Source organism: Gobio gobio (assembly GCF_949357685.1).
Source record: "Gobio gobio genome assembly, chromosome: 3".
NCBI classification, from domain to species: Eukaryota; Metazoa; Chordata; class Actinopteri; order Cypriniformes; family Gobionidae; genus Gobio; species Gobio gobio.
The window spans coordinates 35,446,396-35,518,484 of NC_137099.1; the positions used below are offsets into that span (position 1 = coordinate 35,446,396).

The 72,089-nt window shown below is 39.1% G+C and overlaps 1 protein-coding gene across 2 annotated transcripts; it reads left to right on the forward strand.

Moving 5' to 3' along the window:
- The first annotated feature begins 24,687 nt into the window (after positions 1-24,687).
- Positions 24,688-52,821, forward strand: anos1a (anosmin 1a). Of its 2 annotated transcripts, none has more exons than XM_079811576.1 (14): positions 24,688-25,085; positions 29,409-29,456; positions 37,981-38,043; positions 39,030-39,252; positions 40,206-40,390; positions 40,601-40,730; positions 40,884-41,080; positions 44,393-44,534; positions 44,676-44,792; positions 46,478-46,566; positions 47,061-47,232; positions 48,637-48,854; positions 51,369-51,513; positions 51,811-52,821. In XM_079811576.1, exons 1-14 carry the CDS (start codon positions 24,906-24,908, stop codon positions 51,858-51,860), a joined length of 1,959 nt encoding a protein of 652 aa, XP_079667702.1. In that variant the 5' UTR covers positions 24,688-24,905; the 3' UTR covers positions 51,861-52,821. The 2 variants fall into 2 exon arrangements, with proteins under 2 accessions (XP_079667702.1, XP_079667701.1); XM_079811575.1 differs by having other exon boundaries at positions 24,818-25,085; positions 48,634-48,854; positions 51,811-52,819.
- The last annotated feature ends 19,268 nt before the right edge of the window (positions 52,822-72,089 follow it).

Consider the following 72,089-nt stretch of genomic DNA (forward strand, 5'->3'; position numbering starts at 1 on the left):
TTATTTTGAAAAAAGAGAAACTGTACAACTGTATAACAGGAAAAACAAAACTCTGCAATGTCATATAACATAAACATTTCTGCACACCTCCAGAAAACATAAATGTGCAGTAAAATTAAACTAAGCCTCAGGTGTACTTTGTAGAGTTTAATTTTTTGAAACTCCTAAATAACTGGAATATTAAGGAATAAAGCATTTATAGCTGTATTTATCAACTGCTTACTGATGTCTTTTAATTGACTATTTACTAATGCTTAACTAATGATTCATACCATGAGTTATTATAGTGTTACCAATAAAAAAATGATAATAATATATTTAATTAATTCTTATATTATAATAATTTGGCTTCCTAAAACCTGTGTAAATGTAATGACACTATATCACTTCTAAAAAGAGGTTTGAGTCCACTTTAAAGTCCAGGCACAAGTCAATGCAAAGAATGTTTACTGTTCCATTTGCACACTGGACATGGGTGTGCTAAAACATAATCTATTGCTCTCACTAGGCTCATTTTGTTGGATCATTGTGAATAATCAATTTAGGCAAAATAAAAACAAATGAGATTGATTTAACTGAACACTATTGACTAGTTGATCAATTGTCACCATGTCTAGGCTTTGAAGGTTTTGTAGGTTCTTTGATTCATTTTTACACAGTCATGCTCTCTCCCTCTTCATTCCGTGAAAGAAAGCTGTTGTACTGAGCTTGCGTGATGCTCTTCTCTGTAATTTCAGCAAGGCCTTGTTCAATAATTCAGACTAACGTTTTCTCAGAGTACAGTGATTCAAGATCCCAGTGCTTCAGCAAGCATCAGCTCGCCATTATTACGCCTCACTGGACTAAAGGTAACAAGCATCCAACCCCCCAACTCACTAGAGAGCAAGAGTGAGAGGAAGGGAAATAGAGAGAGACTCACATCTTTGCTGAAAGTCCACCACCCCCTCAAATGAAAACTTCAACGGTGTGTTTGAAGTGGATGTGGGAGTGTAGCAGAAGAGAATGAGGCCCATTTGAAGGCTGTTTTCACATCATTTTAAGTGCCCTTATTATGCTTTTTCAGATATTACCTTTTATGTAGGGTATAATATAGCTTTTTGTGAATGTAAAAGTTAAAGATCAAAGTGCACAATAAATAAAGTTATTGACTCCCAGAATATAGAATTTATTCTGAACTGCTGAAACGAGTCATCAGTAACCCCAGTCTTACTTCCGTAACATTCATACGTAACAATGTAAGACATTTGCATAATTGCCACCTACGGTCTTCGTTGGCTGTCGGCAAACCGTGTCTACTCTGACCCGCCCTCAAACACACTGTATAGCTGGTTTGTGTAGTGTACATGTCAATAAGAAGCTGTTTTCTGCGCTGCAAAAGCAAATTCGTTTTGTAAATACTTCCAAAGGATAAAGGTGTGAAGAGTCAGAGGTTTAAAATACCACAGTGATACAAAAGCAGTATAATCATCTGACAATTGCTTCTCAAATCTATGTGAGGACAACATGGGATTTGCAAAAGGCTTATCCATTAAAGATGGGACAGAACCCACTTTATTTGGACCAACTTGCTCCTCAGAATCACAACCTGTAAGTATGATTAATAATTGATGTTTTCTACAAGGTGTTCAAAATACGTAGTTTTGTGTTTTATATTGTGTACACCCATGCAGTACAGCTGTCTCCAACTAACTCGCTAACTCGCGCTACTGTCTTACTGAAATACTTCTGCTAAGAAGCTGTGGCCCACTATTACCTAAAACTGTATCAATTAATGCATATTGTCTATCGTTCTTACTACTTTGAGTAACGATAAAGGATGGAGAAAGATTTGTTTTACAAACTTTAATGTTACATCAGTCATTCACATTAGTGCTTGGCTAACGTATGCATCATTATCAATATAGTTAATACAGTTTCTGCACGTGCCTCAATACATTTGAAATATACACATGGGTTTGTTGATGGACATACACTTGTTAATGCTGATGGTAAGGAATTATAGTTGCAACATCCCATAATGTACGACAAACTGAGTAAAAACGTATCAATGAGAAATGTCCTGCTCAAGTTGTCCTTGAGATGGAGGTTCGGGTTGATCAACTAGTTCTTCCATCGTTTCATCATCAGATTTGATAAAATCAATGTCATCATTACTGTCTTTACATTGTGTACAATCGCTGAGCTTTAGGAAGCCTCTGGAGTTGAAATTCAGTAATTGTATTGGGCATTTTGTTTCCAACACACGCTAAGCGGTAGACCAATCACATGGGCCATTTGACCAATCACAGCAGAGTAGCTCTTGGAAAGGAGGGATTTAGAGAGACTTAATCTTCAGATGAGTAGTTTTAGAATCTTTGTGAAGTGTGGTGATGCGAAATGTATATTTTGAGAAAATGAAAGAGTTTTTTGACCTTTGATTCATGTAAACCTGTTGTAGGAGACCTCCAAAACAAACCTCCAAAACAACCTTTAAAATAGCATAACTGGGGCACTTTAAGTTTGAGAGAGTTTCAAGACGACAATGATCCTCACACAAGTACTATCATAATATCATATATTTGTTATAAAACAGACAGTTTCACAGTGCGTTACTCACCCCATCTTAAAGATATTTCCTAATGTCAGCAACCCTCGTGATGATATATGCAAAAAATCATAACCAAACAAATATTGCAAATACATGACATAGAAAGATAACTAATAATGATAACATAAAAAGCTAAATACACAATTGGGTAAGCATCGCGTATAGCTGTCGAAACATCAGAAGTATGCTGCCAACATTAGTCCTCATGATTCCACTTATTTTAATGTCCTTTGCTGTGAGTATACAGTATACTCTACTGGCAAATAAAAAAAATCAGCAAATAATCATGTCAACAGGAAACTGAAATGTTTAACTAAAATTTACTTCGGCCCAGAATGCAGTGATGCAGTCCCTACAATGATTTCAGTCAAAACATATTTTATACCAATGTAAGAAATGATCACTAACATAAAGTTGCAAGTGCATACGGTTCAATTTTGACTGTTAGAATGAAAATATTCTTGAGGCACCTTTTGGGATACTTCAGACAGCATCAAAGGAACCATTTACAGTGTTTAGAGTTCTTGCAGTTCATTTTTAAAAAGTTCCTCAAAGAACTGCCTTTAATGTTCTACAAAGGTTTCCAGCACAAGGGTTCTAAAATAACCTATTTTAAGAACTATTTTGGGTTCCCCAAAGAACATTTTAGTAAACATTTTTCATAGTGTGAAGAACATTTTAATAATAAAGACCCTCTTTCAACTATGAAGAACATTTTGTGAAATGGAAAGGCTCCATGGATGTTAAAGATTCTTCATGGAACCACAGATGCCAATAAAGAACCAGTGGGAACCTAAATGGTGCCTCTAGTATTGTTTGATTTTTACAGTATTGAATATGTATCTGTTGGATTAATATGCCTTATTAGTGAGTGGGAACCAGTGGAATCAAATTATTTTTGTCTGGTACTTAACATCGGATGAAATAGGATAATACACCTCAATTTTTTTCTTCTTCAATGCCTGTTTTCATGTACGTTTTTTTATTTATTTATTCATTATTTCACATAATTTTGTTTATTAGAGTGGTTAAACTCTTTCTGAAGTGCCACATTCCCACTCTCTCTTTTCTCTATAGTGAAACGGCAGTTTCACTTTCTGTAGTTATGCAAATCTGAATAATTAAGGTGCTAGGTTGAACAGATGATGTTAAAAACACCTTCAGCGAGAGCTGCTTTCTTGTTCAAATTACCAAACATTCTAAAATAATTTCTTGAAAAAATAGATGTTGCAGAAATTATTCTGGATGTGAAATATTAAAGGCTTTTGAAGTGAACTGCACATATATTCCAAGAAACCTCAGATGAAACATGATGTTGCCCTATTTTTGAAAGCTGTTCTGAATATAATAGCATCAAAAATAACACATTTAAATCTTTATATTTTGATTATATCTGTGTGGCTTGTGGTGCAAGTACAGTTTTAGAGACTATGTTGTCTTAGGCAGGTCAGCATTATTTATAGGGAGCTAATGAATTATGCATTCATGGTTTTAAGTACAAACTATTTGTCATCTTAATGTGTCAGTGTAATTGAATACACACAAACCACAACTCACTCGTAATTCACAGTTTAGACATAACCATGTGTCTTTTTTTAAGGAGGGGGGGGGGGGGGGTCTAATGCTAATGCACTCAGACTTATTTACACTGTTACAAACGTTATTAACGTGGCTATAATTATGGATGCTTGAACAAATTATGAATAATTTTTCATAAGTGTGCAGTGTCATAACTACATCTCTGATGTTTATTACAAACCAAACAGTTTGAAAATCGGTAGAAAATGTAGCAAGTTATGGTTATTTTAAAAGTGCAAGCACCCATGAAAACAATATTACGAGAAAGCGATCTGCCTGTGACAAGATGGCCGCCAGGTGCGGACGTCGACCTCCATTAGCCAGCAGCACGCACGAGACATCTAGCCTTTATTATGGATATCTATGCTTCTCAATATCCCTCCTCATTTCCTCGCTCCTCCGTCCTCCATCCTATGACCTGGAAACCGACCGAGCTCAGCCATCTTTTAGGACATCTCAATTCTCTGAATGCACCGCAAGGAGGCGAGGATGGAGGAGTGAGGAGGCTTCCTCATGAGCGAGGATACAGGAGTCATGAGCGAGGATACACGGGTGTATCCTTTGCGGAAGTGTTTTATCAACTAAACGTGACGCACGTATACATTCTCCTCCCCCTTCACATCTTGCCACAGTTTATTCATTATTATTATCATTTGTTTACATGTACAAGACACAAATGTATGTCAAATAACAACAACTGACAGTTACAGAATTATATCAAAGCACAAGAAAATGAAAGAAACAAACTGTAATAGGCCTACTATACAACAAATAAAAAGCAGTTAATATTCTGGGAATAATTAGTTGTTATTAATAACTGGTAATATTAAATAAAATATGGACAAATGTGGTATTGTGTAGGGGTTGAAACTATTACAATATAAATAGTTATCTCTACTGTTCAAGAATCCCGATGTGCAAACTAAACCCAGCGGTGTAGAGTCATCATTAATTGACGACACTTTGAAGTGACGCTAAAGGGAGAGAGGATATATCATTTCACTTCATTCAATTCCTCCGTCCTCGCGTCTTTTCCTTACGTCCTTCCCTTGCATCTTAAAGGGGTGGAGCTAAGACACGAGGAAAGGAGGCGGGGAAAGGAAACGAGGATGCACAAATAAGAATTGAGAAGCACCCCTTGTTTGTTCCCTGTCACGAGTTGAAACTACAGGCGGTGTGTGAAACTGCATCAAATGTCTGTGTTTTGTTGACAATTGGCGCGTAAGTGCATATAATGTAAACAACATGAACGTATAGTGAATCGAAAGGTATCCAGGGATAGTGCGTAATTTATTGTGCGTGTGTGTGTGTGTGTTCTTGTGACTCTTTAGCTCCGCCCACTGCATGCCTCCACAAGCTCAGCTGTTTTCAGACAGAATCAGTACAGCAGTGTATCTGTCTTTTATAAATATGATAAAACTAAAGAGTCTTCGGAGATATGAAGGATGCAATAATACTCCATAGGTACACTCTAAAAAATGCTGGGTTGTTTTAACCCAAATTTGTGTCAAATATGGACAAACCCAAAGGCTGGATTAAAAATCCATGGACAAACGGCTGGGTTTGTCCATATTTAACCCAAATTTGGGTTGAAACAACCCAGCATTTTTTAGAGTGTAATCAAGATCTTGCTGCATAACTTGTGACAGTATTTGGACACATTTATGCATATTTCTTTTGACATAATATGAAATTAATACACTTTTGTGTGGTCAACTCAATACACATATATCAGGAACATCAAGAGAAGGCACTTAACATTTTGAGTGTTAATGCCCTTCACAACCTTAGTATCAAATTTAAATATCTCTCTCATCCACCCACCTCCCCCCAGTCTCTCTCTTCCTCCCACTTTTATCTTTCTCACTCTCCTCCCCTGAGAAATCATGCAATGGGACAGAAAGATTTCATGGAATGAAACAAAGTGACACCAGCACAAAGAAATCGTATACTTTTAACTTGATTTCCTCCTTCTTTAGAGAACAAATTTATCTCACACACAGTGTAAAAAAATACTGATTATTTACTGACAGGACATTATGCATTAAAGCGGTGGTAAACCACGATTTCACTTTTCTAACTTTAGCTAGCGTGTAATGTTGCTGCTTGAGCATAAACAACATCTGCAAAGTTCCAACGTTCAAAGTTTAAAGCAAAGGGAGATATTTGCTTTTAAAGAAATCAATTTCTAAGGACTACAGCAAACGGCCGGTAGGGACTACAGACATTCCTCCAGGGTCTCTGACATCACCAGCCTCAATATTTACATAAACCCCTCCTCCGAGAATATTAAATAAGGGGGGATGAGGCCATTTTGTATCGCTGTTGTTGTGGTATAGTTAGGCTGGAGTGGTGTTGCTGCAATGCCGATGAAACGCTGTTATTTTCATCCGGATTGCAGGTCTGGGGTACTTGCTTTAGCCTTCATAGGGACGGGGGTGCGTTGCAGTGCGTTTAACATACAGCATGTTATATGCATGTGTGTTTGAGACGGAGGGGGACAGGTCTCGGATATATGCTGCCCATCATAAAGCACGAGACAGACAGGGGTCGGAGGAGAAGACTGGAAAATGTGACATAATGGACAATATTCGTCCATTGCAATTCATGACCAGCGGTTCAGCTGTGCGAGACAAACACTGCCAGTGTGAATCATGCACGACGGGCGCGACTCCCACTGCACATTTCACGGAGGAAAACATCCACAATCTTCGCAAGTTCAATGAAGGATTTGCACAACGTCAGCTGCGCGAGACAAACACGGCCAGTGTGTGGATGCACGACGCGCGCAGGCCTCCCACTGCACATTTCACGGAGGAAAACATACACAATGTTCGCGAGTTCAATACAGGATATGCACAACGGCTTGTCCTGAAAGATGGATTTACAAACAAAAGCTGTTTACGGGCCACAACCTGTAAGTCTGATTTATTTTTCATCGATGTGTTTTCCTGTAATAGGTTAACTGTACGTTGTAGCAAGGAAGTAAACAGATGACAACGCTGTTCTGCAAACCAGTCTGTTAAATGCTCATTCATACTTAACGTTATCCGACGAACACCTAACGTTACAAACACTAACGTTAAAATCAGCGAACTTGGCATTAGTGTAAATGATTCTTTGGTTAGAGCTTTTATGTATTGTTTATCTACAGGCATGCTAAACATGGTTCTGTGTGTGAACTTACTAGTAAAGCCAGTGTTTAGTGTTCGTTCTGGGTTAATAGCTCTTGCGACAGATATTTGGCTATAATCGTTTTGGCTAAAAATACAAAAGTGCCATTCAGTAGCGAACACTATAGATCCGCAGTCTTTACTCTTGAGGACTGAACAGGTTCTGCTCTATCATCTTCACTCAAATGTTCTGGGTCTGATTCGGGCTCATATGGTTTTATTGACGCCATTGTTTCTAATACTGACCAAAGCACAGCCTCCGGTAAAAGTAAGGGGTGTGATGTTTCCGACAAACGTGCACTAGGCGGTTAGCGAATCACAACACACTGGGCCAGCTAACCAATCTGAGCCCATTGCGTATTTTTGAGGGACTGGCTTCATACAACCCGGTAAACCATCAGACAGTTTTACAAGGAGGGACAGAGCAGAATAAAGGTCAAATATATGAAAAATAATGCTTTTTTTTTTTAAAACGAAGCATGAACACATGTTACAGTGCACCCCACAAACACAATCAAGCCTTCAAAAGAATGTGTTTTACCACCCCTTTAACAAAAAGGCTTGAACTCAATGCACAATTCAAAATACGGGATAAAATCAATATGGAAAATTTCTACAGTTTTTACAGTATATTTGGCTCTTTTTTAAACAAACTTTTCTTAGAGTTCACATGGCACAGGCAAAAAAAAAAAAAATAGTGGGAAAGAGGCTATATTTGATTGGTAGAGGAAGCACTATTGATCTGACAAAAGATTAATGGATGTTCAGACTGACAGTAATTAAACTCTGTCAGCTCTGCTGTTGCCTTGTAGCAAGTCTCCATTACAAGACGTGAACACGAATACAAACACATTCTAGTTTCTGAAAAGTGTGCACACACACACACACACCAAAACCAAAATCCCTGCCTTCCGCCTCCTTCCACCAGCAGTTATTTTCACAAATAAAACTGCCACCATAACAGTTTTAGCACATACAGAGTCATAAATTTTCCCAGTGCATGTCAGATCACTGCATGGAACGAAGTCATAACACTTCCTGATGGAGCTGCAGGAACAGGGTTAAGAGCGGGTTTAACCCTGACAGTTTTAAAATGCTTCTCATCAAAAATATTATCATCGGCCAGTCCATCTGACTTGACAACATACACATATCCACTACATTAATGTTGACAAAGATTAAGTTAGCTAATGTTTATAAGGATGCTCCCCCGAAAAATCTTGAAGTCTTAATTTTCCAACCCTCACTCTCATGATGTTTCAAAATTGTATGACTTTCTTTCTTTTGTGGAACATGAAGAAAGATATTAATGTCTCATCCAATTGAAGTCAGTGTGCTCCAGTGTTGTTTAAATCATAAACATCATCTTTTGTGTTCCACGGAAGAAAGAAATGCAGGTTTGGAAGTAAATGACGACAGAAAATTGGGGCATCCCTTTAAAGTAAAGACAGTATGTGTTACAGCATAGCCTGGATTTACTTCCCCATTCTATATTTCATACTATCTGCATTATTTTGCAACTGTTTGCAAACTGTTTCTTGTGAATACACAAAACTTTGGATTCATTAGTCCCCGAACCCCCCACCCCCTACCCTCACCCTACCCAAAAGCGTGTCATATGCACGCCATAAAGTGCGTATCATATGCACACGAAAAACTGCGTAGCATATGCACGCATTCCACGAGATTGCACACTCGTACTATTGATACGCATTGTCATGAGATCGTGTTCGAAAAACAAGATAAAAAAAAATAACAGGTGTATGTTTCAATGTTTTCAGTGGTGTAGTCAGTAAAGCGTAAAGGCCTGTTCACACCGGGACGATTTTCGCACGCGTTTATCGCCGACTTTTAACGCCTCGGGACTACACAATGGGCGCCAATGTGAGTGTTCACACCGACGCGTAAAACGCCAGGCGTAAAAGCGTAATTTTTTAAAAAACGCCTCGGGTTCGTTTTTTTATTTTGACGCGGCGCGTAAAAAACTGTCCGACCAATGCGATCGGCGCTTTTGTTCATGTGCCTGGAGCTGCTGAAGTGACAGTAAAACACCACTTGGTGGCGCTCAAGCACAAAACGCTCTTGCCGAGCACGCATTGATACGACAAAGAAGTAGTAAGAAGACAAAGAAGAAGATGAACTGCTAATGCTGCTTGCCAGTTAGCAAAAAGTGTGTGAATGGTTTTGTCCATATACATAATATGTCTATGGTTTTGGCAAGCACGTAAATACTGTCTCTCTTCTCCTTCTGTGTGACAAGCGAGTGTCAGAGGCTTAAAGTGCCGCAGCACCATCTTGTGTACCGCGAGCGCATCTACTGAATGTGCGCGCTCACTCGGCGCAGCGCCAGTGGAAATCGCTTGGGTGTGAACACTTAAGACGCGCCGAAAAACGGCACGAAAAACGCTGGCGATAAGCGCGCGCGATATTCGTCCCGGTGTGTACAGGCCTTAAGGCTTAAAGATCTAGGTTTTGATGTAAACGACCCAGGTTCGAATCTGACTTTTGCAGAGCTTGCTCTTCTCTCTTTTCCTATCACATATCACATCGGAAAGGCATTTACTTTCAATAAAAATTAAGAAAATGTTCTAAAAATGGAAATAAAGTGCCTAACGAAATGTTTAATAATAATAAAAGCATTGGGTAGGGTTAGGGATAGGTGTAGGGAGGGCTTTTATTGTCCAATTAAGGTGGCATCCATTTAATAATTTTAATAAATATAAGCATGTACACTCTGTGTTATTATTGCATCCTGTTTATGTACAACAATACTAAGGTGCAAATAGTAGCCTATGTATCTATCAAAATAAAATAGCATCTAATTACTATTTACACATATTGCAAAGAACCACTTACAACTTTACACTTGGTGTAAATAGCATATATCGCTATTTGCATTTAGTGTAAATAGCATCCATTGCTATATGTTTCGTCCCGCCACTGGACCCCGCTAAGGTCACTGAATGAATGAGCGTTGTGTTCCTTTCACAATGAGGCAAAAAAATCAATTTCTAAAACTTTCACCCTCTCACTTTCGACTCTGGTCGAATGAGCTGCCAACTTCCACCCAAACTGCTGAGACCATCACATCTTTCAAGAAGCAGGTGAAGCAAACATACCTGGCGTTATTCTTCTCTTGTAAGTCGCTTTGGATAAAAGCAGCTGATAAATGCATAAATGTAAATGCTTCTTTCTCAGCCGTTCAGGTGGAGGTTGGCTGCTTATTCCAGCAGTGAGGATCAGAGACAGTTGAAGGCTTTGCAGAGTGAATTTGTGCCACATTATGAAGGAACAAGGCACCACTTATTCAGAGACCCGTTGGTGGGAGATTAGCTTATTTATGATTATTAAAATAAAATAACATGATAGCAAATACTACAGTTTTCAATATCAAGCAGCACAATTGACTGATTTTGTACAGCTTAAATAGCTGGAAGACTTTCACATTGCAGTTAAAAAGGGCTGCGCTCAAAATTAGTTAGATATGATCAAATTACAATAATTACAAATAAAAAGGGGGAAAAGCTTGTGCTGCAGGAAGATCTGTGTGTGTTGTACGCATATGCCATGGTGTCTAGCAGAATTATTCAGAGCTACTGGGAGCCACACCCCGCTGGCTCAGCAGGAGGTCTCTGCTCACAGGAGGACAAAGAGAGAGAGATTGGAGGATGTTTGCCCTAACACCTAGCAAGAACACATCATAACCCAGAGAGGTGACAAACAAAAAGGACATAAAAAAACCTAAACGCATATACGAGTCCCCAAATACAATTAAAACCCTTCCCAACCTACATGCACAAACAGTACAATATTGCACCATCAGTGTATCTATAGTGCTAAATAAAGCATCCTTCCCTTTCAGATCTTTCAGACACTTTCAGATTTGCTTATGATAATTAAGTGCTTTCCCATTCATGTTTCCACAGCATTAGATTAAAACACACATGAATTAATCTAGAGAAGGCAGTTTGAAGTATTGGAAGGGAGAGATGTGGTACTGATCTCAGGTCAGTAATAGACAAAGGGCAGGTGGAAGATGCAGCAGTAATGTCTGCAGATCGCCATAGGCTGACTCTTTCTTTTACTTGCAATTGATCAGAGCAAAACACAGGAAGTGACCTAAAACCAATAACACAAGGTATGTATGGTAAGACTCAAACCCATGCACAGGCACATCTACTGGAGACAAAATGCTTCTATTTTATTTCTGGTTCAATAGACAGAAAAAATAATTAATTATAACTATAAAGCTGTGGAAAAAAAATGTAGGCCTATATATTTTTAGCATAACGATTGGGTGAAAAGTTGCTTATTTGAATAGTGTCCTATTGAAATAGTGAAGGATGTGTTATAAGGACTTATAATAACTTTAATAAAATATGGGTGTTGACAATGGAATGTCCATCCTTAAGGAAACTTGAGGAAAGTTGAGATTATTGGAACACACACACACGCACACACACACACACACACACACACACACACACACACACACACACACACACACACACACACACACACACACACACACACACACACACACACACACACACACACACACACACACACACACACACACACACACACACACACACACACACACACACACACACACACACACACACACACACACACACACAGACTGTGCATGGTAAAATCCATGCATGACCACACCCTGATTTCAGACTGCAATGTTTGCCTGCTCTTTCTCCCTCACACTCAGCACTGCAGTTATTATGTAACACACCACCAGTGAGTGGCTCTTTACAACACGTCTAATACAGGTATAGTACTTTCATCATTCCACTCTTCTTGCACCCTCCACTGTTCACCGTTCTCCCATCATCTTATTAAACTCTGCTGCAGCTCTCATCCTTAAATCAAGCATTGCTACTACACTTATAACAGATTTGAGCTGATCATTGTGTCACCTGATCACGTGAGAGATCATTCAAATTATGGTTACATTTCTTAAGTCATGTTCAGCCTGAATAGCAAAAGCATATTTGGAGGATCTTTTTTTTTACATAAACCTACGCAAATGCTGAAGAATTATTGAATCATCTGATGCACTCAAAATCATTTCTAAATGAATCTATATACTGTCATAACTTAAGGCCATAATGACATATTTCATTTTTTTTTCTGTAGGTTAGATAGATATTATTGAAAAACTTGATACTTCATAAATAATATATAAAATAAAATAAATAAATTATACACATTTTTTTGGCCCAATACAATTTTTGTCTCTATAGCATTCAACTGCAATAACTGAACTACTACGCCATCTGTTGATCAGTTAGAAACATGCAATTACATCAAGTTTATTTGCATCTTCTTGTGGCAATTTACTTGGTCAGTTATTTTGTGTTATTGTAATTGATGTTAATTAATTTAATTAATTTGGTGAAATGACTGAGTTCGACTAGAATAATACAATTATGTGCCATCCTCGCCTAACCTGATTTTATCCAGAAAAGCTTACATTGCATTAGGGGTTAAGAGCTCTAGGGTACAGTGAGAGCAGAGGTTGTGATCTCAATAAAAACGCATTCCTATTTTCTACTGCACCTGATCCACATGTGGAAGCACACACCATATTCAATTTTTGACAATGAAATTAAACAAGTGGAAACGAAGCTGTGGGATAAAAGTACAATGGATTGTACTGCTGTTTAAAAACAATCTGATTGTTCAGCTGACTAACTTTAAGCGGACAAACACTCCGTAAAGCAGTTTTAAAGGTTGTGAGTTGTGAAAATTACGTGATGTACATTGTGTACGTGATGCACATCTATCCCTCACAGCCTTGTTTTCATGTGTTAAATTCAATATGTCGTCTAACCAGCCTAAGATTTATTGTTTTAAGTTTTTGTTTTGTTCAAATATTTAATTATAATATTTATACCGATAACTTTTGCTCAAGTCAGTTCAACCTGGTGAATGTTAATTAAGGCTGTTTTCATCATGGTATCTATAATTAAATGCCTGAATGAGGAACTGCCATTCAGGATGTGACAAATAGGATATGACATGTGGTACTGAGCCACAGTGGAGTCAAGTTACCTTTATTTATATAGTGCAAAGCAGCTTCACAGTAATAAATGTTCCCTGAGAAGGGAACAAGACGCTGTGTCAGTTGCTGATGCTATGGGGACACGTCCCACAGAACGTGTAAAAACACACCAATCAAAGGGTGCTTTCACACTGGCAGTTTAGTTTGAAGTGGGGCACGGTTCGCATGAAAAATTGGTAAGGTGAAAGCTGTCATGCGGACCCGGTGCGCACCGCAGTATCACATGCTTTGCACTATATAAATAAAGGTAACTTGACTCCACTGTGGCTCAGTATCACATGTCATATCCTATTTGTCACATCCTGAATGGCAGTTCCTCATTCAGGCATTTAATTATAGATACCATGATGAAAACAGCCTTAATTAACATTCACCAGGTTGAACTGACTTGAGCAAAAGTTATCGGTATAAATATTATAATTAAATATTTACCGAACTCGGGTACCGAACCCGGGTTTGGTTACACTCGAACTGAGCCACGATTCGCACGAATGTGGAAGCAACACAGACTTGAGGTGTGCGCTTGTTCAAGAAAAGTAACCTGTGCATGCATTTTAAGCCGATGACGATGTATTTAGTTCAATAAAACTTATGTAAAGGAATGATAGTGTTGATTATTGGATACCTTGGATACGAGCGAGAGTGAACCTTGGTGGTGGTTGAGGAGATTCCCCCTTCTATATGTAAAGCGCTTTGAGTGCCTAGAAAAGCGCTATATAAATGTAACAAATTAATTAATTATTCATTAACAAATTATTAATTATTAACCTGCAGTGTGTTTGCATATAGCGAGTAACCATGCAAATGTGCCCAGTGTGAAAGCCTCCTTATTGACCGACGGCAGTCCGACAACATATGGAGCGCCCGTGTGTATAAAAGGGTGCCTGCCTTACATGTTATCACATTTGAATTGTCTGTAGGAAGACGCACGGGCATGTCCAAAGTATTGCAATGTGACACAGTGTTTCATTCCCTTCTTAACCCTTTGAGGCGGACGATCACATCGGTGTGCATCACGTGATCAACTGTTAAATTCCAATGTGCTTTCGTCCCATGGCGCTAAGCCAGAGATGGCTTGAGCGCTTGTCATACATCACAACTATTCAGTGTTTTCAACCACATCATCTTTATTTTTGGTTTAAATACACTTAAAGCTACAATGTGTGATATTTTCCCCCATCTAGCGGTAAAAAGGTATATGACCATCCAGTGAATATTAGTTTTTGTTCCTCTCAATTCCGATTTCGTTTTAACTCCTACCGTGGTCGATTTAGTCCAAGATTAACATGGCTTCCAGTTCGACACGGTGCCATCGAGTGTTAAAACGCGAAAGGCGAAGCTTGAATTTACGGGTATGTCCCTCTTTGGCTAATGTACTTTCAAGATGGAGGGGCAACATGGCGACCAGCATTCGAACCCCTCACCCGTATGTATTTTCAATGGCATATTATAAACTTACGAGAATACTTTAGTACTTGAAAGAAGTAAATATACATTAATGAGCACATATATTTTTGAAAGAACTACGTGTTTTTAGCTAAGAATAAACTAAAAAAGTTACACAGTGTAGCTTTAATTAAATATATGTACTATGTTTGTTATACACACTGATGTCTATGGAAGTGGCAATAATAATCCTTTCTATTTTAATTTGTCAAGGTGTTTTATTCATATCAGACACACATTGTGTAGGTAACTATATAGTTTACTCTATTCTTCTCCCACTTCACCTATGTCACAATTCGTCCTGTGTGAGTGCCCATGAGAACCACCTGAGGGCACTCCACTCCAGACTGTCACTCCATCAAGGACTACATCACCCATAATCCTTTGCCCGGACTCTTCAACACCCATTGATTACATCCACCTGCACCCCATTACCTAGTTAGCTCACCCTATATAAGCCTGTTCATTCTGTCAGTCATTGCCAAGTCTTGTTTAGTGTTACTACTGCATTTCTGAGCGTTTCCCTGGTTTCATGTCTCTTGTTTTTGGATTTTTTGCCTGTCTCTCGTGCCTTGTTTACCTGTTTGGACTGCTTGCCTGTGTATGACCTTTTGCTTATTTTTGACTATGATTGTGGATTACCCTCTCAATAAAGCTGCGTTTGGATCCTCAACCCTCTGTCTCGGAGCAGTATGTTGCAACCGGCCACTTACTTTCATGTATTTCGTGAGAAATATTCTGTTCATACTTAAGGTCGTTTCACATGGACGCGATTTTCACACGCAAATAATTTGTGCGATGTTTTTTTTTTTTTTTTTGATCCTCTATATAGTGTGGCTTCCACACCGAATGAGAATGTTCTGCGGCGAAAAAGCGTCAATGACGATTTTGTTAAACTCTCGCAGAAAAGGCTTCAACCAATCACATAGAAGGAAAAAAGGTGACGAAATGTCCAGTAAATGTCACTAGCTATTCAATCAACATTAACCTTTGCCAGGTATCGCATTTCTCACGACACAAGGTTACAGCTCCTGTGGAGTACATGCAAGTCGCTTTAGGCTTCAGACAATGATAACATAGCCTAACCTTTTGAGTTAAAACTTAGTAAGTGTGGAACCGGCCATGATAAAGTTTTAGCTCCTGTACAAGATTAGCTTACGTCCCTTCAGACTCTCTGTTCTTTAAGACTGGGTGCACCCAAAACCTTCTTTTCTGTTTTTAGAATAAAATGATAAGTTTGTCTTCACTGGTTGATGAAGTGTCCATGTTTTCTCAGCTGTGACTTCTCTAAGTCAGAGTAGTATGTGTATTTGGCATGCTGTCCAAGGAGAGGGCTCCGAGCTCTGTATTTTGGCCCGAACCCAGAATATTTCTGGTTAGGACATAACAACCGCAATTGTGAGGAGACGGGGTAGTGGAGGGATGCTGAAAAACTGTCAAGGAACATTGGTGAGTTGATTGGGTTATATAATTATATAAATTATATAAATATATAATCCTCCACTCTTGTTGATGGTGGATTACAGATTGCTGACTGCTGGTTGGAATGACATGATAATTGGATAGATAATTTGAACGTGTTCTTCACAAACTTTGTTAATAAAACATAATTTCTCCAAACTGTGAAGCAAACTAACATGCCGGTGCCCATTGCGCATTATACATTTTAAATGACGAAACACATTCACTTCGGAATATCAGATAGTTCATGATATAGTTTGTGAATTATTTAATTAAAAACGGAATGGTAACACTTTATAATAACTACACGCTATGAAGCATTAGTTAAGCATTAGTAAATAGTTAATTAATCATTTATAAAGCATTAATAGACATTAATTGGCAGTTTATAAATATAGCTATAAATGCTTTATTATTGATTTATAAGCATGTCTATAATGTGTTTAATAATTGTATTTTCATACTTTATAAATGATCAATTCATAATTTCTAAATTAAGTTATTACAAACCAGTTATTTAGGAGTTGTCAGTGGTTCATATTATCATTTAGAAAGTGTAAGTAAAGGATGAATAAACTATTTAAATGTAAATTTATACATCTTATTATTTAGACATATAGTAATAGTTACTCATTGTCTTTATAAATGCTTTATTAAAATGTATTCCTATTGTGATTTCATGATTAATTCAGGTAGTTATAAAACATTTAGTAGTTGTCAGTTAACTATTTCTGTGAGCTGATCTAAAGTGAGGACTATTTATGCCTCGTAAAGCTTTTACAGAGGAGATTTAAAGGCTCAGTTCTCTTCTGAACAGAAAAAGGAAACACATACAACACAGGAGGAATATAGCACATATAAATATTTATTTCAAAATGCAAAAATTGAGACTATACAACTAGTAACTTAATATAAAATTGAAATTAAACCTCTTCAATGTCATAGAAAATAATATTCCTGTAGACCGCCAGAAAACATAACTGCAATCAAATGAAACTAAGCCTCTGCAATCTGATATAAAAATGCATTTATGTAAAGATTGTAAACATTGCTGAATCAAAATACACCAGTTGATTACACTGGATTACAGGAGTGCCAAAATACAACAAATACAATTTAGATAAAACAATAATAATATAATAAAATATTTTGTAGTGTCAAAACAGTACTAACTTTAAAACATTAGAGAACAGCAGAGCAGAAGAGAACTGAGCCTTTAAATATATACTTTGTAAAAGCTTTACAAGGCATAAATAGTCCTCACTATAGATGAGCTCACGAAAAGAGTTAACTGACAACTACTAAATGTTTTATAACTACCTGAATTAATCATGAATAACAGTGGAAATACATGTGTATAAAGTATTTATTAACACACAGAGTAACTATTACTATACTGTATGTCTAAATAATAAGATGTATAAATGTACATTTAAATAGTTTATTAATCCTTTACTTAAACTTTCTAAATGATCTGATGAACCACAACTCCTAAATAACTGGTTTGTAAATAATGTAATACTTAATATGCTAAATTGATCATTTATAAAGTATGTAAATACAATTATTAAACACATTATAGACATACTTATAAATCAAGAATAAAGCATTTATAGCTGTATTTATAAACTGCCTATTAATGTATATTAATGCTTTATAAATGATGAATTAACTATTTACTAATGCTTAACTAATGCTTCATAGCGTGTAGTTATTATAAAGTGTTACCAAAGGATCTATTGTGGCTGTGGTGTGTCAAGTGACAGGTATGACACGTCGACATAGAAATAAATAATAAGGTGATACATTCAAAAATTTCGGCGGCCTAAAAACTCATGCTGGGGGCTCAATATTTTAAACGTATGTGCGAAAGGGTAAGGATCCGAGTTACATACGCAACGTTCCCTTTTGAGGGAATTCAATGCTGCGTCAGTTGCTGACTATGGCTATGGGGATGTTACCCATTATGCCATGCTGATCAATGCCTGCCTGTGCACTGTGAAGGTCACCAAGCTAATCTTGTCTTGCACTGAATGACTTGATAGGCCCACAATCGAAACCACCATGCAGCTTCAGCAGACATGGGGCCTGGACTGCGAGGTGCAGACACTTGACTCTCATCCCTCAAAGAAAGAGCCAAGAGAGAGCAGAGCTCCCTCACTGTGACCATTACATTGAGTTCATTCAGCTCCTCAAGAGCTGAATGTGCTCGCTCTGCTCACATTGGCAAGGCGGCCTTCAAAGTGTATGTAGCACCAGGGGAGAGATAACTCGCAAGCAACTCTTCAACCCTGGCATTCTCACGTATCGCTGCTCACACAGCCCCTCCGCATGCGAATAGTTAGACTGCTTGGGAGACACTATGTGAGCTGAATACAGATTTATCCACCACCTCGACACCTCAATGAGGAGATCTGGGAGGAATGAAAGGCTTACAGACTTATATGCGGGGCAGCAGAAAAGGCAGATTCCTCAGAACTAGACATGGCACATAATATGTACATCTGCCTAATTTGATACCAGAAAGTAAGAATGACTGCCCCTTGACTAACTGCTCATACTAGATCTTAAGACACTGTCTTAACATAATGGCTATTGTTCATGCAACTGGCCCCAGGTTGGAAGCATCCACAGAGCCAACATGAGAGCAATGTTGTTGTTGTTTTAAAAAAAAACAAATCTCTATTTGCAGAACAAGTCTATATCATATACATATACTATATTCATATACACATATATATCCAGAAATATAAATCGGAACCTATGATTGGATTGGACGTCCTGCTTAAATTTTGCATCAAGAGTCATAGTGTTTTTTTAACATTATGTTCCCAACGTATACTGTAGGCTACCTGCAGAATAAAGTACACAAGTAAAAGTAAAGACGAGACTTTATTTAAAAACTGTCCAGAAATAGATAATATGTGTAATCTTCAACTAATATCCCAGTGCATGTTGAGCAAAGCATATACATTTTTATCTGTTTGCATCACTGTCAATCTAGAATGGATTTAATGGACAAATAATAATTATTCCTACAATTTTATTATTGTGCTTAAAGTTTGTACTTTCCTTTGAATGCTAACCTATTAAAAATAAATCATTTTATTTTATTTTATTCACTGAACAGATGATTGTGTTACACATAGCTATAATATTTAGAATATGTAAATTCACTGTAATGTCAGAGGAGGATTTTCTCATTCGAGGTTCAAGATGTTTTTTCTTCTTCCACCTAAATATGTTCCTTGCCTTTGGCTTGCACAGTGGGGGCTTTAATGCATTTGACATTAATGTATGATCTAGAACCTAGATTGTGAAAAGTGCTATATAAATAAAATGACATTTGATGAAACATCATCAGGAAAAATGTGTGTTTGCAGTTAAATAGACACAATTGAATGAATTGAATTAGTTTTTTTAAAAGATAAATTTAACTCGTGGATATTTGTTTTGTTAATGTTATTCAGTTGCATCTGAATAACATTGCATCTGAATAACATTGCATCTTTGCATCTTAACACTTTAAAATGATATATGCTTGTTATTAATACAGATTACTTTCATAAAAAAAGCATACAAATTAATGAATACTCGGTAACACTTTAAGGTTTCATTAGTTAACATTAGTTAACTACATTAGTTAACATGAACTAATAATGAACTGCCCTTATAAAGCATTTATTTATCTTTGTTAATGTTCATTTTAACATTTACTAATGCATTATTAAAATCTTGCAGTTAATTAGTTAATGCACTGTGAACTAACATTAACAAACCATGAACAGCTGTATGCTGAAAGTAAAATAAAATAACTAATGCTGAACAGAGGTGTTGTTCATGGTTAGTTCATGTTTCCTATGCATTAACTAATGTTAACTAATACAACCTTATTGTAAAGTGTTACCGAATTCTCCATAAAAATGAATTCCGTAATAACAAAGCGGAACTGAGTAGAAATGTGGGTATATGATAATCTATAAATACAGATAATAAAATATCAATAAATAATCACAGGCACAAGAGTGCTGTTGTTCTGAATATCAGCATGCCTGTGTATCCTTTGTTTAAAACTGTCTCTGTATCTCTCAATCAAATAAATGATAATTTCCGTGAATTGATTAATATATTATCAGGAGATTAACTGAGTTGAAAAGTTCAACAGGGCATGTGATAAAGTTAAGGTACACTCAAAAAAAAAAGGCTCGTAATCATAGGGGAACCTTTTTTAGTGCTATATAGCACCAATTTTGGTGCTTCAGTGGTTCTTCAGCGGTTCTTCAGAGGTGCTATATAGCACCTTAGTCAAAGAACCGGTGAAGAACCTCTGAAGAACCGCTGAAGAACCGCTGAAGAACCTCTGAAGAACCGCTGAAGAACCACTGAAGCACCAAAATTGGTGCTGTATAGCACTAAAAAAGGTCTAAAATCTATAGATGAGGGACATGGAACTGAATCATGAAGATCCCAGTGGATCACATAAAAACAGGCTTTCTCACACACTTATGTAAACCGTCACAATACTGAGAATGTGAATATCTGACCACAGATCATTGTCTATGGCAGTTGTGGCCATAGAGGTTTTAATATGTTTAAACTAAAATGAAACTTCGCTTTCATATACACAGTATTAATATTGATTAGGGAAAAAGGAGAAATAAAAAATGATAAAGCATGGCATCACAAATGATGCTTCTTTCAGGGAAAATTTTTGATCACAGACAAAGGAGATGTTGTTCCATCTATTCGAAATGGAGATCTTCCCATCTTTCAAATGATTTTAACTACTTTGTTGTGTGTTTTCAACAGCAACGTTTTCAAATAAAGTCTAAATGAATTCCAGACTTCATTTTCTCAGTGATCTGATGACTCAGATAATGGAAACCTTAGATATTATGGTCTGTATCAGAATGCATTGAGGGTTTTGCTTTCATTTAACTGATTTAGTTTCACTGACAGTAACTGGTCGAACACCAAATGTACTTCTGTAATGGCATTAATGCCCACCAGATGTCAGCAGAGTTATTAAACAAAGATGACCAGGATCTTCTGTCAGGCCTAATAACCCATTCTGAGCTGACAGACCTCAAAATGTCTCGCTTTAACACAAAAATGAGTTTCCCTGTGCCACTGCCAAGATTCCATTTATACTTGATCAGAATATAAATAAATCAAAGTGGCTATATGAAATCGCTCGCTACCTCCCCTTGTTTATTCCATTTTGATTACTTGCCAGATGGTAAGTAGTTTCATCATTCTGATCAGTTAAAGAATTGTACATTTCTGAAAAGCAGTTCATTTTCAATATTTACTTAAAATCAGTGTTGGGTAACTTTACACAGATTGTTTGCCCTTTGGTAAATGTGACTCATTTGTAGGCTGACATCAACATGTGTGCAGTTGGTTTCCCCCAAAATAACACAATAAAAAGTTATCCAGGCGCATTAGCAGGTTGTTTCCTAACACTGAGGAAGAAGACGGAAATGACAAAATCAACCTACCTCATGCTCCCCTACTAAGCCCAAATAAACTCAGAGGATCTCCCTGTATTGCATATTTACAAGCTGGGCTCGCCAACGGCCAAAGCATTTCCCTGGATTGGAAGCAGAAGGGGGGTATGGGAAATACCATTCAGTAAAGGCTGCAGGAGAAAAGAGGACCCCACACCAACATGTTTTCCATGTATACACACACACCAACCACCAATGCCACACACTATCCTGCTGAAGTACACACACTTGTATAGACGCTTACATAGAAATTCACAGCTGTGAGGAAACCACAAACACGTCACAGACGGCTAATTTTATGTGTAAGTAACATAGACTAATGCATAAAGACTTTTTTAGGGGGAGTGAGTGACACCTCACCTCCTAAATGTTGTGGTGTGTGGTTCGACCACCTGGAGCACCAACCTGGCCAAGTGAAATGTTTCTTCTATTCAGATACTCGCATGTAAGTATGGTATCCAAATATGTATACTTCCCTATACAGTGGGCAAAAACCATAAGGCCAAATGCCACAGGAAAGAGTGAAGAGATGCAACTGTCACATGAAAATGGCAATGTGACGAATATAGTATGTCCCAATAACATTCATATTACACACATTCACACAATATATAAAACATTTTTTTATTGGTTTCGAAGTAAGCACCCCTCAGGGTGCATTTCAATCATCTCCCAAGTTTAACAGTCAGGGCACTGACCAGGAAGTCAGGCTTTTTATGGGTTGTCTCAATTGCAGAATTCTTCCAGTGCACTAGAATGTTTGCTCCATTAAAAATCCCACAATGCAACACAAAAACCAGAGTATCAATGCTCATTATGTTCATTTAATGGAAATTCTGCTAATAAACACTGTGACTTATGATTGAAGATTTGAAAAACATTTTTTGAAGATTTTTTATTATTATTAAAATGTAGCTAAAATGTGGAATATGTGACAGGACAAAGTACTTTCAAAATGTACTTTAAACAGCATAATTAAAATAAAATAAAAAGTCAGAAAGATATTACAACGCAAGCTGTTCCATTAACGACACTTGCAGTCTTGAGAGGGTGTGCACTTGACAGGAAGTGTGTAAGACTGTCCCATGTCTGAAAAATGTCAAAGCTCAAAAAATCACACCATTCATCTCTCTCAGAAACTCATCCCAAAATTGCAAGATTTAAAGGAAAACTTTCCAATGTAAGTTTAATTAATTAGTAGTTGTAAAACACAAATTGTTGCACATATTATTGGTGCAGATGTGTATTTTGTAAAACTTTTTTTTTGTCACTTAATTGGAAGCATCAGAATTAAATAGTGTCATCTGTTACATATTGGGACTACTGAAGAAACATTATATTATAAAACTTTACTTGAACTGCATGTACACTTATGGTCTTCATGTCCACTTGAACACTTGGGCCAAATACAGGAAATATGTCATGTAAGTTGTCAAATTCAAAGACCGCAAGTGTGGGTGTTGGGAAAGACCCAATGTGTAGTTCAGGACACATGTACACATGTGTACTGATTCATAGGGAGCTAGTAAGCTGATTGTGACGCACCCAGTATTACACAGCATGAGATTAGTAATCAGATGTTGATAATTACCACTAACTTGATGTCAGCTCAGTCTGCTAAAGGAAGCCATTGTAATTCACCTGTAAAAAAAAAAAAAGGTCCTCCAAATTGCTGCCAGCACAGCTGCCACAACACCAGGAAGCTTCGCTACTTCATAAAACCCAGTAGGGAGGAGGACGGGCGTCTCGTTAACACCCTGGGATCTCCCTTGTGAAGCCCAATCCATTACAGCAGCTCGCATGACAGAGTGAAAAAGCACATCATTTTGTTCAATATTTCCAACACGTCATATTTTCTCCATTCCTTGGGCGAGGGACCAGTGCCAGAATGTTTAGAGATACCTTGTGGTATACGTTAGTGGTCGTTTTAAACGCTCCGCATATAAAACTGTTGTTGTTCTCAGCTACCAGTGAAACCTTTTAATAGTTGTGGGGTTCCCTGGATGCTTCCTGCTCCCCTCCAGATGTGCTCAGGGTTTGGCCCATGATGCTTTGGGGTTTCTATCGGACACACACGTGCACAGCTGCATTTCAACAACACAGACAGAGTGGAAAATGTGCGCATTGGATGGCATGCTGGCTGAGATTTTAAAAGCCCTGGTAAAAAATGAATCTAGTAGGCTACATTGGGTGAGAAAGTCATGGGCAAAAAAATGATGGCCTGGTCAGACTTTATACGATAAATTGATAGGTTCAGTGTAGCCAACTTATTGTGTTCATGTTGTATTGCAAAACACTTACTGCTACTGAGGTGGGATACGGGTAAGGTTTGGCACAGGTTTGGTGGTACGGTTATGTTTAAGGGTGGGTTACGGTGTAAGGGAAGGCGGGTTAACAGTGTAGTTATTAGAAATTAATTACATGAGGTATTGTTTTAATATAAGTACAATGTAAAACATGTGTATTCAATAACTGCATTATATCAAATGATTAATTGAAATGTTAGTACATTGTAGGCTAGTTAAGTGGGGTCAATTAAATGTGGACCATTTCTGCCTCAATGCAAGAAAACGGTGCTATTTTGTTGTCTGCTTGTCATCTGTCACCAAAAGATGGCAGCAACGGCAAATTATTAATGCTTATTAGTTTGAGATGGACAAATCAACATAAACAAACAAGCTGATGTATCCTGATGTTTAATGTAAGGTTGATGTAATGTTTTATTTTAAAATGAATAGGCCAACTAATTTCACTATTGCTACCCACAGCATTTTGAAACGTTTTATGTCCCAACCAAACAGTTGTGTTGTGTTCAGCCATGAAGTGAGCAGTCCACAGAGAGCATTAAGCTGTGTATCTTCCCTGAACAGCTGCTGCGTGCGGTCGGTGCACCTGATCCCGCGCGTCTCACGGGCGCAATGTCTGTCCAATAGCAGCGCGCGTCTCTGCGGAGGCCCCGCCCACACGCGCTCATTGAACTTTCATTATTTGCATCAAGCGCCGCCACACATCCACTTTTACTTTCAAGCTCTTCAGCTGACGGTTCAACAGAGCACTTTCCGTTCGTCAAGATGCGCGACGCGCTTTTCGGTTTGTGCATTGGGATTATACTGTTATTAAACAGCGGGTTTGTAGTAATGAGGAGGCAGGACTCGTCTTCAGCTCTTGGCAGTATTTTCCGTACGAGGTGCGCCGCCAGGTGCCTGAGCCTTCATAGCACGCGCATCGCGCTCTCTCCAAGACATTTCCAGGTAAGTAAGAAAAGAGTTATAAGTAAATATTTAAATCAATACATATTTATTGAGTGTTGTACTCAACTGTACTGGATAAGACAGTCATTCACTTGTAAATGAATAAGTGCCTTTTTACCCTGCCTTATTTATAAAATAACATACTTCATTATTACTAAACTTATATTGAACTTCATTAAACTAGACTTAGGGTATATTATAAATTAACATATTGTTTCCCCCCCTCACAACAGATACAAATCGTTTAGCTTTATTTTATTGCTGTTATTCACGTTATTGATATTAGTGATGCTATTGTAGACTATTTATTCTTCCTATGACTCAATAAGTAAATAACCAGCAGTAGCCTACTACATTTAATAAAAACATAATATGCATTATTATGTTTTAATATTATTGCCATTATATTTATTTGAGCTCTAAATAGTGTCAAATTCATCGAAATGGCCAGGAAGACTGTAAAAATATAGAAATCATATCAAGCTACTTTACCTATATGAACCTTTGTTGTTGGGTGACCTTTTTTACTGTAAAAATGTAATCAAACCGATATTTGGTTGATCTAATAATAATTGTAATAAATGATTGATTCATTTTAATATTTAAAACTCCAAATAGACCATTCAGTGGCTTGTTGTCTCATTTCTGTTTGATAGAGAAATGTTAATGTGTAAATGTACCATCACTCTACACCTAATCAAATACTTTTGTTAGTTAAATGACAGTTATTTTTAGTGCTATACCTTAACACAAGCAAACTCACTCATCAGCTCATCCATTCACCCAGAGGAGTTCTGTCTGTAAACAAACGGATGCATAGAATTGGAAAACTGGAGACACAACTGTACAAATCTCTGCCAGCCTCAGTCTCAACACTGCGGTTGGGGTTTTCATTAGAAGTTTAAAGTTACTTGCTTCTCTGTTTATGTTGGTTATGACAGACCGTGGGAGGGTTTGGGGTGGGGGTGTAGAAGAGGAGTGAGCTTGAGAGACTTCCTGCCTTATATGTTTGTATCTGCACATAGGCATGTGGAGGGGGATCTTTGTGCGTGTGTCTGCACTTTTTGTCTGCTGTCAACAAACTCCCTTGTTACTGTGATTATATTCATCCTCATGTCCTTCCTGATCTTTATCATGCGTTTGAACCGACATCCGACCCAGAAATAGACAGCTAGCCAAATTCATTTACAATTCTTTTGCCAACCTTTAATACGAATAATAGAGCAATTCTGTAACACTGCAGGAATTTTGATCAATGTGTAATGTTAAAGAATTTGATTTGATGAGTGTCAAACATTATTCAGCATCAAAAGTATTTTTCCTTTCTTATTTCATGAATTCCACACTGGATCTCCACACTGGAATTTCATGAATTCCTTTCACGAATAGGCTATATTATTCCACAATAATAACCTAAAGGTGTTTTTGACACATATAATGCATCAACATGAGCAAACATGTACTGAGTACAATGCATGCAATTAAAAAGCCCAATGTCCATTCAAAAGCCCCCAATACAAATCATCCAGATCTATATATCATTCAAATTAAATCATCTCCTATCTTCAAATGCCCTGTCTGCTCATCACAGTGACGGCCTTGTTGTTATCTGAGCCAGACATCACTGCAGAAGGAAGCTATGCACATCAGTCTCTTTTATCAAATGCTTTATTCTACAGCAAGCTGTCCATCTGGAGATGCTATCAAATTAGACACTGGTCTAGAAGCTCGTCATTGTCTCAGCACCGATTCCACAATGCGTTCAAAGCGTTCCAGAGCACTCCGACTCAAACAGCAGCTAGTGTTCCTGAACAGCTGCCTTCATTCTGCTGTCCGAGCAGGGACTAAACCAGAATGAATGCTTTTCATATCTGCCGATCATTGTCTTCGTGTCCACATCCCTAAAGCCCACTTACTCTGTCTCCCGAGGGGGGGGAGGCCATTTTGGCAATTATCCCCCTTCCTCTAGTATCAAATGGAGACCGGGGGTCATGGGTTAATTTGAATGGGCCGAGCTGAATGTCAAGTTATGCTGTGTCGAGGCATAACATCGAGCTATGAGGAGCTATCACTTATGATTAATGATTATGGGAAATTAGAGAGCATTTGATGTGGTTCAGAGAAGTCTGATCTGTCAGCGTTATGCAGACAGTTACGCAGAAATGCACAAATCTTTCAGCTGTCTCAATATCCTGTTTGACTGCCATTGTTTATTTGAGCATCAGTCTTTGTTTCACTATATCTTTAGTTTTCCCCAGGAACCAATAGTTATTTAAAAGTACAGTTTTAGTCAAGGCCATAACCATGTCTTGAATATTGGGGGGGAACATTTTTCCAGAGGGGGTGGGGAGTCTTTTTATCTAAAGGATTAAAAGGGATTTCAGGGAATAAAGAAAAAAGAAATAAAAAGGTTTTTAAAAATATGCACACATTCAGTCTTATTTGTATGTCTAATGTCTCGAAAACGCGCAAACCTCATCACATTCACATTCAAATTACGCGAATCATGTAAATGATAGCATATTTTCAATTCAAAATGGATACATTTGATAAAACAGCTGAGTAGTTTCTATCATAAAACAGTTGTCAAATATTAAATGTTTAGCTACTTGTATCTTACCACACACTTTTTCACCATTAAAACAAAAGCGTCTTGTTGGAATTCGCACTCATCTTCTGTGAACGCCTTGATTTGATTTGATTTGATTGGCCGTCTCAATCATTTTGACATGGACAAGCTCTGTTAGACCATGGAGGCAGACCAGCCAAAAAATATAACTTTTTAAAATGTTCTGTCATCCTAACAAACAGAGCGGTGCATAATGGAGTGCAGCAGAGCAACATCAAGAATATCACAATTATTTTTAATTATTCAATGTCTATGGTGGTTAGGGCCCATGTTTTAGTACTTTATTATTAAGAATAGTATACAATTAATTAAGATATAAGAAATGGGCAATACAAATTATATTTTACTTTTTTTTCTGATTTAAAATTATTTTTAAAAATATTTTTAAAAATAATAAAGTAAAACATGTCAGGGTGATGGAACTGTTCTGATATCACAAACAAAGAAAAATCCTAATAAAAAGGACATTTTAAAAAACAGAAATCATTAATATTTGAAAAACATTTGTCTGCAAAATCAGTCATGTGGAGCGACCAACAAAGTCTTGTGGTCCAACCAATATGAAGAAACACAGGCAAAGAAACTTAGAAAAGATATCATAGAGATTTCAGAAATTGTTGTAAAATGTCATGCGGTGCAACTTCCGTTAAAAAATGTAATGATATTTATAAAGTGATTAATAAAGTTGTTAAAAAATATTGTCTCTTTTGTGTTCACACGTGTGTATTCAATGTGTAAGAAAATTATATTTAATTTTTTAATTGATGATTACATTACATGACATTTTAGTGTCATTTAGTGTAAAATTTCTTGAAATTGTTATAAATGTATATAAAAAAACCCCAAAAAACATAGAGGACCAACATGAGCACAAAGTAATACATTTCTAAGAGAACGCTTTTTATTATCATGTACGCTCTTATATGTCATTGACCCAATAACTGTTCAAATATGTGTCATATATTTAGTAATGAGAATAGTGTTGTGCGGCTCTGATTTGAGCACAAGCATAATGTGCATGTGAACTAACCATGCTAATGCTGCTGGCTTGATCCATTGATCCCACCACAGGCCAAAATAGATTTGTTTAGCTCTATTCCCCATAGTGGCGTAGTCGCAAGATCTGGCAGTGATAATATTGTGGTTACTTTAGAGTCCCCACCATGCGCAATAAAATATACAGTGCATCATAAAGGTTTTATCCTTTCTTTGTTATTGCGCTATTCAATAACTATTATTCTGAAGACTGGCCAGGGGCGTTATCCTGTGGTCTGTCAATCAAACTCTGCTGCATATAAGCTTAAAACAACTCGTTGTTATTCAGATAAGCGAAACGCTTTGGCGATTCCTGACACGCTACGTGACATTCCAAGATCTGCTATGCAAACAAGTTGTGTGATTCCAGGTGCTGATGAGTGATTTCTGATGTTTCTGTGCTCAGGTGCCCTAGCTAGTGTTTTAATAAGGGAGGGGATGTAGACTGACTGTTCTGGTTTATGAGCAATTTTACATTGTCGTAGTCAGGGCAGTGTTTTTAAATAAGACTAATGCGTTCATAATAGGAAATTTCCTTTTTAAAGCCTCTCCGCTCAGCAGGGGCACATAAAAATAACACGATTCGAATGAGCCTGTTTGATGTGACTGGTGATTACAGCTTTCTGACACGCAATTCCATCTGTCTCTTCTGTCCGCAGAGTAATGGATCCCTTGGATGGTGTCAGAGCCATAAACAGTGTGCAAAGGTAATTTCTGTCAAAATTACACAGCATTTCACAGCAGCTTGACATAAAAGCCAACACAGATCTATCACTGTAAAACATTGGTATGCCTGTGCACCTCCCGTAATGACATCATACATCATCGTAAAAGCTACTGTATTTGTCAGCTATCGCCTTGGACTATTATATCCGTGCTAGCTGGTTGTCGTACAGAAATGAGATTATGATTCACTAGCAAAGCTAGAGGTCACATCTGTAATGAGACTGATACAAATGGAGTTGAAAGGCTATGTGTTTTGATTCACATGATATTATACAGCCAGTGTTATTTTTCTTTTTCACTTCAAGGCAAAATGCTAATTTCAGTAAAGAACTCAACCCACTTTTCTTAATGAGGACATTAACATGCTCTAGCAGCCTAGTCATTAAATAACAATAATATGCCGGTAGCGCAGGGGGAATAGAGCTGACATGTTGCCAATGCAGATTTTCCACACATTTCACTGTGGTATTATGTAAAGCTCCCTTTGATGTATTGTTCAAGATGAGGGCTGCTTTCCTTTCAATGCTCTGTGCTTGCATTCCTTTACATATCAACCAGCTATTGCAGTCCGCACAATGACAGTCCACAGAAAACGCTCTTGAATGCACATCTGGACGGTTTGAACTATTTCAAAACAGTTCATGATTGTGCATGTTACAGTTAAGCGCCTAAGCAGACTTTTCGTGGCTTGAGGGGCGGCTTTAAGGATTTGAGATCTTTAATGCATTGATGTATGTGTGCATATGGTTGGAAAGAGTGCAGCACGTGTTTTCATATCACCCTCGGGGTAAGTTCACTGGAACAGCCAGGGTTTTGACCTCTCTTCTACGATCCATGAAAACATTTGGCCAACTGGCTCATGGATTTTTACTGCGTTCTCCAGAGACTTTCTTCCATTGGCTTCAAACGAGGACAATGCCTTTTAAACTCTCGCTGCTCATTATACAGGATCCACGTTCTGTAAGAAGTCCAAAAGCTTCAGGAAAATGTGCTTTTAAAACTCAAGAATAATGCGTTTAGTAATACTGTAACTAAATAATGCCATGTATGTGCAAAATTACATATTGTCACGATCAGTTAGTCTGTGGGTTTTCTGAGTGTGCAGCTTTTCAACAAGTATGTTTCTTGTTTGTTTGATGTTATCGAGAATTTCATTAATATTTTACACAAGCTCTCTCTATCGCTTTAAGGGAACATTAAATGAGTTGCTGTGTTTTTAAAGAGGATGAGAAGACTCACTTTTAGCATGTTTCAAAGCAAAATAGCAATTACAGCTATTTTAAAAGTTCAATTACAGCCGCGCAACACACTGTCAAAAATAATTTCTTCTTCTTCCAAAACCAAAATCTTTTAATCCATCCCTTTGAAAGCATCGCAGCTAAAAATATTAAATCTGAAAAAAAGAAAACAATCCAGATAAATTAGTTCACTAATCCACTAGTCTCGTGCTAACCACCCTGACCTATCCTTACAATGCAGACTCATCTACATCAGTCTAAATGCATGAGTGCCTCATTTAATAGTTTCCTCGATTCAAAAAATAAAAGCTTTTTGTTTCTAATTAGAAATGGTTTGCTCCTACTAGTACATTGAAATGTGTGTCAATAATCTCTTATTGAAATATGGCTCATGGGAATCATGGCTTTGATAAAGCTAAACTTGTTTATCAATCTCCAGGGATAAGATCCTTGCATAACATCCGTGGTTTGCGATTGAAATACAGACTGTGTTCACTCCTGTTGGCTTTCATGCCACATTCAGGTGAACAGGCCTCTAAACGTAACCAATTCTTCAATCTCACTACAAAGTGTGCGGCTGTGCGCATCTAATTAAAGAGATGTATCATATCACTGCTTACAGTACATGCACAAAGCAGACTGTAGCTTTTGTTTTCCTGACCTTGTTTACACATTCCAGAACTAGCATTTGCATTCAGCGTGAGCACACAAACATCCATTGATACTCCTAATAGAGTGTTTACAAACTAGACTTGTGATTGAGAATGCCATCTTGGAACTTAAATGTCTTAGATGTTCCTGCTCAGAAGCTAGTTAGCTTCCAAAATAGGCAGTTAACTTAATGCTTCTTGTTTAGCCTGCTTGCCTCAAACTGACTTTTAACCCAGTGGTCTCCTCTCGTCGGCTCTTTTTGATTCATAATAGCTCTATACTCAGACAGCACTTGGAAAGCTCTTCACTGAAGTACTCTTCAAAGCGATTAGCATGCTAGAACTACATACACCAATTCCTCAGTTTTCGAACGATATCTACAAATGTTAAAGTACACCGACGGCCCTCAAATCAAAGATCTGCTCTTGAATATTATTAGGCTTCTGCAGGAAGTGGCCTTTAGGCATTTCATATTCAAATGCCAGCGAAATAATTAGTGTGCCTTGACAGTTCTCTTACCCTCCAGTTTAATTGCTGGTTCAAGTATTAGTGCCGTGGCACCAATGCAATTGCAAAACTGAGAGTGCCAGCAATTTTCATGACATGGGCAAGATTTCAATTACAGTTGCTCTATACATAATTTGCTGAGGCTGGCAAAGTGAGTGTCTCAGTGGTAGATTAAACAACGCTTGGAACCTCCTTAAAGCAACTGCAATTTGTCCAAATGTTGGGTCCAGGCATGGGTGGGATTCTTGCATTCCACCCAGCATTAAACACCCAAAGCAAGCATTCTCCAGACTCACTTACACTCTCAAAAATAAAGATTCCAAAAGGGTTTATTTGTTGGTTGCGCATGCCATAGAACAACCATTGTTGGTTTCCCAAAGAACCTTTTTAGTGATCAATTCTTACAAGAACCATTTTTTTTCTTCGTCTAAAGAACATTTTAATAATCCAAAGAATCTTTTTTGCAGTATGTGTGCAATGGAAAAGTTCTATGCATGTTAAAGGTTCTCTATGGAACCATCAGTGCTACTAAAGAACCTTTACTTATTTTTAAGAGTGTATGTGTCACACGCGTGGAAGTCCAAAGCACGATGATAAAGATACTAAACAGTCTTTAATAGTAAATATTCACAGAATATTCACAGAACAGGCAAAGTAGTACAATCATGTAAAACTGACAATACCCAACAAATGAGGATTCAAACACCGGAACTTAGGCCCCGTCCACATGGAAACGCGTTTAGCTGTATACGTACAATTTTTGTATCATATCAGCGTTCGTCCAGATGGATCCGCCGTTTTAGGAGTCTGAAACCGGTATTTTTTGAAACCGGGTGCCAGTGTGGACAAATCTGAAACCGACACCCTTGTGTTAGATGTGATGTACAGCCAATCCGTATATTTTGTGAAACGGTGATGTCATCACACCACGTCCCGCGCGGTAAAGACTAGAAGGGTTAGAGCTAGGGCCACTGGGCATGCGCACATCAATTTTGCTACTGTATTTGCATTATTGCAAGGGTAGGTTTAGGGTTGGAATAGGTGTAGGCGTTAATAAAACACAATCTGGTAAGTAGCAAATTTATTTATTGTTATTTTATCGTGAGATTTCACCTCACTTCCAACCATTGCTGTATCCCTTCTGGCCACAACTCCGTTTTTAGTATATTTATGTGGCAGAATTACAGTGCCACATACTGGTCTGGCATGTATACTACATCGTTTTGAGTCGGTTTCAGTGGTTTCGTGTGTATGCAGATGTTTCTTGAGATGAGGGGAAAAAAGATCAGATAGGGAAAGCTCTGGCTTAAATACACAGGTTAAAGAGGTGAACACAGCTGAACAGGATAATACAATCACATCAGAAACCATAGCAACACATCAGACACGCAGACAGGAAATGAACACCAGGACAGAAAACCAAACTAAACTGAATATAATTGTGACAGTATGGAGGGAGCAGTCTCACATTTTACCACTTCATTCAAAAGAAAGAGGTCTTATTTTTTTACGAAATGCTGAAAAGTACAAAACTCGCATAGCTGTTTCTCGGTGTGTGCTGTTTGTTCAAGGGCAATGCGTCTTAGCTGAACTGGAACTCACCCAAGGCTTCTTCTCAGCTCAATCTCCATGTCTGCAGCTCTTAAATAACCTTTATTTTGTACGGTGGAAGAGAATGCTTGATTTGAGACTGAAATGGGGCGGAAAACTAACTGGCGCTGGGGTACAATAAAGATACTGGGAGCGAGCGCTTTCATGGAGATTACAGGTGCCTCACGGACAAAAGCGGAGTGGGTTTGGCACAAGCCAAAAGGTGGCTTTAGAAAGGTGAAAGCGATTGGATTGAAATACTTTAAGTGATTTATAGCTTAGATCTATGCTGTGCTTTTTCCACCAACATGCAATGCATCATAAAGAGCCGTTACACAAAGGGCCATTGAGGGCTGTATATGAGAGACTGATAAATGAGACTAGGGTTGTGAATGTGGCGTTCCTCAGAACAAGCTATTGTTTACAATGGTTGAGGTTTAAGGGTGAGGCTGAATGAAAATGTAGTTTATAAAGAGGCCAATGAATCTACTTGTCATATACAATATGAATAATATCTGATCAATTATAAAATATGTGGGTAGGAGCCTAAAAGGTAATTTCCCTACATCGACAAAAATGCATTACCTGCAGAGTATTGAGCGAGGAGACTAGGGTGTTTATCAATAGACTGCATCATATATCACATCTATCACATATGCTGCTGCATAATCAATGTAGGACAGTTTTTAAGGGCAGACTAAGTCTTATAGTAAATAATACATGTCAAAGTTAATAATTATGTTAATAATTTATGTGTGAACGAATAATGTGTCCATGATAATGAGTATATAATAAAGAAAAGGAAAACATTTTGAAAAAACATTTATACTATTTTCGTTAAAAGTTTTAATTGAATGACTCTAAAAATGCAACATTGTGTAAACTTCAAGTAAAAGGAAATAACACTGTATTGAAGTGAATGTACATATCCTAATAATTAATTTTAAAAACGTTTTAAAATTATTTTTTCTAATGAAATAGTATTATATTTTACAAATATGTATACATTTGTAGAAAATTATTCATTCAAAAATATTATTACGTGTTTTTAAAAATATATATTTTAAGAGTATTACTGGCTTTGTTTTTTTGGTTTGTTTTTTCCTGCAAATGCTTTTCCTGGTTGTACCACATGACTTTGTTGGCCGCTCGTGACCGTGATTAGGCAGACAAAAGTCTTTTAAACATTAAGTGAAGCAGTTTTATTCAAATGTTTCTTAGAAGTAATGATACAATTGTTCTTATACTATTGTTAAAACAAAAAACTACTTAATTAGGTTTCCTTTTCAAGGAAGGCATTATGCTTCATTATGATATTAGGAGAAATAAACAAATACATGTATTTACATAGCGCTTTATGTAACACATATTGTTTCAAAGAAGCTTTACAGTGAACAGGGAAAACAGTGTCAGTGTTGCAATATTGTCATTATTTTAGCTCAATTCAATGCACTTATTCTGTGATCTCATTCAATAGTATACAGCTAAATTGATTTGATTCAAAAGTATAATTAAATAAAAGAAAATAAAAGGATAAATGAATGGACCTGGACACAAAAATTCACCAGTCATTTAATACTAGTTTCTTTATGTATGACACCTATTGCAAATGATAAACATGCAGTAAATATTTAGTACAAACTGTATTATAAGTACATTAATCTTCAATCATGCAATGTTTGTTTTATTTAATGTGGCATAATGTGGTGAGCATGATGAGTTTATATTATTTGTGTGCATGGGAAACAGAAGCAGGCGAAGCATAATTCTCTCAGCTGCACAGGCGACTCTGAGACAGCGTTTCGTGTGTTAGAGCACACAAGCTTCAGGCGATCTCAGCAGGGCTCTGGCCACTCTGAGCTCCATAAAACTGCCTCCTCTGCTGCCTCTAACTGCCCCTGTGCCTCTCCCATTATTCATAGTTTCCGACGACTGCACCACCCCAAGCCCGCGCCGTCTTTAAAAGGTGTGCATTTTTACTGCCCTCCCAGATAAATGTGTTTCCCACTCTCATTCTCACTCAGAAACATTGCCCCAGGATAACCTCAGTTCCCCCAACACAAACACACATATATTTAACAACACACACACACACACACACACTAACACACTAACGGAAATGCGCCTCGACCTTATCGTTTCCTCCTGATACTAAATCCCTGGATTAACAAGCATTTTAATGCTCAACTTTCTAACTGACGTCTGCAGAATCTTTCCTTCGGAAGGAAGTGTAAGTTTTTTCCCAAGGTGGTGGTAAAGGTCCATTCATGCTGTTCTGAAATTGTGACCATTGGAGTAAAGACAGCTCCTAGATCAGCATAATGTGTAATGTTCACATCTCTCCCCAGCATGCTCCTGCAGAGCAATGTTTAGCCCCAGCACCACAGTGACCGCTGTGTCTCATCGTGGCATGAAATTGGAAATGTGAATTCCCCAGAGGCAGCCACGCTCACTCATGCAAGGAATTGAAGTGTCAATTTTAAGGAAAGGAGAATAGAAGATGAGAGAGCGAGTGAAGGAGAAGGAGAAAGAGCCAAGGAGGGAGTCAGGTGTAGAGACTGAAATGAAAGAATTTTGGCATGTGATTTAAGTGCTGAATGCAAATGTCAGTGATCAGAATACATTCAGGGATGTCTCCGCTGACACTTCCAAGTTACAGAGAAGGTAATGACAGACTCCAGACACCTATGTGTGATCAAAAACAACAAACAATGTCAAAAGAACCTTTGTCTGAACGATTTGAGAACTAGAAAACTGCTAGATTACAAACCACCATAGCTCTTCAGATCAGCAGAAACAAACTACCCAAAACTAGGGCTGTCACTAGGCCTACATCAGAAGACTTCCAATGCAAAAGCCTCTAAAAGCCACCTCGGTCAAAAATGAGATAACAATACTGAGTGAATGCTCTCCGCACATAGTATACGTTCATCAAATACTTTCACTTCAAACCCGCTAAATCCCAGCCTCAGCCCATTCAGAAGTACTAGTACTTGGGTAGAAACCTATACATAAAGCCTGACAAAAATCCTAATTTTAAAGAAAGACGTCAGACGTACTTAAGAGGCTTTTGCATCTGAAGTCTTCAGATTAGTATTGTGTCAAGAATTCACAATAACGATACTATCAAGATATATCTATAAAAATGTTGCAAAAAATCTTTTGGCCAATAAATCACATTTTAAATGCGATTTTAGGGAGGTGAAGAGAGAATCTTTCACATACGTACTGTAACTGTACAAAAGTATACACAAAGATCTTACTGTTTATCTGCGCTTACTGCAGAATGGGGTGTCAAACACCACACCTTTTCCCAAAAAAATCTCCCATACTGGCTAACATTTCTTTCTGGTGTGGGTAGAGTGTCTCGGTACAGTAGTAGCTACATGCTGTGTATTTTTCTTTGTTCAATTTTATGACAGGCAGAGTTTTATTAAAACATTTCTTGGCTCTTCTAATGGCAGTGAATGCAGTCCAAAATTTGAAGACCAAAAAAGTGCATCCATCCGTTATAAAAGTAATCCATATGGCTCTGGGGGGTTAATAAAGGTCTTTTGAATTGAATCGATGGGTTTGTGTAAGAAAAATATCCATATTTAACACGTTATAAAGTCAAATATCTAGCTTCCGGCGGACTGCCTTCCGTATTCAACTTACGTAGAAAGAGTAACGCTTCTCTGCAGTGCAAAATGCTTACGCTACGTTACGCTTCTTTCGTAAGCCGAATACGAACTTGCAAACTCTTCTTGATTTGAGGTATAGTTGTTTTGGCTTCAAGCTACTTCAACTGCATATAGTAGTAGCCAGACCTTCTTTCCTATATTAATGGGTATGCTGTAAACACGTAGCCTGGCTCCGCCCCTCCTACGTACTTCCGCTCAATTTTAATTTTCCTTCAGAACTCTGTCTGGGATTGCGGTATATTCTCTGGTTTTCTCCGGTCAAATTTTAACCGGTCCAATCAGTGAAGAGAGGGAGTGGCTGAGAACGATGACATTGATGCCGTGCGCTAGTTTGAGATGATATACATTACGACCAAACGTTAGTGATGACTCTGGGCAGATCCAATAGTTTTAAACTTCAACAGAGTTCCCACCTTCAAGGAAGTTAACGCTTGTCAATGGAGAGGGGCCAGACTGTATATAACAAATGAAATGTACAAGAGTCTGGGAGGACCAGGCTAGTAAACACGCACAGTTTCCCGGGAAATCTGTCTCAACAACTCTAAAATATAAATTATTATTATAGGCTCACTGTTTGTAAGATGTTTTTTTGATGTATTCACTCATCATTTTAATTTAAAATGTTTAACTAATAAAGTTACATAGTATAGCTTTAACATATCAATATTTTATTTTTTAAGTATGATGGTTATCATTAATATATGTATATTGTAACATCGCTACTCAATGCAAATGCTTTTGACTAACGTATTTGACTGTTATTGTATGAAAAAGAATGATACCAGAGTCATTTGAGACTGCTTCCTGATACTCAAACCTCCTCTGTCTGTTCACAGTGCCTGGAGCCATGCAAAGACTCCTGGGAGTTGAAAGATGGACCATGTCGAGATTTATGTGAGGTACAGACCACAGCATTCTTAACAGATCTAGTAGTTTCTGGGATGTGTCCTTAACAAGAAAAAAATCTGATACAAAATGGCTGACCTTGATGTTCTGGTTTTCCAAATATTAATCCTCCATTGTTTTTCTTGACAGATTTGGCTACCATATAAGTGGTCTCCTATTGTTCAAAATGATAATGTTCTGCTCTGATCTTCTTTTTAAACAGTCTGAGAATCTCTTTGAACATTTCCCTTTGGTCTTGAATCCTGTTATTGGGGCGTTTCTCTACATTTTAAAACTCTTGGCCTAGTAACATCTAGCTTTTCCTGTTTCTTTGGCTATAGGTGCACTGTTGAGGGCAATGGGGACTTAAAACAATGAATATTAGTTCTTTCATTTGTCAGCATTGATCAGGACCTTCATCCGTCATTTTAGACTTGTATAAGAGCAAGCAGCATAAAATCATTCACAACTCATGTAAATGTGAAATGTTATAATCAGCTTGTTTTGAATATAGTGCCAAAAACAAGAGAGCCATTCTCAAGGCCAGCTGAAAAACAATATACAAATGACAAGGGGTTTGAATGGATAGATGAACATTTATATTATATTATATTATATTATATTATATTATATTATATTATATTATATTATATTATATTATATTATATTATATTATATTATATTATATTATATTATATTATATTATATTATATTATATTATATTATATTATATTATATTAATATGAATTTATAAATGTTTCCATTATTTATTTAACTTTTTTTTTTCAGTTTCATGAATCAATATTTCTGTGAAACGTCTATGTGAGAATGCACACAGGTTTTTTGTACAAATACATGCATACACATGGTTAGAGAATGAGAACAAAATTGTGTTTTAAAATCCATAGACAAATGAATGTCACATAAATGAACTTAAAATCTATTAGGTATGAGATACAGGTGTTAATCTTTGGTCCTGTACATTATGGCATCTCTTCAGCATGCGTTTCCCAAGCGTCATGGGGAGTGTGTGACGAGCTGTGAGTTCCTGCGATCAGTGATGGTGGTGAAACAGGGTGATTGTCCGCCGCCAGAAAAAGCCAGCGGGTTTGCAGCCGCCTGTGTGGAAGGATGTGAGGAAGACGGAGAGTGTTCAGCCCAGAAGAAATGCTGCCCAAATGGCTGTGGACACACATGCCAGTCACCTAAGAACCTCTACAGGGGTAAGATCTGCTACTGAACCTGATGGTAAAAAGCTAAACTGGTTTAACCTAGTTACCAATTCATTTTTAACCTCAGCTGTGGTCGATACCAATAATTGATAATTGTACCTTTTTGCATTTTTACCCTTTCAACTGGAATGTCTAATTTATTAATTAAACACCACTCAAATATTTAAAAAATCTTAGAATTTTGACTTCATCATGCATATGATAAAAAGGGGGCTCACCAAAATAAGTAAGTAAGTCTTAAAGTTACTTAAATTTAGTTATATTATATTAATCTAAAAATAAAGTTGTACAATGTTTTTATTTTTATTACAACAGAAGTACTGGAGGTACATATCAGTTTAGGTATGAGAGAGCCTTCAAATCTTGTCTTGTCAAATTTTTGACATGGAAGTTAAAAAAAAATTGAGAACCACTAATATAGGGGAAATCTTAACTGTTGCTTTTTAATTTTTATTAATTGTATTTTTTTAATTGTTCCGTGTCAAAATGTATGAAATGACATTCTACATAATACATAAAGCTTATTCCACCACTGAATACAAAATGAAAAAGGTAAATGCAATTGTTTTATGTCAAAATACTGACTTTTTCCTCAGAATTGCTAGATACATACTCACAATTGTGAGTTATAATGTCAGAATTGCGAGATATAACCTCGCAATGCAAGTCTATCTATACATTATAAATACATTATACTTGATTTACTATAGAACAAAGGCATATCCAGATTGTTCTCTCTTAAGTTTATATATTTCTATTCTATTCTATTCTATTCTATTCTATTCTATTCTATTCTATTCTATTCTATTCTATTCTATTCTATTCTATTCTATTCTATTCTATTCTATTCTATTCTATTCTATTCTATTCTATTCTATTCTATTCTATTCTATTCTATTCTATTCTCTATTCTATTCTATTCTATTCTGATCCCTGATCTTCAGGTGCTCCTCTGAAGCCCAGGAAGGAGCTGGTCTTTGAGGAGCTGGAGTCTGGTGTGCTGGAAGTGCGCTGGTCCTCCAAGTTCAATGTGTCAGCGGAGCCGGTGCTGAACGTTCTGCAGAGGAGGTGGAACTACGGCATCCACCCTAGTGAGGATGGAGCCACTGAGTGGCAAGTTGTGGCACGGGTAAGTGTGAAAGTATGTGTAAGAATAGAACAGAATAGAATAGAATAAATTAATATAATATAAACATATTTTTAAACATCATAACAAATGAAATGCTTATCTTCACTAGGGATCCTTGAACTGTTGTTTAGTCAGTCATTCTTTCTTCACTTCATTCAGTGATTTATATGCTCACTCCTACACTCATTCATCTGTGGTTCTGTACTGTAGACATCAGAAGAGCGTGTGTGGTTGACAGACATTCGACCCGGTCGCTGGTACCAGTTCAGAGTGGCAGCAGTCAATGTTCATGGAACAAGAGGATACACCACCCCCAGCAGACACTTCAGATCCTCTAAAGGTGAGATCGAGAGACTGTAATCTATTGGGGATTCTATTAGGATCCGATTTAGGATAATAATAATAATATTCTTTCTCATGTTATTTAGATTAGACGTTGTGATCTGAAATGTCTGTACTGTAAGTTGTATTTCTTTATTTCACCCCCTCTCAGATCCTGCCCCTCCCCCGGCTCCATCTGAACTTCATGTCAGCGACATGACCTTTGGTGCAGATCGCTCTGTGTCTGTCCGCCTTAGCTGGAGCATGTCTGCAGATTTAGACATTCCTGTTAACCATTACAAACTCTCCTGGAGCTGGTCTGACCACACAATGCCACCCAAACTCAAAAGGAGACAGACTGCAAATGGGGTAATTCTTATGTGTTGTCCATGCCTCTACCCATTCTCTTTTTCTCTCAGTCTTTCACTATTTCATTTTCTCATATACTGGATAGTTCCCAAAACCCCTCAAGGGTTAAGCTTCCCATCCCCTTCTTTCAGCAAGCCACAACAAATTAGATATCTTAGTGCAAATAAGTGCAAGATAAACAACTCAGGACTGGGCCTTTGATCACACCAAGCCCTAAATTCAAGGGCTTCAGACAACCAAACTAGGGTGGTACAGCATTGCATCACCACTCTTGGCAAATGCAAACATTTCTGGGCGCCATTTGATATACAGCCAAAAACAGCATATCAATTCTAGTTGTGCTTGAGAAAAGGAAATCTCTCAATAACAGCTGAATTGTTTTTCTTTGAATGAGATCATGTTGAAGAGTTTATTTTTTCCTCCTTTAGGAATCCAAGAGATGGCAGTTGCGCCTTTATATTTTTGAGGGCTCTGTCAGTTGAGGGACAATTTCCTCAGAAAACTATATTTTTAAATAGCTGCGGAGTGAATGCAGACAAATGCAAACCACATTGATTTCAGTGTTGGGCTCTGTAAGAAAATGCTTCAGATTGATTTTAAACAGATTACTCATGTGCTCAATGATTATAAGATTACAACACAATCTGCATACAATTCTGATAACATTGCGTTTGGCGTACTTTATTGCTATGATTTATGTGATTAATAGTAGTATTAGTATTAACGTGTGACTCAGCGACAGTATCAGATCTCATATTATTGAATTAAAGCGGGGCAATCTAATATGGCCTGTGGGATATTTCGGGGGAAAAACTCCCAACTGCTGAAAACATGGTATTCGTTTATTTCTTTGGTATGATATTTCTATAATATTTTATTATCTACATCAGTTTTGTATTATATGCTACGGGGTCAGTACCTTTTTTTAAAAAAAAAAATTTGAAAGAGGATTCTTCACCAAGGAGAGGATGTTCACCAAGGCTGCATTTCACGAGTTCACACGTACATCAAATTAAATGGAGTAAAGATTATGCGTATTTGGCGTGCTGTCCGGGGGAGGGCTCCGGGCTCGCAATTTGGCCCGAACCCAGAGTATCCCCCCCATGATGAAAATAGTCTAGAACTAGACTGTATTTTATTATGGATTGTGTTGACGTCTAATGAGTTTATTAAATCAAAGTGAGGAGATGGGGTGGTGGAGGGATGCTAAAAATAAAAACGGTCAACGAAAGAAGGTGAATATGCTGTTTATATACACACACCTCTTATCGTTGATTAAATCCATTGGCTTGATATGCTCCACATGTGTTTAATTAGGTTTAATTATCTGAGGGTGCTCCACTTGGGTTTGATTAGGTTACATTATCTGGCATGCTCCATTGTTTAGATAGGTTTAATTATCTGGACGTGCTCCTCCCGAAATTAGTTACTAAAACGTCACTTATTTGATCAAAAATATAATATAAACAGTAATATTGTGAAACATTTTTGTATCAGTGTCTTTACTGTAACTTTTGGTCAGTTTGTTGCATATTTGCTGAATGAAAGTATTAATTTATATAAAAAAAGTAGTTTGTAGATTGCATATTTAATTATGTATGGCATTAAGCATTTGTGCAAATGCATGAATCCCGTTGAAACTAAATCTATGGGCCCTATCGCACGACGTAAGTGTTTTTTGCTAGTTTCGGCCACACACAGTTTTCATTTTCGTGTCCAGCACCACGTTGTTTAAATAGCAAATGCATTTGCGTCCATGGGCTATTTTGAGGCAACTGAAATAGTCTGTGCCACTGACCAACTAAAACCTGGTCTAAAGTCAATGCCGCAGTATTTTTTGTGTTATTTAAAGGGCGCGTTAGTAATATGCGCCTATAGGCGGGTCCACAATGCGCGTACACTCTGCTTATTACACACAGGGATGCGCAGCAGCACACAAACATTTTTAAATATGAAAATTTAAGGATTAAAATGTAAAATATTATTATTGTGTTTACATAAATATAAAAATGCCTACATGTCATAATGGGTAGTCATTGCATGTATCAGAATTAGCCAACCTATTTGCAGTAATGACGAGCAAGCAGGCGTCATTGCACAAGCACAAGCAGATCCGTTTCCTCGCTAGCAAGAGAAGTGTTCAGTTTTGTAAATAGCCATGTAAATAGCGAATCCACCATGGCGCGAGCACAACTGCGTTGGAAGATGAGACTCTGATTGGTTTATTGCACGTTACACCCAAAACACACCCATTACTCATTAAGAGAATTGGGACAACGCTTTTAGACAGTTTTTTCGTTTGTCGTTAAACTACTAGCAAAAGTGGATTCGGACACGCCCTAAGTGCACTTGCTCCGTGCACTTTAAACCATGCGCTTAGATCATTAAAATCGGCCCTACGAGTGACTCTTTTCCCAAGGCAACTCAATTAATTTTCCCACTTTGACGTTTGTCAGAGAGGCTCACAGCAAAATGGCAATATATAAGGAAAACATTTTAGTGGCAAAAAAGTTCATTTCAAAATTGTTTCCTCTGAAAAAGTATTAGATAAATATAATGCACTAATAATAATTTTATGCTGTCAGAGTTTGACTGAGCAGCAGGCCTGTAAATTGAAACGAGCCCAACACTTGATGTCATCTAACCTTTAACATCCATGGAGCCTTTCCAATGCACAAAAGGTTCTTAAAGTAGAAAACAGTTCTTGAGATCATTAAAATGTTCTTCACACTAAGAAAATGAATGGTTCTTTTTAGAACTGATGGCCTAACTTTGTGTTCATGTTCAGTTGCTTCCAGAGGCATATTAAATCTACTGAAGTTATCCAGGTCCGACCAATGAGTGGGTTTCTCGCTCTCTCTTTTTTGTTTTGATTAATATTCCCTATTTATTTAATGTGCAAAGTAAAAAAAATAAGGTATCTGGTGACTGAAATCAGTAAATTACTCCCAATATTGGTTATTGAAGAAGCTAACATTGATTCTGGGTTATGTCCAAAAGCACATGTTTTTTTGTATGCTCGTTTTGTGATTAGGCTTCATCAAGGTTTAACAAATCAAATATTATTTGCTTGCATGCATAAGGTGCCATTTCGACCTAAAATGAATTTGACACCTCTGGACAACCGGGTTGTTAAAAATTCCGCATGGGTTTACCTAATTTCATATAGGTGCTTTGTTCCTTCCTTAATTCTTTCTTCTTTTTTATATACAGTTTGTACAGGATAAAAACCAGTACGTATACGGAGAGTCCCCACAAAGATAGTGAACCAGGCGTGTGTGTGTGTGTTTGTGTGTGTGTGTGTGTATGTAGGACTCTACCTATGCTGAGCTGGATGACTTGAGAGAGAACAGGAGTTACACTGTGGAGTTGCAGGCAGTTTCATACTGGGGTCAAGTCCCCCTCAAGAGCTCCAAGGCCATTCTTCAGTTTACTACAAGCCAAAGACAATCTGGTACAAAACTATTTAATTGCTGTACATTTTTACTTGATACATAACAGCACTCATTTGGGTGTTGTGAAATACTGTGAAAACAGCTGTAAATGTTTTGAATTTGTAACGTTATACTTCTCCCCCATATTTGATGTCATTCAGATTTGGAAGCCACAGTCAGCCCGGTCTTTATAAAACCCCAGTCAGATCTATTAGACGTGGGCACTCCGTTCTATCAAGATGGACAGCTTCAGGTCCGGGTTTACTGGAAAAAGAAAGGTATGACATATGCAATAGACCACGTCTTTCATCTAGGAAGCAGTCCTGTTCTGTTACTGTGCTGGATGTCTTTCTTTCTCTCACAGATATGCTTTGTAATTATGTAAACATTGTGCTTATTAAAGAGTTAAGAACCGGAATATGTGTAATTAAATGAAGAACAATAGCTCTTTGTTTGGCAAGAGATAAGAAGTACTATTGAAGTAAGTGTGGACCTGTTTGTGTGCTAACATGAGCAGATGAGGCATGTCTCAGCTTAACTTTGCATGCTGCAAATTACATTTAAACTGTTTCGTTCTGTCAGTGAGTGATGAGTTAATCCTACATTAAACTCTCAAATTAAAACTGTCATAGAACCGAAAACATTTCATTCACACCAAGCCATGCAAAATCTTCTCATTGACCTCTACGAGGATGCTTTTTCATTTTTTTTGTATTTCAATAACTTAAGACTCACACTGGCCACATGTCAAATCCCTTAATCTCTCTAATGGATGTTCCACAGATTTATCTCATACTGATCTGTCTGGCACATTATCAAGATTGCTTTGCTTTGCATATTTTGCTTGGTTTTGCATATTCTCTGGATGCATAGAAAGATTTCTGTAGAAATCAGCTTTCACTGAGCACTGATTACTTGTAAGCTCTTTAATGAATTATTACTGATGTTTATCAGTGAACCCTTAACCGTTCATTAGGCTAACTGATAGAGACAAGAAAAGATTTTGTTTAATTACAATGGAAGGCTTATCCAAGCTTTTAAATATTTATGACCAGCATGGTCACACTTTATATTAGTGGTCTTTAACTTGTATGTACTTGCATCAAATATTGTGTTTATGTTGTATTGGGACATTTGCTGCTACTGAGGTGGTATACAGGTTAGGGACAGGTTTGGTGGTATACTTCAGGTACAGATGTAATTACATAATTACTAATATACTAAGTACAATGTAAAACTATGTATGTACATAATAAGTACATTGTATCAAATGGAACCAAAAGCATAACTTCAGAAGTATTGAAAGCGATCGTTCACCCAAAAATGTAAGTTCTGACATAATTTACTCACTATTATGTTGTTACCAGAAAGACTTTTTTTTCTGCAGAAGATATTTTGATTTTTAGATTTTTTTGGCTGTTTTTGCTCATACTATGAAAGCCAAAAACAACACTGCTGGTTTTCACTGCTCTATCTCTCTCTCTCTCACATTATGACATTTTTCTAAATATTTTCTTTTGTATTTTACAATAGAAAGGAATGCATACATTTTTGGAATGACATGGGGATGAGTAAATTACAAAATTTTGGGGTGAAATGCAGTATCATACAAGAAAGATTGCTGATATTCAGTACACCAGAACAATTGGATGTGTGAAATTGCTGAGCTATAGATAAGTAACACTTCTATAAACAACAAATTAATATCAAATAACTTATTTTTCAGACAAAAGTCAAAATTTGGCCAGTTAGTTCATATAATCCTTCTCAGCAAACCCGTAAAAATCGTTCCAACCAAAAGCAAAGCATCAATGTGTGTCACCAAGCAACGCACAGACTGGAAGCCGCGCTGCAACTATGCGAGTGGAGCGAATCGACAGAAACTTTCCGTTCCCCACTCAAAGTGCTCCATAATCACATTTCGGAATCTGACATTTCATATTTAGCTGTCTCTCCTTTTCAGATCCCACTGTGAATCGTTACCGCGTGCAGTGGTCTCCGGAATTCTGCAGTCACAATGGATCCAGAACCCAGGAGAAGCTTATCACCCAGGTAACCAGTCAGGAATGTGTCTTCCGTCCTCCCTACAGGTGCGAGGCCACATTCTGACAGCTCATACATAAGATGAATTTCCAGGGAGAGTGTTCGTGTGGTGTTCATTGATCATTCATGGCGCATAACTCTCCATTTGGAGGCACATCCCAATTCCAGAAAGATTTCTTTAATAAACTGCTGAGAAATATGGGTCAAAGTATTCTTTTAAACATCTTTAATATTTAGATTTTCATCGATGTAATTGTGTCTTTTACAAAATAAGAAATCGTGTTAAAATCTATGACACATTGAAAAAGGGGGAAATATCTTTATCAGCATGAAAATTAATCATTCTTGACATATAGAAAACATGAACTATGCATTTTCCCACTGTGGCCCACAGCTATGCTGGATGTGGTGATAGGTGATCAGTCATCATATTTCTCCTTGAATTCTTTTCAGTGGAGTTGGCCATATTTTGACCATATTTTTATTTTCATATCACTGAACAGGAGAATTTTGCTAGCCTCCCTGGTCTTCAGTTCTCTTGCAAGTATAAGGTGATCATCCAGCCTGTCGGAACAAAGAGTCGAGCTCAGGCGGAAAGCACAACCTTCTACACCCCGTCCTGTGCTACCATCCAGAGCAAGAGCCCCAAACCCATCCCCTGCTCCACAGTCTCAGGTGAATCTGAGATTTAAAAGAATATGATTGTATTTCTAAAATTGTATTGCTGACTGTATTGCTATAAAGGGGCATACATTTTTGGTCAAGATCTTGTATTATATACAGGGCCTAAAACAAACTTTTTGCCACACCTGCCAATGGCTATATAAATATTTTAAATATTTTTTACCAGCCATGAATGACACCAAAGTGAAAATAAACAATTATATTTTCAAATGTAATACCATAGCTACTAGTAAACAGTCAGCAATAAAATAAGAACAAATAATCAAATTACAAGCAAAAGCACAAATAATTGTATAACAAAGAGACAAATTGAATAAACAGTACTTTTCAGGTTTTTCAGGTAGACTGACAGTAGTTTTCAGGTACAGAAATTTAACAAAGTAAGCAAATGTAAAATAACGCTATATAGTCTCCACTGTATAAATTAAACATCCTTAATAATTAATCCTTATTACAGTTATTAAGATTAAAGTTATTCAGTCAAGAGCAGTGAGTGATTTATTTGTCCTTTGTTGTTTTATTAACATTAAAAACACAGACAGTAGGAATATTAGTCTGCTGTCATTTTAAGAGCGAATGCACAGATCTAATATACTGACAACTTACACATGCGTTTACTCCCTCGACTGTTTACGTTTACATACAACATAACTGACTATGTTTACAGAGATTTTGACATAATTTTGTGTGAATTTGTCTGCTCAAGTGCAAGAAGACGTGAAAGATGTGAAAAATTTTCCACACAGCGCGCAAATAACAAAATGAGCTGCCTTTCGCGTTATCTTGCGGTTATATTTAAATTGGCAAGGCTTAAACTTTCATGATGAAGAAGCGCTGGCTCGTCAGCTGTCCCGAGCGTCATTCACGCTTTTTCACATTTGTTCACGTTCATGCATTTTTAGCATTCATAAAAATGTTACAGACAAACACCGAACTTGAAGTCCAGTCTTGGCATATAATCGTTCAATGACACCGTTTCATATACTAAGTATTCATTTTAGGCCCAGTATATATATAATATATCAATGTATCTGCATATTTCTAAATGTTGGTTGAACCACATTCATTTTTATATATTAAGAAGCAGTGAGGCAGTTTTGTTAAAATATTTCGTTTTCTAAGAAACAATAAAAGATTATATCATAATCTACTTATATTATGTCACTTACGTTTTGTGGCTGTGACATATTTCACTTTATGCACCCAAACCCAATCTCAAAATGAATATCAATACAGAAAAAATCACTTATAGTTAGTAAGTTCATACAGTATAATCGTTCTCAGCTAACCCATAGAAGTAGTTCCAAACGAAAGCAAAGCATCAAGGTGGAATCACTTGTATTTGTATATGATTTCATGTTTTTTATATGATTCTTTGTTTTCTCAAATCAGCAGTGGTTCTTCCAAAGGTCCTGGTCAGGGCAGAGAACCTGACGGCAGCATTCTCGGTCTACATGGGGAACGTGACAGGCCTGTTCTCATGGGTGGTGGCCATGCCTCAATCGCCACAGCAGGTCACAGGATATCAGGTCACATGGGCAGAGGTCATCACAGAGAGCCGCAGAAATAATCTGCCCAACAGCCTCATATCCCAGTCTCAGATCCTACCTCCAGTAAGTTACATTTATAACGATTGGTCACAAGCATTCATGTTATTATTATACATTTTATTTAAAGGCGCCTTTCATGGCACTCAAGGACACCTTACAAAGTCCACAAAAAAAAACAATTTCATCAAACAATAAAAACAATACAGAACTTACCACAATAACATTAAAATCACATAAAAGCCTGCCTAAACAAAATGAGTTTTAAGACGAGTTTTAAAAACTGGAAGACTTTTGCAAACTTCTACAGGAAGCAAGTTCCATAAATGAGGAGCGTGGAAGAACAAGTGTAAGTGCAGAATCCGATCTTAGAGTGCACATTTTGTACAACAGAAGTAATATGTTCAGAAATGGAAGTTTTGGTAATAACTCGAGCAGCTGCATTTTGTACCAACTGTAATTTATGAAGAGATTTGGAAGGAAGCCCATAAAACAAGGCATTACAATAGTCAATTTGTGATGTTACAAGAGCATGCACAAGAGTAGCAGTACTCTTGAGTGAAAGAACAGGACGCAACGATTGATATTCCTAATATGATGGAATGCAGAACTGTTAAAATGGGCTTCAAAATACAGGGTACTGTCAAGGATGACACCCAAACTTTTAACCTGATTAGACAGAGGAACAGAGCAGTTATTTATTGTAACCGATTAAATGTTTGACCCAATGAGAAGAATTTCTGTTTTACTATTATTCAGCTTGAGGAAATTACCTGAAAAACTAATTTTTAATTCATCTAAGCATTCAAAAAGAGCAGAAGGGGGAAACTTTGAGGAAGGTTTAGAAGACAGATAAAGCTGGGTGTCATCAGCATAACAATGAAATTGGATGCCATATTTCCTGAAAATGGTGACAATTGGTAAAAGATAAATGATAAACAAAAGAGGTCCCAAAACAGAACCCTGAGGAACACCAGATAAAACATAAGTGGGTTTTGATTTAAACTGTTTAAGTTGTACAAATTGAAAGTGGTCTTTAAGATAAGAACAAAACCAACTTAAAGCCATACCAGTAATTCCAATAGATTCCAATCTGCTTAAAAGTATAGTGTGAGAAATGGTATCAAATGCTGCACTAAGATCGAGAAGTACAAGTATCGATAAAAGACCAGAATCAGCAGCTAATAGATCATTGGAGATCTTTACTAGTGCAGTCTCAACACTATGATAAGAACGGAACCCTGATTGGAACCGCTCATATAAACCATTAGAAGATAGATGTTCATGGAGCTGGAGAGCCACAATTTTTTCAAGAATTTTTGACAAAAACGACAAATTAGAAATGGGACGAAAATTATCCAAAGTCCCGGGTTTCTTAAGAATGGGTGTTATCACAGCAGTTTTAAATGGAGTAGGGACAGTACCAGAAATAAGTATGTATGATATCTGTAATTAAAGAGGAAAGAAAAGGTAAACCAGCTTTAACCAAATGAGTAGGTAATGGGTCCAGTTGGCACGTAACAGATTTAGATTTTTGAACAATAGAACAAATTTCCTCGGCCATTGGAATAGAAAATGAAGATAACGAAAATGGCATGGGACTTAAATTAAATACGTTGCAATTAGAGTTAGGTGGAACCAATCGCTGATGAATATGTTCTATTTTCCTGTTAAAAGAGAGCATGAATGCTTCACACAACTCTGTAGAGTACATATGAGAGTTAGAACAATCAGGTGGCTTTAAAATAGTGTTAACCATAGAGATTTTGTATTTCCCACACCAGACCAAATTAAACTATATAATCTGATTTCGCAGTAGAAAGCGCAGTCTTATAAACTTGCATGTGGTCAGCATTTATGAACTTGAAGTCCAGTCTTGGCATATAATCGTTCAAGTCGACGACCCTTGACTTTTAGTTGACGGAGTTCAGATGTAAACCAGGGTGCCGAGTTGACAAACGAAACAGTCCTGGTTTTCAGTGGAGCACAAGTGTCAAGGATCGTTTGAAGACTATCATTATAATGCTGGACTAAATCATCATGTGCAATGTTTCCTGGCATGGGATCCTGGTCGACCAGGATATGTTTTGCTTTGGGCTAGCGTGCAGGTCCAGCAGCTAGAATTCATACTGAATTTAATTCTAAACTTAATTATGTTCTAAACTTAGTTCATACTGTTCTTGTAACATGTGGTTGCTGTAGTAAATGCATAATGATGGAGATAAACAAATAAACCGTCTTTAATAAAACAAACGGAACATTTAGGATATCACAAGGATAAATATTACTTAGCAAAACCACATAGAACTGAAACAAGACCGAACACTGAACAAAGGAAACGACGGGCTTATAAACACAGGGAGTAATCAAGAAAAAACAGAACAAAGGGAACAGGAAACAATGAGAAACAAACCAAAACAAGACCTAAACGTGACAGTGAAATGTGAAACTGGTTTCCATATATTAACTTAGACACTTAAATTTGATAACTAAGCCATATATGTATTGTATTTTATTTCTTTCTCAGACTCAAATGGTCTTGCTTAACTAAAAAAAAATATTCTCTTTCCTCACAAACAGGAGCGTAATATCCTGGTAGTTTCCGGTCTTCAGTTGGCATCTCTCTACAGGCTTGAGGTGCAGGTGATCACTACGGGAGGACAAGGCCCAGCAACCTCCAGAACCTTTCAGACACCAGCTCACAGCAGGCCAGTCCTGCACTACAGTAAGATCTTAAAAAAACCTTTACACTATTTTCGTACCACATCACTTACTATTTAAAAAATAGCGTAATCGCTCTTACTTATTGCAAGAAAAACTGCAGCCCAACCCTTAAATCTTAATAAGAGAGAGCTGAAAAGACATTCTTGTTCATCGGAAGGAAAAGGTCAGGGGGCATATGAGAGGTCAAATGTCTTGTGCAAGTTGCCCCAGCTCTTGATGTGGAGGTCAACCAATAAATCATGTAATTGAGATGAATTGCTTTTCCTCTCCTGACTCTAGTGTATATTTAACTTTGCAGAACCCAGGATTAAGAAACACCATCTAAGGTCGGTGATAGAACGGCACTGAAGACCACACTGCAATGAATCATCCTGGACCAGAACTGACTCCTCAGGAACACAGAGTATCAGAAGAACCAAAGAACAGTTAATTGCAAATCGCGTTTCAGCCTGAGTCAGTCAGCTGCCTCATAACTCATCATTGGAACCTGCTGTAATCTGAAGATCAAATTGTGATTGACGTTATGATATTTAAAGACCCAGTAATTTCCTGTGGGGGGGATTGGCTTCCACAAACTAATTAGTATTGAATTTGCAACAAAGACTTGGGCATCAATAGCAAAAGCCATAGGATAAAAACAATGCAAGTGAAAATACGGAAGAAAAAAATATGTTAAACTGTAACTGTGGTTATATGCCATACAGTTATAAAAACATGCTTTGAATTACACCCTCCCAAAAAAAAAAGAAAAAAAAAAAGACTTTCTGGTTACACTCACCTAAGCGCTGCAAATGGAGCCTCTTTAATCCAATATTGCATGATGACTAATTTGGTTAACTTGTAAATAAGCCTGACTCAATACAACTGTTTGTGGTTTTGCATGTGTTCGTTAAGCATGGAATTTTACTGTTTGTATCCCCATTGTGTCAATAGCAACAAATGAGGAATCAATGAAAAGTAATCCAGCTCTTTAAAAGGAAAATGCCATGTAATTTTATGAGGGTGTTGTGTGGTGCGTGCTCAATATGCTGTAGAGATATTTGTTTGCAGTCATGTAATTCCTGTATATAATGTATGTTTTTTATTTATTTATGTATGCAATACAAATGTGTTATGTGGATTTGTAACTGCGTGTGAGTGCATGAATGTGTGTATGTGTGTGTGCGGGTTCCCCCAGCATCATTCACAAACTGACAAACCCTTGCAAGGAGATTTTGTATAAATATATTTGTAAATTCCCATGGATAATGAATATTAATGTACATATTTTATATGAATAAAGATGTTAAACCTTGTTTCCCTTTACCATACTGGTTGTGTGTTTTGTAACAATGCTACCAGAGTGAATAGGAAATGAAATGGGAATCAACTGTGTTATCTAAATCTATCATGCCACACAAGCAACATTCACTCAAGTAATCTATATTTAAAATGCACAAAAAAATCGATATAAATATACACATACATTTCATGCCCATGCCATTTTACAACTAAAACACTACAAAACAGTCAAGGCAAGGAACCTTTCCACCCCTTGACAATAACAATATACTTATATAACTGTGTTTATTTTTCATTTCGATGCAAATGTACACACTACTTTGAAAAAAAAAAAAAAAAAATCCAGATTAAGAGTAATGAGATGTTCTGTTGATGCTGCTACATTGTGTTCTGCTTCTATTTCTGTTGTGGTTCAGTGTATGTGTGAAAACAAAGCATTCATAAAGCCCTAAACTCAAGGGATAAGTGCGTGGTTACTCAAACATACACATATGCATGCAGGCAACTCTACCCTTGTAGCTCTGTGGTCAATTTGATTAGAATTCAAGTCCACATCTGGCCCTTATGTCACAACAGAAATGTGTGTGTGTTCTGTTTGTTATATGGAATATTGATTTGCCTTGTTGTCATTACCTCTTCACGAAATGTCTAAGCAATAAGACAGGAGACAACAAGTGCAGGAGACAACAATATTAATTTGTGTTGCTCCTCAATGAGATTGTATGCAATTTTGTACATTCACTAGCCTACCATATATTGCGGATTTCACATACTACAATGCACCACCAGTAAATGTTTAAGCAGTATCAAACGAGCAGGTCTGTTATTGCCCTGTATTCCTTTACTAAAAAAATAAGTTTATTTAAGTGCGTTATTCAAATGTATCATTTAGGACACTCTAGAGCTATTTTGCATTAAGTGGAAGGACAGCATTACTGCATTCAGAAAGTCCTTACAAACTGTATGATCTTTTTTACTTTTCGACTTTCTTAGAAGAAAACAAATACAACTCAAGGTATTTATTTGATACAGTGGCTAAATTAATGAGAAATAAGTTTGAACGCTTCGAAACAGCACAGAAGTAATGACGTTATGAATTTCTTTACTTGCAAGATTGATCCTATCAGAGAGAAAATTATAACCATGCACCAATTAACTTCAGTATCGCATTAGACGTTGTGGTATAGATCCATTTATTCTTTGCTATAGGATCGGAGGAAGAACTGTCTAAATTTGTTAAATCATCAAAATCAACAACATGTAGTATGTTAGACCCTATACCGACAAAGCTACTGAAAGAGATGCTTCCAGAAGTCATAGATCCTGTTCTCAATACTATTAATTCAACATTGTTATTAGGATAGATACCAAAAACTTTCAAGCTGACTATTATTAAACATCTCATTAACGAATCAGTCGTGTCAGTGTAAAGAAAACAACAACAAAAAACAAGAGAACAAATGTTTAAAAGTCTTGGGGGTTTTGTACTAATTATTAGCACTCTTGGAACACTTCTCAGCCAATCAAATTTGAGAACAGGAACTACTGTAACTGTTCTTAGCCTATAATGTGTTTAGATTGTCGCTGACATGAGATGCCCAGGTTTACCATAAAAGTAGATGGTATAACCAGCTTTACCATTAGGCCAGTCTTGACCAGCATGGAAATTCGTATTGGTCTAAGTTGTTTCAGCAGGGATTTACACAGCATCAGGCTATATCATATGATGGATATTACATGTGGCTTGTTTGGATGGTGGGGTATGACTTCCATATGTAGTAGTACCTTGCATGTCATATGTGTGTATGTGTGTGTGCCTGGTTTAAGATGAGACGTTGACATGTTTATGGTTAGACGTTAAATAGTTCTTTATAAGAAAATTAAATGTGTATATTATCTGACTGAACTCCCTGAAGGAGTGTCTGAAAAGTTGTTGTTTAGTCAGATAATGAGGCACATCAGTATCCACCTCATTGTTTAAAGAAATCATTCTCTTGTCAATGACGCCTCAATGGATTCAGTTAAGTAGAAAATATTGCTAGTTGTTTGAATCCAGGCCTAATGTTAGTATGACTGATATAAAGGCCGTCTGAATAAATCGATGGAGCTCTGCATGTTGCATCTGGAGCGCAGTGAGAACATTAGAGAATGAAATGGCCCGGTTGGAAGTGTCTTCTTGCTTCCTTGCTGAAGTGTTGTACTGAGCCTCAGGATTTATGAGTGCTCCTGGACTCTGGTGACCCAGAGTGGGGGCTGGAGAGTTTAGGAAGACTCGATCCGCTTGCAACACATTTATTATGCTCCAGAGAATGGCCAGAGAATTGTACAGAGAGAGTGTGAGAGAAAGGCAGACTAAAAGGGAAGCAGCATCAGGAAGAAGGAAACCTAGAGGGGAGAGAAGCAAAGGAACCAAAGGGGAGAAGAGGCAAAAGAGGGACAACGAGAGAAGGAGAGAATAGATGACTTCGGGGACTGAAAGTGTGAGCAGATGAAATATGTATCAAAATACTTCACACTTTTTAAGCCAGAGGGAGATATGATATTTCCTCCTCCCACTTTCCCATGAGCCTCCCAGACAAGTTGCCTCACAACTGGCCAATCCCATAAGAAACATTTTCAAAAAAGATTGCACTCTGGCCTGTGTTCTCACTTACACAATTACAGCTTCAATTCCTGCATAATGGGTATCTGACAAGTAGCTTATAGCTTTGAATCTGAAAAAGTACTAACTCTTCAGAAATTAGCTTCAACAATGAAACTTGGGTCAGTGAGGTTTTTTTAAGACAAAAAAGCGTTTTTTCTTTTCAATAATTTAATATTTTTCTTCATTCTTCATTGTAGGCTATGTATGAATTGCAAGCTTAATGTATTTTTAATAAATTAATAAGTAAGACTAAATCTGCCTTGAAATGTCAAAATCACGGATGAGTCAAGGTTGAATCACTGCTAAATTTTGTTTCACGTTAGCAATTGAAATCAACATGCGCCATTGTTTCAATGTCTTACTATTATCACAGGTCTATTTTGTTAACCTTTTAACAATAATTTAGCGTTAAACATTATTATTAAACTTTTTGCAACATTTTGCATTCAGTTTTTACAACATTGAAACATCAACTGACATAAGGATGAGAGTCACATCACTGGTTCACTTGTTTTTATTTAGCAATTTCTCACAAATTTTATAACAGACTTTTTTGGTTCTCCTTGAACTCTCAAATACTGTTTTATTCATCAATGATAGATTTATTAGGGGTTTTATTCAATCCAACCTCTTTATATTGATTTTGAAATCCCTCTGATGCATTTCATAATCAGTTTATGTTCAAATGAATCTACAAATTTCATAGTGCAGTGGAGGGAGACATTTTATAGCTTGTTTGTTTGCAAAGAGCTGCTTTGATTACTCAATATTTATTACGATTGGAGCTGCAAATCTCTGGGACCCACAAGAAGAAGAAAGGCTCAGGGAGTTGAATGACAGTCATTTCTCAGAGCAAGAGCTATTTTGCACATTGGACTGAAAAGACGGCACATACAGCTCATGGATTAATTGAGCGACTTCCCTCAAGGGCATTGAAAATTTGGCATTCATAAGTGTTTAAACCCTGAATGTGTGAGAAATGTGACTGCATATCACCACAGATGAAACAGAATTTGAACATCCGGTTTGAACACTTTCTTCAACATCAAGTTTATTTATTTTTTATTCATTTTGGCAACATTTCAAAGTGCATATTTTTAAAGGTTCAGTGTGTTCTTCCAAACGTCACAATATAGTTATTTCGTTTCAGAAGATAATAGGCATACAGGTGAGTGCTGTCAGAATATAGCATTATTAAAATATGGGGTTCAAAGGATAATTCTTCTTGTATTCTCTGCACTTGAAATGAAAATGAGTCTTCCGCATTCAGTACGCTTTTGTAATGACAGGACCTTTGAATTGGACCTTTAAATAAGATTTAATAAAAATTGCTTAAATGATAATGAATTCAAAGTAATGCAATTGTCCAGTCTAATCTAATAGGATGCGCTCTGGATCGTAAAGTGGGTCTTGCTGTACTCTAGGGAGAGACCTTTTGACCATTACTGCAATGTGGTTTTTGTCCAATAATGGGGACATATGAGAAAGCGGGGACATAGACAAATGAGAAAACATCTTAGATAGTGTGTGTCCTACATGGATTTACTACATCGTATGCATTTGTTTGCTATGCTAAGCATCTATTTAGATTACTTGAGTGTGCGCAAAAGTGCCTGTGTTTTGTGTCGGTGAGAATAGTGAACAGATGTGCAGTTATTACTATAAATTTTATGGCACATGGCTGATGCTGGTTTCTCCCATCAGCACCTAGTACAGGGAGCCATTACTTTAGCGCTGTATATTTGATACTATCCCATATCAGTCACAGAGGATTTTATTACAGAGAAATGTTCACTCCATTAAAAAAGGCGATGTGGCAATGTTACAAGCGATGTTTAAGAGAAGCCTCCTGAGATAAAGAGATTATAGCCCCATATGGACATCTGGAGGCCTTGATTTCTTCTTTTCCATGCGGATTAGTGTTTTGAAACTTTGTTTTTGTGGAGCACAGCGCTGCATTGCGGCTGCTTTTGTTTGTCAGGCTCCTTTGAGGCTTTTTCCCCATCCAAATCCTGTTTAATATGGATTATGCATGTTGTCTGCACTGGGATTACTGGGGATGAGTTTCATAACAAAATAGCAGCAAAACAGGATATTTTTGTCTCCTGCATTATAGGCACCGCATGAAGTCTATTTGAGTTAAATAGCTGATTTGTGATATTAAAAAGGTGGCTGACTGGACTAGTGCTAGAGCTGACAGCAAAACAGAGCACTGCATAATTTTTTTAACAATACAGTTCTACCCTTTTGTTAGCCTGAAGCGAAAATTCAGCTGACTGAGTGAATTTACACACTCATTTAAGAGATCCACTATGACAAAGTACCAGATTAGTGCCTGTGTTTTTCTACATCTCTTCGAGGATTATCTCATCACAGCAAATTAACTGGAATGTTTTCATTCACATTTTGAATTATTTATGTTCCAAAGACAGTTCCCATGGCAACGTCTTGTTGTATTCCACCGGTGATACATTAATCACCAACCCAGGCTCACTGGACAAAAACGTGCCTGTGGCGACATTTCTGTAAAATTATATTACACTGCTTCATGCACATTTCACAACACTCTCAAAGAGAAATACCCAGTGAGTGGCACTAAAAATGTGTTAAGTTATATACGCAACAGAAACATGAATCTGGCAATGATTTATTATGTTGGTTGTATGTATTGCAACAGTTCAGAAATAAAAAGTACAGTGAGTGATGCTTAAAGGTCAATCACAGTGCTGGGCAACTCTGGCCTTCGAGATCCACTTTTCTGCAGACTTTAGCTCCAACCCTGATCAAGCTCATATGCCTAGCTGTGCTGATAACACCTAGTTGACTAAACACCTCTTAAAATTAGCATCCACAGGATGATTTCAAAATCCAGACATTTTTAGAGACAGGAGAAGAGATATTCTGATGATTACTGTGTAGAGGATTCTCCAAACTCAAAGGGACTTGTAGTTTTTTAATCCAACATAAACTGTGGCTCGTAAACATATGTGATTATTTCACCTCACGGTGTCAGTGCTCATCTAAATAGTGACCCCGGCACTGCAGTGAGTGTGAGACCTGATGAATAAGATTAAGACAGAATTAACATATTCATTTATTTGTATTAAATATTTTTGTCATTATTCTGTATTATCTTTCATAAAAAATTATTTTAATGTATGTAACTCACACATTTATGCCGAAATTCTTAATCAATATTCAAAGTCGCTCTGTCGTTACTGTTTAAGCTTAATGAATGTTTAACATTGTTCAGTTTATTTATGGCAGCGCATTCATTCATCAATTTTAATACTGCTCTTAAGAAAATTAACCATGATTTTACTACAAAACCAAAAAAAAAACATGGTTAGTTAAACCATGGTAACCACAAATCAACCATGGTTCCCTTTCAGTCATTCACTACATGTTACATCAGTTACATCAATCATTATTATTATTTGAGTTCTACAAAATGAGCCAATAGCATGACAATGCCATGGGGCTGCAAAATTTGCATAGCGCAACTCCGTTTCGGCATTTCTGGAGATTATATCTCCTCTCTAAAAGAGCTACACGTGGCATGTCTTTTTCAAGATGTCTCTCCCATGTGTTTCTGGGTGCGTTCGGCTGGTTAGTCAGTCTGACGGGCACGATCACTGTCTTGCGTGCTTGGGCCTCGTACATGCTGAAAGAGCGTTAGTGGATGACTCATTTTCTTCCTGCGGTAACATGACCATTGCAATGTTGCGATTGAGACTCTGTTGCCTTCGTCTAGGAGGTAGAGTCCCCTCTACCACATCCCAATCTATCTCCTCCACGAGAGGGGATACTCTGGCTGGTGGTCAGGGTGCTCTGATGGTCACGGTGTGGAACAATCAGATGAATCTTCCTTGGTCCACACCCCCCTCTAGCACATTGCAACCCGTGGTGTTGCCTGGTGAGGTCGCTGGTTCGTCCCATGGTGGGCCCAGCGTCTCATTCAGAGCGCCGGTGGATGACACCATGTCGATCGCCGCATCACAAGGTGGGCTGGATTCCTCCAAAGATGAGGATTCAGCTGTGCTGCCTCCTTCGGGAGTTCCAGCATTGCCCGAGTCTGATCCGGAGCTCACGGCCATGCTTGCCTGGGCAGCTGAGAGCATCGGGCTTTAGTGGAACCCTCCGCCATGTCCTGCACTCAAGGCTGGACGATTGGTTCTTGGGGGTGGCCCGTGCTGACAGCCCGCGTCTGCCTTGCATGCTATGCCCATCTTGCAGGTCCACCAGGTAAAGGTGCTCAGAAGCATGCACAAGGGCAATGCTGACCTTGCATTGATGCAGGAGTTGCAGCTGCAACCAACCTCGCCCTATGGGCAACGAAGAGTACTGCAAGCTCTCACGGTCAGGTGATGTTCACTTGCGTGGTCCAGGAGCATCATTTATGGCTCAACCTGGCAGATATGCGAGAGCCTGAGCGAACGAAGTTCCACGATTCTCCTATATCCTAGACTGGGCTCTTCGGTGGGGCTGTCGAGGACTTTGCCCAATAGTTCTCGACCGCACAGTAGCAGACTGAGGCGATAAAACATATTCTGCCCTGGCAGCCAGCTGCTGCCTCCACCCAGCCGCAGGCTATGCGATTCAGTTTGATTCAGTCTCTTCCCCACTTTCAGGGAGTCCGCTATACCATAGTGGGTGGCAATGCCCCTGTCATGTGTTAATGATAAACACCCTACTGGCGAAGGGTGCGATCGAGACCGAGATGAATTCCGGCTTCTACAGCCCCTACTTCATTGTACCCAAAAAGAGTGGTGGGTTACGACCAATCCTGGACCTGCGCGTCTTGAACCGAACCCTTCGCAGGCTTCCATTCAAGATGTTGACAGCCAAACAAATTTTTTTATTTGTTTGTTCCTCGGATTGTTTTGTAGCGATCAACCTGAAGGATGTGTACTTTCATGTCTCCATTCTTCCTTCGGCACAGACCATTTCTATGGTTTGCCTTCGAGATGCAGGTATACCAGTACACGGTTCTCCCATTCGGGTTAGCCCTGTCTCCTCGCGTCTTCTCAAAGTTGTTGAGGATCTCTTTTCTCGGTATGGAAATCGACTCGGTCGCCAAGTATGCGCAGCTTACGAGCGAGCGCACGCAGTCACTGCTGACTTGCCTGCGTCAATTCGAGAGCAAGAGTGCGGTTCCACTGAAGTTATTTCAGAGACTCCTGGGGCATATGGCACCCGCAGCTCATTCCGCTCAGACTGCTTTATATGACACTGTTTCAGCACTGGCTTTGCGATCGAGTCCGGAGATGGGCATGGTAACAGGGCACGCTCCGAGTGCCAGTCACCCCATGATCGAACCTCTCTTTTCTACGGGCCAGAGTGCCCTTAGACCGAGTTTCCAGGCATATTGTTGTAACAACAGATGCCTCTGCCACGGGCTGGGGTGCCATGTGCAATGGACATGCTGCCGTGGGCTCCTGGAAAGGACCCCAGTGCCTATAGCATGTAAATTGCCTCGAGTTGCTGGCCGTACATCTAGACCTGCACCGTTTCCGAGTACCTGCTGAAGGACAAACATGTACTGGTCCGTTCAGACAACAAGGCGACAGTAGCGCACATCAAGCACCAGGGTGGTCCAACACCTGACGGTTCAGCTGATTTGGGAACAGTTCAGCGATGCACAGGTAGATCTGTTTGCCTCCCACGACGATGCACTAGCGATCTCAGCGCAACATGACTTTGTGGAGTCAAAAAATGGTAGGACTGCACGACCTGGTCAGCAGGTTCCTTAGAGGAGCGAGGAGGATAAACCCACCTCGTCTTCTACAGATGCCCTTTTGGGACCTCCCAGTGGTTCTATCTGCCCTGCAGAGAGCTCCCTTTGAGCCACTGCAGTCCATTGAGCTTAAATTCCTTTCTATGAAGGCGGCACTCTTGATTACTTTGGATTACTTGATTACTTTTTGAGGAATTCAGAGGTCAGGTGGTGAACCTGCCAGCGCTGCCCCTAGAGGAGGCAGACCCAGCCTTGACGCTGCTCTGTCCATTACGCGCCCTTCGCGCTTGTGTAGACAGTGCGCAGACCAGCTCTTTTTCTGTTACAGAGGGCAGCAGAAAGGGAAGGCTCTCTCCAAGCAGAGGTTGTCTCACTGGATAGTGGACGCCATTGTCCTGGTAAATCAGGTTCAGGGCCTGCAATGCCCCCTAGGGGTAAAGGCACACTACACCAGGAGTGTAGCCTCCTCTTGGGCTTTCCCCTTCAGGGAACGAGGGTTACATATGTAACAGAGACGTTTTGCTAACCATAGTTTAACCATCGTATTTGTAGTAAAACTGTAATGGTAATCAATCCACCAAACAATACAAGGTCACTACATTTTTATGGTTATTTATCATTCAGATTAATTAAAAAATGTAAATTCAACAGGTATGAAATATGATCATTAGGATAAAAACACTGTTAATGGGAAGACGAGCACTGGACTGTGGCAGGTTAGTTGGGAAATAAATGTATTTATTATTCAGAATGCACATTTGGAAGTATATTTAAAGGAACATTTCAGCAGGTTGAAGATATGAGATGTAAACATCCTTAGTTTTGGAATGCATGATTACTATACACGAACGTACTCCTACATATTATTTTAAAAGGACTTTCATCCCGCCGTATCAGTCTCAGCCATGCTTTCCTCAATTCTTTTTGTGTCGGGAAATCATGAAAACTGAGGAAAGGATGTTTGGAATTAGAGCAGCCGGATCGCTGCAGTAACACGGCGAGAGGATTCAGGCATTTGATTGCGTTGTGATAGTACCGGAAGTAGCGATACACTGCTTCACTTACTGGAAATAGGAAGTGTGATAATTTAGAGGCACGTTTTTCCAATGTTGCTAATCATAACTGATGTTACTAACATGATTTGTTACATTTTTGTTGAGCTAATAAGAGTATGACAGTAACCATGGAACAACAACCTAAACGTTGTTTGGATTATTAAGTCGTTCAAACCGAAACGACAGCGCATTGTTCCTAGATGAGACTCCGTTCTGTGCCAGACAGCCATGTCGACAGCAATCAACTCTTGGTACGATCTCGACTCTTTATCCAGACTCTCCCGAATGATTGCCGACCTCGCTCACGGCCAAGAGGGAGATATATTTCCTCTGTGGGCATATCTGTGTATGTGTGAGAGCAAAAGTGAACATGCTTGTTTGCGTGTGTGGGTGTTGCTGACAGCCGGAGAGATGGCTGTTCTGATAGTGCTGATGAGGCACACATCGGCGCTTAATCAAAAGCAGAGGCAGTGGAATCACACTCCGGAGATGGGAGTCATAAATTTACAGTGAAACGCAGAGTGCAGCTTACAGTGCAACTCACGGTGCTGAAAGCACAGCGAAGGGCCCCTTACAACACCTTTAGAGCACTCTGAGTGTATTGTGCACTTGAGTGTGGAGTGCACTTACCACTTAACTGATGGAATTAATAATTCTCTCAAAGTAATGTACCGTAAATCGGCAGGCCATAAAAGTGGCCTGCCAATTTATACCTTGTTGGCAAGCTATTGTATACAAAACAGAAGCTTAAAATATGCCAAGTACAATATTCAGAGCTTTGAAATGATAGTTCAAGATCTTCAACACCCCACATAACATTTTACATAATAATACAACTGATGAGCACACTGGTTTCATAAACAGACATCTGGACTCCTCATGAACAGGCGTGATCACATTCCTGAACTCCAAGAGTAAAGTTGTGTTTAAATCATACCAAAAACATTTAATATGGCCCAGATTTTGGATCATTTTGTCAAAGGCCGCTAAACAGATTGATGTAGGCTTTGAAGGGCCATTGACGGGGAGGAACCACGACTGTGATTGACAATCGAGATGAGTCTCATTAAAAAGAGCTTGATGTCTGCTAAAAAAATCAATATTTAATCTAGGATTCTTTCCATAGGACCACAGACTCATATCTGAAGCGTCTTATAAAGAAACCCAGTCAATCAATCGTCTCTGTAATGTTTAATACACAATGTCCACAATCAACTGTTTAATGGCTTTAGTTGGTAAATATACAGTGACCTGATTTTATTGTACAAAGTTTTAATAATGTATTATAGACGCATATTGTATCTCAGAAAGCATAGATTTTCTGTATGAATGAATGTGTGAAGTATAGTTATGTCAGCTGATGGAGTTTGGACCAACCTTGAAAGCATTGATCCACAGGCCAATTTATTTTACAACCAACAAACAAGGCTGGAAATCAATTTTCAAACCAAATGATATGGAGATAAGTATTGATCGGTGGAGGTGTTGGTAGACACGAAGCACGGTATGAGGCAGCACACTGTGTGTGTGTGTGTGTGTGTGTGTGTGTGTGTGTGTGTTTGTGGGTGTTTCCATGGTAATGGAAAAGCTGAGGAATATGTGGAGCTGGAGTGAGTTATTTTGCCCTGAAGAACTTGAAAAATAAACTCAGGTGCCAGTTATCATTAAGTCTTTACCAGTAGGACACTGACATTTCATGGCTATTTCATGATGTCATGAATGTACTTGAATGTACCCGATAGTAATGTTAGGTTTCAATGGAGTTTAGACCATTTCAATTTAATAACACATTGATTAAATAGTACACTTTGATGTTATTAATGCTAAAAACAGTAAAACAACAATAAATGTGTCATTTCCATTTAATTATCTTAAAAGTGTGATTTACTTGTGTGTATTTATGTTCATACAATTTTTATTTTATGTTTATTAGCAATGTTATCAAGAGAATGTTAACACATTATACATAAATCAGAAATGAAAATGCTTATCTCTTTCAGAAAAAAAGAGGTTTTAATGTCTAAATAAATAAATCAATGATAAAAACATCCACAAGGTAAAAAGTGATCCTTTATTTAATAATAAAAAATTAAAATATAGTAAAAACAGTAATGCTGTGAAACATTATTGATTATATTATCAATGTCAACAGTTGTGCTGCTTAAAGCGTTAGTTAACCCAAAAATGAAAATTCTGTCATTAATTACTCACCCTCATGTCGTTGGACACCCGTAAGACCTCCGTTCATATTCGGAACACAAATGAAGATATTTTTGTTGAAAGCTGATGGCTGAGAAAGGCTTCAGATAGGCCTCCATTGGCATTCAGTACATTTTCACTCCCAAGACGCATAAAAGGCACTTAAAACGTCGTTACAAAGTCCATCTCACCACAGTGACTCTACAATAATTTTACGATGCGACGACAATAGTTTTTGTGCGCAAAAAAAAATCTAAAAAACACCTTTATCCAACTTGTTATTGTCTTCCGTGTGTGCGAGAATATGACGCAGATTCGGCGTTCGGACAGATGACCCAGAAGCGATTTGTTTACAAGCAGAGGAAGTGTCTAAGCTGTTGGATTCTACATTGATCGTGCTTTAGGTCTCGTCGTAGTTCTCAAAATGGGGCTTAAGTGTGCATTTAATGGATTCCCGAACGCTGGCGCTACGTCATATTCTCGCGCATGCGTCGTGGAGGCACACACGGAAGACAATAACAAGTTGGATAAAGGTGTTATTTAGATTTTTGTTGCGCACAAAAACTATTGTCGTCGCATCGTAAAATTATTTTAGAGCCACTGTGGTGAGATGGACTTTGTAACAACGTTTTAAGTGCCTTTTATGGGTCTTGGGAGTATTAATGTACTGAATGCCAATGGAGGCCTGTCTGAAGCCTTTCTCAGCATCAGCTTTCAACAAAAATATCTTCATTTGTGTTCCGAATATGAACGGAGGTCTTACGGGTGTCCAACGACATGAGGGTGAGTAATTACTGACAGAATTTTCATTTTTGGGTGAACTAACCCTTTAATATGTTTGTGGAAACTGTGATACCCTTTTTCAGGATTCTTTGCTGAATAGAAAGTTAAAGAGAACAGCCTTTATTTGAAATATAAATCTTTTGATACATTATAAATGTCTTTATTCATGTCTTCATTTTAATTAAATTGAATGCATTCTTGCCGAATAAAAAAATTTATTCATTTAAAAATATATATATTTTACTGAATCCAAACTTTTGTAATAGTGTACAGAAACAGTAGTGTAAAGTATACATAGATTCTTACTGTATATTCCAGGTCAGATCGACAGCACATTTTATATAATTCACAGACTGTTATTCAGCTAAGGTTTTACACACACGCACGCGCTCGTGTTTTCATGTTTAAATTGGGACATTCCATAGACATAATTATTTTTATACTGCACAAACTGTATATTCTCCTAACCCTAAACCTATCCATCACATAAGACTTTCAAAGTCTTCAAAAAATGTCCCCACAAGGTCAAAAATACTGGTATTACTATACATGTGGGGACATTTGGTCCCCACTCCACAGGATTTACCAGGACCACACACACAGACAGATAGAGAGCGAGAGAGAGAGATACCATCTGACACTCAATCCATCTCCCCCATGATGCTCTGGATTTTATCAGGAACACTGCAGCAGATGGGCTGTGAACAAGAACAGAGTGATATGTGTTAAAGCGCACACTGACACGGATACACACACATTTCATGAATATTGCGTGCTTTGACTCATCGGAGACCACTGGCTTCTTTGAAATAAGTCTCTGACTTTGGCAATCGTCTAGATAGTCATCCAGACTTCATGGCAAACCTACTGAAAGCACTTCTCTGGGGAGTTTCAGCTCCAGACTCTGAAGAAGTGAGCGAGGGAGAAACTTTGCACTGAGATACTCCCACTGCACATCTGCCCCCAAAGCCCAGGAAAATGAACAGTGCTAAAACTAGCTTATGAGACAGCATGTGAGCGTCTCAATTTCACAACCGCAATTGACATCTGACACAGTGTTGGAAGGCTGACATCATTATGTTTTACATTTATTTTTAGAAAGAGTGGAAAACGTTGCATTTTTTCCATGAAATATTCCAAAAATTGCATCTTACAAGGTTGACAACAAAAGGAGAAATAAAAAGTATGTGCACTCATCCAAAACATCTTAAAAGTGTTTTTTTTATTACTAAAACTAAAAGAGAATGAAAACAAAACTGTGGAAGCTTATTTTTGCTATTGGAATAAAAAAAAGTTAATTTGCAATTCTGGAAAAAAAAAAAAAAGAATGGGCAGACACAAAGAGACAAAAGGTGTCAAAATTGTACCTTTAGGGGTACAACAACTTGTCACTGGGGCAGTACTCTTAAAATTACATCTTAGTATCTTTTTTGTTTTTTTGTTTTTACAACAAAAAGGTACGTAATGGTGCCAATATGCACCTTTTAGAAGTAAAAAAGTTACAAGGATGTCCTTTTAAGGGCACTGCCCCGGTGACAAGTTGTTGTACCCTTATAACAGTATAATAACAGTTTGTTATTCTTCTGTAGTGGAAATAAACAAACTAACTAACTAACAAAAAACAGAATTCAAAAGCACTTTTGAAATGGAAAAATGTTTCTCTATACTTTCAATTTGCTCGGTAAGTAATACGTTTTTACTACCAAATAAGGTAAAGGAAATTCATTTACAAATAGCCTACTGCACAGGTATTACCCATGTAATGCTTTTCTTAACAAGTTTAAAGAAGACTTCTCACCACAATGTTCTTGTTGTAATCTTGAATCTGAAACTCTCACATTTATTTTGTAATTGTAAATATTTAGAAGACTTTTGGAAGCAGGTATCTACGTTGGTTTTTGATACATTCAAAAAAATAATCAAAATAGATGAGTCTATGATCGTCTTCGTGGACTGTAATACTGGATCTGATTTAAATGATTACACATTAAAGTTAATTATTCTTCTTGGGAAGTTTCATATTCATAAAGCTAAAGTAATGTCTATCACACCTGCATTTAAGTTTTTCTGTAAAGATCTTAAAATATTTTATGACTCATTGAACTCAATTACTGGAAATGAGAAGTGCATTAAAACATATCTCTCTATATTGAAAAAAATAATTTGTAAAAATTAAAATGTAATGTTTTATCCTGTACAATTTAAGATCTGTTATGTGTATCCCCCAATTTCTGTTTTTTTTTTTGTTTGATGTTAAATGTCATTGTATGTGGTTTTTTTGGGGGAAAATTTAAAGAAAAAAAAAAATGCTTTCTGAAAAACTCAAAACCGGCAGAGGGGAAAACATGAGGGGAAACGTCCGGTTACGTATGTAACCCTCGTTCCCTGAGGAGGGAACGGAGACGTACGTTAGTGACTAACGAATGGGGGTTTCGCTTAGAAGCCAATCATCTTCATCGTATTCAACAGCGCCCAATGGCAGTGCCAATGCCATGGGCATGCGGAATTTGCATGCGTAACTCCGCCCCACCTCGTGGGTATATAAGGAAGTACGCTGCGAACATCGCATTATGTTACTGCTGCAGGAGCCAAGACTGAACTCCTCGCGTTCCAGGCAGCACAGCTGACGTGGCTAAGGAAACGTACGTCTCCGTTCCCTCCTCAGGGAACGAGGGTTACATACGTAACCGGACGTTCCCTTTCGTTCAGTCACTACGACGTACGTTAGTGACTAACGAATGGGGGAACCTGTAAAACAGCGCCACTCAGCTGTCATCCAGTGCCCTGCGTAAGTGTGAGATCCCGCCACTTAAGGCCCTAGGACTCCCACTTATCACAGGATTACCAAGGTACACTGGGAAGCATATCCCAGTGAGGGAATGCCAAGGTGCCTACCGTAGGGAGGACTTAGAGAATACACATATGACCCGCTGAGGGTTGCATATGGAAGATCTCTAGGGTACCAGCCGAAGGTGGATTTTTAACCCTAGGGGTGGCAGGGACTTGCCAAGGGAAAGACACCTGCTCACTGAGGAGGCTTACGGTGGGAATACTCGTGTGGGGGTCGCCAGAGGGGAACCATGCACACGGAGCACCTGGCCGGACATGAGGGTCTGGGCTCGAAAGGGCAGACTGAACTGATGTCGGCGTCGACAGTGCTGGAGGAGCTCAGGGCTCTCGGGGAGCTCACCTGAGGAAAATATCGCACGTATCCAGTCATGGGAGTGGAATGGCGAGCAAGCGAAGACACCTGAGCGTGGTCCATTACCGGCCCCTCGGGGGGGCGAGTACAAAGTCGGACACTGGCTCCACTCGGAGATTGTAGAATCTGGCGAATGTGTTGGGTGTCGCCCAGCCTGCAGCTCTGCAGATGTCTGTTAGCGAGGCGCCATGCGCTAGAGCCCAAGAGGAGGCCACACTCCGGGTGGAGTGTGCCCTCACACCAAGGGGACATGGTCGACCTTGCTGCTGGTAAGCCAAAACAATGGTGTCCACCACCCAGTGAGACAACCTCTGCTTTGAGAGAGCACTTCCCTTCCGCTCTCCACCATAACAGACAAAGAGCTGGTCTGAGGTCCTGAAACACTGCGTCATGTCTACGTAGGCGCGGAGAGCGCGTACTGGACAGAGCAATGCCAAGGCTGGGTCTGCCTCCTCCAAAGGCAGCGCTTGCAGGTTCACCACCTGATCTCGGAACGGAGTGGTAGGAACCTTGGGCACATATCCGGGCCGGGGTCTCAGGATCACGTGAGAGTTAGCCGGCCCGAACTCAAGGCACGCTTCGTCAACCGAAAATGCTTGCAGGTCCCCGACCCTCTTAAGCGAGGCCAATGCGGTCAGCAGAGCCGTCTTCATAGACAAGAACTTAATCTCGGCCGACCGCAAAGGCTCAAAGGGAGGCCTCTGCAGAGCAGTTAAGACTACTGAGAGGTCCCAAGAGGGAACGAGAGGAGAGCGAGGAGGATTCAGTCTCCTCGCTCCCCTCAGGAACCTGATGACCAGGTCGTGCTGACTTACCTTTTTGTCTCCCAGGAGATCGTGGTAGGCAGATATTGCGGCCACGTACACTTTCAGGGTGGAGGGAGACAGCCTTCGCTCCACCCCCTCCTGGAGAAACGATAGCACGGACCCGATCGGGCATTTCCAGGGGTCTTCTTGGCGGGAAGAGCACCATGTGACGAAGAGGTTCCACTTCAACGCGTAGAGACGTCGTGTAGACTCAGCTCTAGCGGAAGTGATGGTAGCGACCACCGCAGGTGGAAGGCTACTCAAACCTGCCGTGTCCCGTCCAGAAGCCACACGTGGAGCTTCCAGAACGCTGGACGCGGGTGCCAAAAGGTGCCCCGTCTCTGAGTCAGAAGGTCTGGTCTCAGAGGGATAGGCCAGGGAGGGGCTGTCGCAAGGAGTAAGAGTTCTGGGAACCAGGTCTGGCCGTGCCAAAGCGGGGCGACCAAGACGACCTGCTCCTTGTCCTCCCTGATCTTGCACAGTACCCGTGCAAGAAGGCTCACTGGGGGAAACGCATACTTGCGTAGCCCGGACGGCCAGCTGTGCGCCAGTGCATCCGTGCCGAGGGTGCCCTCGGTCAGGGAATAATACAGGGAGCAATGGGAAGAGTCCTGGGAGGCAAACAGATCTACCTGTGCGTCGCCGAACCGTTCCCATATCAGCTGGATCGTCTGGGGGTGGAGTCTCCACTCTCCGGGGAGAGGCTGAAACCGTGACAGCTCGTCGGCTGCACAGTTCAGGTCTCCAGGGATGTGGACAGCACGAAGGGACCTCAGGCGCTTCTGACTCCACAAAACGAGATGGCGGGCGAGTTGAGACATACGGTGGGAGCGTAGACCGCCCTGGTGGTTGATGTACGCTACTACGGCCGTGTTGTCTGTCCTGACTAGCACATGTTGACCCTTCAGCAACGCTCGGAAGCGGTGCAGGGCGAACCGTACAGCCAGTAACTCGAGGCAATTGACATGCAGAAGGCGCTGGGGTCCTGTCCAGGAGCCCGCGGCTGCTTGTCCATTGCACATGGCACCCCAGCCCGTGGATGATGCATCTGTTGTCACAACAACATGCCTGGAAGCTCGTTCTAAGGACACTCCGGTCCGTAGAAACTTGAGGTTCGACCACGGGGTGAGTGTCTGTAAGCAGGCCCGAGTCACTAGTACCCGGAGCGTGCCAGACCGCCATGCCCATCTCGGGACTCGATCGCGTAGCCAGTGCTGAAGCGGTCTCATATGAAGCAATCCGAGCGGCGTTACCGCGGCTGCAGATGCCATATGCCCCAGGAGCCTCTGAAAATGTTTCAGTGGAACCGCACTCTGGCCCTCGACTTGTCGAAGGGCAGTCAGCAGAGACTGCGCGCGCTCGCTCGAAAGCTGCGCGCACATGGCGACCGAGTCGATATCCATACCGAGAAAAGAGATCCTCTGCGCGGGGCAAAGTTTGCTCTTCTCCCAGTTGACCCGAAGGCCCAGACGGGCTAGGTGATGGAGCACCAGATCTCTGTGTCCGCAAACCTGCTCTCGAGAGGGACCCAGTATGAGCCAGTCGTCGAGGTAGTTCAGGATGCGGACCCCGTGCTGCCGAAGGGGCGCAAGGGCTGCCTCGGCAATCTTCGTAAAGACGCGAGGGGACAGAGATAGCCCGAATGGTAGAACTGCGTACTGATATGCCCGCCCCTCGAAAGCAAACCGTAGGAACGGTCTGTGTCGAGGCAAAATGGAGACATGGAAGTAGGCGTCCTTCAGGTCGATCGCTGCAAACCAATCGTGTGGACGAACGCATTCGAAAAGGCGTTTCGCTGTCAACATCTTGAACGGAAACCGGTGAAGGTAACGGTTCAGGATGCGCAGGTCCAGGATTGGCCGTAGCCCACCGGTCTTTTTGGGTACAATGAAGTACGGGCTGTAAAACCCGCAATTCATCTCGGCTGGAGGGACAGGTTCGATCGCACCCTTCGCCAGTAGGGTGGCAATCTCCGCTCGCATGACGGGGGCGTTGGCCCCGATCATGGTGGAACGGACTCCCTGGAAGCAGGGAGGAACCCGTGCGAACTGAATCGCATAGCTGCGCCTGACGGTCCGCTCGACCCAGCGGGACAGCCCTGGAAGCTGAAGCCAGACATCCAGAAACTGCACCAGCGGGATCATACGGTGTACAGACGTACCCGGTGTGGGCTTGCAGCGATGCAGCGTCACCGGCCCGGACATGGGAGGCTGTGGGGCGTCCCGGTGCGGGGGCACGGTTGACAGCTGCGTCCTGACAGAGGAGACCAGGGAAGGACCAGCGTTCCACTGGGGTCTGCTCTGCCAGGAGGCTGGAGACAGAGTGGGATGCGAGTGGCGGGACCCGTGGGTGGCGCGCACCGTCATCACCGGACTCTGTGGGCTCAGGGATGGGAGTGTTAATTCTTTCTTTGACCAACATAGGGTGCTGCTGACCCGGGGGCCAGCAGCTGAACAAAGGATTCTCCCCCGGCCCTCCACCGGGGGAAGGAGTGGTCCTGCTACCATCTCCTCGAAAGAATTTCCCATCCCTGAGCCGTCCGTCTCAGGAGCGCCGCTTGGCCTGGCGTTTAGCGGGGCGCGGGGCGGCCTGAGGGGACTTGGACGCCTTCCTACGGCTTCCTCCGCGACCCGGCCCGGGTGAAGGCTGCTGCTTGGACCGGGTGGGAGGGGCGGGAGCCTTAGGAGGGCGTCCTCGGCGTGGAGCAGACTGAGTTGACTGCGCCGGCGGCGGGGTGGAGGCAGCAGCTGGCCGCCGGGGCAGTACGTGCTTAATAGCCTCAGTCTGCTTCTGGGCGATTGAGAACTGTTGGGCGAAGTCCTCAACCGCCCCGCCGAAGAGGCCGGCCTGGGATATGGGGGCATCGAGGA

What these genes read in the sequence shown, in the direction of transcription:
- anos1a (XM_079811575.1), top strand. Translation starts at nt 24,906, where the DNA reads ATGCGCGACGCGCTTTTCGGTTTGTGCATTGGGATTATACTGTTATTA. An exon ending in CATGTCGAGATTTATGTGAG is followed by an intron (nt 38,044 to 39,029) that starts GTACAGACCACA and finishes GCATCTCTTCAG; the next exon opens with CATGCGTTTCCCAAGCGTCA. An exon ending in CCCCTGCTCCACAGTCTCAG is followed by an intron (nt 47,233 to 48,633) that starts GTGAATCTGAGA and finishes TTCTCAAATCAG; the next exon opens with CAGTGGTTCTTCCAAAGGTC.